Source organism: Trichomycterus rosablanca, chromosome 19 (genome assembly GCF_030014385.1).
Source record: "Trichomycterus rosablanca isolate fTriRos1 chromosome 19, fTriRos1.hap1, whole genome shotgun sequence".
NCBI lineage: Eukaryota > Metazoa > Chordata > Actinopteri > Siluriformes > Trichomycteridae > Trichomycterus > Trichomycterus rosablanca.
This window is the reverse complement of record NC_086006.1, coordinates 12,110,056-12,182,144: the sequence shown is the minus strand read 5'-3', so window position 1 is coordinate 12,182,144 and position 72,089 is coordinate 12,110,056. Positions and strand designations below refer to the sequence as shown.

The 72,089-nt window shown below is 39.3% G+C and overlaps 4 protein-coding genes across 6 annotated transcripts in view; 2 read left to right on the top strand and 2 right to left on the bottom strand.

Moving 5' to 3' along the window:
• si:ch211-207e14.4 (uncharacterized) overlaps positions 1-10,555 on the top strand; it is an 18,005-nt gene extending 7,450 nt beyond the window's left edge. Inside the window, exons 4-13 of the mRNA XM_063016045.1 lie at positions 1,115-1,273; positions 2,149-2,267; positions 2,461-2,584; positions 4,023-4,061; positions 5,264-5,409; positions 6,786-6,860; positions 7,123-7,186; positions 8,483-8,620; positions 8,847-9,019; positions 9,931-10,555. Of these exons, the coding sequence (XP_062872115.1) occupies positions 1,115-1,273; positions 2,149-2,267; positions 2,461-2,584; positions 4,023-4,061; positions 5,264-5,409; positions 6,786-6,860; positions 7,123-7,186; positions 8,483-8,620; positions 8,847-9,019; positions 9,931-10,407 (1,514 nt within the window). The 3' untranslated portion in view covers positions 10,408-10,555. The remainder of the gene's footprint in view (positions 1-1,114; positions 1,274-2,148; positions 2,268-2,460; positions 2,585-4,022; positions 4,062-5,263; positions 5,410-6,785; positions 6,861-7,122; positions 7,187-8,482; positions 8,621-8,846; positions 9,020-9,930) is intronic.
• A 6,206-nt stretch (positions 10,556-16,761) lies between these two features.
• fam50a (family with sequence similarity 50 member A) lies at positions 16,762-39,989 on the bottom strand. The gene is made up of 13 exons (XM_063015155.1): positions 39,739-39,989; positions 37,439-37,523; positions 35,307-35,406; positions 32,891-33,006; positions 30,149-30,225; positions 27,066-27,132; positions 24,546-24,607; positions 23,286-23,362; positions 20,868-20,922; positions 18,539-18,587; positions 18,284-18,354; positions 17,462-17,572; positions 16,762-16,905 (listed from the first exon to the last, which is right to left on the bottom strand). Exons 1-13 carry the CDS (start codon positions 39,847-39,849, stop codon positions 16,897-16,899), a joined length of 990 nt encoding a protein of 329 aa, XP_062871225.1. The 5' UTR covers positions 39,850-39,989; the 3' UTR covers positions 16,762-16,896.
• A 261-nt stretch (positions 39,990-40,250) lies between these two features.
• tmed4 (transmembrane p24 trafficking protein 4) lies at positions 40,251-59,708 on the top strand. Of its 3 annotated transcripts, none has more exons than XM_063015157.1 (6): positions 40,251-40,398; positions 45,202-45,302; positions 49,281-49,406; positions 51,714-51,860; positions 52,833-52,972; positions 59,349-59,708. In XM_063015157.1, exons 1-6 carry the CDS (start codon positions 40,260-40,262, stop codon positions 59,398-59,400), a joined length of 705 nt encoding a protein of 234 aa, XP_062871227.1. In that variant the 5' UTR covers positions 40,251-40,259; the 3' UTR covers positions 59,401-59,708. The 3 variants fall into 3 exon arrangements, with proteins under 3 accessions (XP_062871227.1, XP_062871226.1, XP_062871228.1); XM_063015156.1 differs by lacking the exon at positions 59,349-59,708 and adding an exon at positions 55,756-57,022; XM_063015158.1 differs by lacking the exon at positions 59,349-59,708 and adding an exon at positions 55,756-55,781 and having other exon boundaries at positions 52,833-52,995.
• Positions 59,709-63,574: 3,866 nt separating this feature from the next.
• The window catches only part of plpbp (pyridoxal phosphate binding protein), a 12,449-nt gene continuing 3,934 nt past the window's right edge, over positions 63,575-72,089 (bottom strand). The window contains exons 5-8 of the mRNA XM_063015495.1: positions 71,631-71,771; positions 67,287-67,429; positions 64,951-65,049; positions 63,575-64,285 (exon numbers count right to left, since the gene is read on the bottom strand). Of these exons, the coding sequence (XP_062871565.1) occupies positions 64,130-64,285; positions 64,951-65,049; positions 67,287-67,429; positions 71,631-71,771 (539 nt within the window). The 3' untranslated portion in view covers positions 63,575-64,129. The remainder of the gene's footprint in view (positions 64,286-64,950; positions 65,050-67,286; positions 67,430-71,630; positions 71,772-72,089) is intronic.

Below are 72,089 nucleotides of genomic sequence, written 5' to 3'. Positions count from 1 at the left end.
GATACCCTCTTGAGACCCTGCGGTCACATATGAGGACATTACATTTTGGCTTTGTTATGCCTTATTCCTTGACCTGCTAAACTTAGACCGATTGTCCCCATTAGTGGACACTTTTGTCTGCCATCTAGTGGTAGCAAAAGTACTAGAAAACTAATAAAGTTTGTTTCTTTATTAAGATTTTAACATTATGTTTTACACTTTGGTTACATTCATGACAGAAACGGTAGTTACTCATTACACAAGATTCAGGTTATTTCAAACACAGTCATGGACAATTCAGTGTCTCCAATTCACCTCACTTGCATGTCTTTGGACTGTGGGAGGAAACCAGAGCACCCGGGGGAAACCCACACGACAACATGCAAACTCCACAGAGAAAGGACTTGGACCGCCCCATCTGGGGATCGAACCCAGGACCTTCTTGCTGTGACAGTGTGCGACAGTGCTACCCACTGAGCCACCGTGCCACCCAACTAATAAGGTTAAAAACAAAAGGAATAGAAAAAATGCATTGAAAAAATCAAAGCTCGGGTCTCAGGAGGTTAAATACATCTGCTGCCCACGTGTCGGAGTGTCTGTAAATAGTACTTATTTAGATGAAGTCAGTTCAATTTAATTTAATTATTTATTTTTCCCTACATAGTCCGATCATATAGCTAATACAAATACAATATTTATGCTAGTTCATTTTTTATAAATATACAAACCTTTTTGATCCGGTAGCTTTAAGTGCACTAGAAACCTACAAACAAAAAAGAACTTCACTGTTTCTTAAATGACATCCATTTAATAATAAATTACATTTCAAAATGTAATTTAAAGTAGTTTATGTGATTTATAATGTCACATTTTAATCAAATCAAGTTGGTTTAACGTTCAAAAATCCTCTTAAATTTAATACATGTAAACTGGTATAGTGTGTTCAAAGTGCTGTTAACTTTTTAGTGAGGTTACTGGGCAGAAATCCAGGTATTTTTTTCGGGTTATTTATGATATAATCAGTATGCTGTTTAAAATGGTTTGAACAATAGTAATAATTGCATTGTCCTATTTGGCATACATGTCATTATATATGCATATATTTGTGCTCTACTGACATTTTGCTTTGGTCCAGGTTGTGTCCCGTGGCTGTGTCATTCATTTTTAGGTCCTCAAGTCCCAGATATCTGCCAGCACTATGTCCATGCACCACAGAATGTCACCATTGAGTTTGTGGAAAGTTCAAACTCAAAATATGATACTGTTGTTGTGTCATGGAACCCTAGCCAATATGGTAATAATTATAATAATAAATAAATTAGTAATAATAATAATTAAAATGCTTATATAAGTTGAAATACTGTAATGAATTGAAGTTAGTACTGTATTTGAAAATGTAATTATTGTTTTATCAATTGTTGTCTTCTACAAAAAATATAAAGATATAGAGTATAGCAATCAGAAATATTCAACCCCCTAAGAAAAAAATATATATACACCGATCAACCATAACATTAAAACCACTTCCTTGTTTCTACACACACTGTCCATTTTATCAGCTCCACTTACCATATAGACACAGCAGCGCTGATGGAGTTTTTAAACACCTCACTGTCACTGCTGGACTGAGAACAGTCCACCAACTTCACATCTACAAGGCGGACCAACCAGGTAATAGAGTGGACAGTGAGTGGATACAGTATTTAAAAACTCCAGCAGCGCTGCTGTGTCTGATCCACTCATACCATCACAACACACACTAACACACCACCACAATGTCAGTGTCACTGCAGTGCTGAGAATCATTTACCACCTAAATAATACCTGCTCTGTGGGGGTCCTGACCATTGAAAAACTGAGTAAAAAAAGGTTTAAAAAGTATTTAGAGAAATAGATGGACTACAGTCAGTAATTGTAGAACTACAAAGTGCTTCTATATGGTAAGTGGAGCTGATAAAACGAACAGAGTGTAGAAACAAGGAGGTGGTTTTAATGTTATGGCTAATCAGTGTATACATCACCATAGTAATTGTTAAGGTGAGGGTGGTTGAATATTTCCAGTTGCAATTGTGGATGTAATAATTTATAAATTGTCTTTTTTAAAATTATATAGGTCTATTCTGGCCATTGCTGTACTGTTGGGATATCATTGTTGTCAATATACCACAGGTATTGCTTTTCTACGTGGTTTCCAAGTTACCCTGCAAGCTTTAGGTGGCACCCAGATCACATGTCAGCTCTTCTTTCTTCAAAACAATATGTCACTCTCTGCTGTGCATGCTCAAAGGGTACAGAAATTTTGAAACTTTTGAATTAATTTTTGATAATTAATTAAAACACTGAACTTGTGTATGACAACAAACATGGAAATGTAAACTACACACATTAGAGTAATACCACTGTTTTCTTCAAAGCAGAAGCATTTTCAGAGCTTGATTATTATTTAAAAATGAACTGTATATTTTTTTCCCTTTTGTGAAGGTGTATTACTCGGATCTGTTCACAAATCTGTCTCTGGGTACCCAGTATGCTGTAACAGTGATGGCCCTACCTGTTCCAGAGATGTGGGACAAATTTTATAATAAGAAGTTATTCTTTACTCACTGTAAGTGTTTTCTTACATATTTACTCACTAAGCTCACATTAAGCATTATACAACCCCAAATCAGAATGAGTTTCTTACATTTACTTTGACTTTTATTTCATTGCAGACAGTATGATCCTGAGATATTTCATGTTTTGTCTAGTCAACATTTTATTTATTAATAAACATCCATTCCTGCATTTCAGGCCTGCAACACATTCCAAATTTAGTGGATTTAATGCTTCCGGTTTTATTTTGTCTAATTCTTCCTGCAAACACGTCTTAAGATGTGCAACAGTACGGGGTCATTGTGGCATTTTTTGTTTCAAAATTCTCCACACGTTCTCTATTGGGGACAGGTCAGGACTGCAGGCAGGCCAGTCCAGTACCTGTACCCTCTTCTTCCGCAGCCATGCCTTTGTAATGTGTGCAGCATGTGGTTTTGCATTGTCTTGTTGAAAAATATGTTGCTCTAAGATCTCAGTGTACTTTTCTGCAATCATGCTGCCATCACAGAACTGTAAATTACCTTTGCCAAGGGCACTGACACAGCCCCATACCATGACAGACCCTGGCTGTTGGACTTGTTGCAGATAACTGGATGGACGGTCCTTTTCTTCTTTGGTCCGGAGCACACAGCATCCATTCGTTCCAAAAAAGACCTGGAATGCTGATTCATCTGACCACAATATACGTTTCCACTGTGTGATGGTCCATCCTAGATGCCTCCAAGCCCAGAGAAGTCGACGCTGCTTCTGGACATGGTTAACATAAGGCTTCTTTTTTGCACAGTAAAGTTTTAAGTGGCATTTGTGCATGTAACTCCGTATTTTAGTGCTTGACAAAGGTGATGTGATTGGCGCTTGATGCAGTGCTGTCTGAGGGATCAAAGATCACGGGCGTTCAGCTTAAGCTTGTGCCCTTGGCCTTTACACACTTAAATTCCTCCCGATTCCTTGAATTGTTTAATGATATTATGTACTGTAGAGGGAGAAATTTGCAAATGCCTTCCAATCTTTCTTTGATGTACATGGTTTTTAAACATTTTAATAACTTTCTCATGCATTTGTTGACAAACTGGAGAGCCTCTGATCATCTTTGCTCATCAAAGACTCTTTTGTACCTTGTGTCTGCTTTTGTACCAATGCATCCTCATTACTAGCCCTAAATGGCCCCATCCCAACTTTTTTTGAAATGTGTTGCTGGCCTGAAATGCAGGAATGGAGGTATATTAACAAATAAAATGAAGTTGAGCAGACAAAACATGAAATATCTTGGGTTCAAACTGTCTGCAATCAACTTTCAATAAATTTTTTGATTTGGGGTTGTATTTTATATGTTATTAATGTACTACACTCTGTTGTTTTTCTACCTTTATACTTGTGAAAAAAAGTCTCATAGTGAGAAGAATAAACAAATGACTGTGAATGGCATTAATTACACCTTGGTCTCTTCACAGCATGCCCTGAGAGAAATGGTTTGGAGAACTGCAAAACAGGTGACTAAGATCAGGTTTTTACATTTAGTACATTTAGTAATTTTATTGTTGTGTTTTTGTATTGTTACTACTTCTACTATGTTATATAAGTTTGGGACATTATGGCAAACTTATTGGTTGAGCTTAGGGCTCTGTGCCGGCCAGTCAAGTTCTTGCACACCAAACTGACCCAACCATGGTCATTATCAACACTGTTCCGCCTACACAACAGGCACATATACACTTGGAAAAGTTCAAATCAAGAGTACTCACACTGACTGCATCCTGATAAGTATGCAGTGGAAACAGTTGGTTAATAATGTGTGCACCTTCCTCAGTGCAGATTGTGATCACAAACTTGTTGACGATGAAACTTAGATTAAAAAAAAGCAAATCAAGAAGCCACTGCTGTTCGACCCTAAAAAACCTTGTGGAGGTTGCCAGCAGATTTGAAGAGTTAGAAATACTTTGGAAAACACACACACCAGACAGACTGTGGCAACAGATGTGTCATGGTAAAAGCTGCTAAGATAAGCTACTGTTTGGTACTAACTGTAACAAATTTAAGAACTGAATTTCCAGTGACACATTTGAGTAAATAAGAAAGGAGCATAAAGCAAAAGCAAAGTCCCAGATAAATACAGAAAACGTACAGAAAAATGGAAAGAAACTTCTCGAAAGATGATGTGTCAAAGATGGAAATACTACTGTGAAAAACTGTACAGGAACCACCACCACTGAATGAAGAGATCTCTGGTGCTAGAACTAGATGACAGCAGTTGAACTGCTTGTGTTTGGTGGAGAGATGACTCTACATATGGTCTGAGAAGGATGTAAAATCTTACCAAGTCATTCTTCTTTTCTTTTTTGGGCAAGTGCATAAAGTAGGATATCATCTACTGGGATATCTGACTGACAAGCTCGTCTCTCTGTTCTGAGTGGGCTGTGTATTTTTTTTTTTTTTTTTTTTCATAAATGTTATTCATTTATTTCATTTGGCCACCCTTTGCTGTGTTGTTTACTTTTTGGTTTAGTATTTAGTCCTGCATTTGGGTTTTGTTCTACTGGTCTTGCAGGTACGATGATTCACCTGCCGCTTCAGTGGTGTGCCCTGCCCCACCCTGCCCCGCTACAAATATATACATATTAAATAACAGTGTTTTTGCTTATATTTTATTAAGTAAACTTTATAATAAGCATTATATATTTTCTTTGTGTTAAAGAATGGTATCCAAGCCATATTGAAGTCCACCAAAAGAGCCAGGATATTTTTGTCACTTTTAACTTGGCACCTGAGAACCTGGGGATCAGTCGCTACTTTTCATCATGCTTTGGAGGGGGCTCACGTAGCAATAAAATTATTCAACCAGTAAGTATTTATACAGCATTAATGCTGGCAGAAGTTCTTGATAACCAGCATTTAAAGAGGTAAAATGTGCTCTAATTTTGTGACATATCTGTTAGGGTGCCTGCGACGGCTGGTGAAAATACCACCAGTTCCCAGCGTCGCAGGCGTTACAGAACAACAAAGAGCTTGGCCTCAAATAGTAGGCCAGCTCGTTAGGGGCGAACGACCTGCACCTGCGATCTCCCTATTTAAGGGGGCGTCGCCAGGTTGCAGGCGTCGCACCTTTTCCTTTTGTTTGGCTTGGTTGCACGCCACCGTCTTCGTTAGGGAAAGTCTGGTTACCCCTGGCGCTTTTAGAGCGTTCGGGTGTGTAGGTCGCAAGGCCGAGGTAAATCCAGGATTTTGGTTCTCTTATTTAGGGTCAGCAGGTGCGATTCCGTGCAGCCCTCGCGCTGCTGTTATTTTTTAGCGTTTTAATTATAGCTACCGTTTGCGCTGTTAGCAACGGGCTAAAGCTACATATCCGCTACTTAAACAGCAGCTCTTAAGCCAAAAGCTTCAGCGGTGTCATCCCAGCAGAGTGGGTTTAGCCACCGCTTGTTCGTACCCTTCAGTCCCGATTCGAATCCGCCCTTTTGGCTTCAACGCCACCTCTATACTCCGGCTCCTTCCCAGCGTCCCTGTGCTGGTGACAACGCCGGATCGGCTTTTATTATTAAGCCGAGTTTCTCTTTTTCCCTGTTTTCGTTACCCGGATTATTATTCCGGTGTGTTTTCCCAGTTGCGCCGTTCACAAGCGCACGGGCTCCCGGGTTGTTATTATTCCAGTGTGTTTTCCCAGTTGCGCCGTTCACAAGCGCACGGGCTCCCAGGTTGTTATTATTCCGGTGTGTTTTCCCAGTTGCGCCGTTCACAAGCGCACGGGCTCCCGGGTTGTTATTATTCCGGTGTGTGTTTCCCAGCTGCGCGGTTTACAAGCGCACGGGCTTTCTTTAACGCCTCGTATCTGGGCGACCCGGGTTCGCGCCTCGCACTTGTCTGTTTTTCTCTGTGTTGGTTTTTTCTCTTTTTCAGTTGTCTGCGGCCAGCGACATCGTTTGGGTATTTCCCGAATTGTTTTCTGTTCTTGTTATTGTTCCTTTTGTGTCATTTACCTTGATTATCATTAAATAAAAAAATAAAAATGTTTCTCTGCACTTTGGGTCCAAAGCCTCTCTTCTTAACAATATCCCTTTCACTATTTCAACTAAACATCCGCCAATGATTTTATGTAAAGCTATTATGTCTCTGGATGATATGTGCAGTGAATCTAGCTGTATTTGAATATGTATAGCTTCTGATTTAGCTAATCTGTCATAATGCATAATGATTCACTTTTGTGGTGGTTCTTCATTTAGGATTTTACTGTAAACAACACACATCATACTTTCCTCTTGCTTCACCTTCCCGTAGAAACCAACTATACCTGTGAGGTGAGTCAAACTTAATCAGTTAATAAGTACAGCAAGTATAGCAAGTTAATCTATATAATCTATTTCAAAAACTACCCAGAAAGAAATGCAATTCTACCATGTTGGTTATTAAAATACTTACTACCTTGAAAAGCAATATTATATACATTACATACAATATATACAATATTATATACAATATTACATAATAAACAGTTAATGTTTAAAAATAAATGATTCATACATAAAACAACTGTGACAAAATACTGTTATTTTTGTTTAGATTGCATCAGATGTTGTGGATGCAGTAAGAAAAACATTCTTTGTACATGTGCAGCATTTAAAAGGTAAACATATAGAGTCTGAATTACATTATATACACCGATCAGCCATAACATTAAAACCACCTCCTTGTTTCTACATTCACTGTCAATTTTATCACCATATAGAAGCACTTTGTAGTTCTACAATTACTGCCTGTAGTCCATCTGTTTCTCTGCATGCTTTGTTAGCCCCCTTTTATGCTGTTCTTCAATGGTCAGGAATCTCCCAGGGCCACTACATAGTAGGTATTATTTGGGTGGTGGATCATTCTCAGCACTGCAGTGACACTGACATGGTGGTGGTGTGTTAGTGTGTGTTGTGCTGGTATAAGTGGATAAGACACAGCAGTGCTGCTGGAGTTTTTAAACACCTCACTGTCACTGCTGGACTGAGAATAGTCCACCAACCAAAAATATCCAGCCAACAGTGCCCAGTAGGCAGTGTACTGTGACCACTGATGAAGGTCTAAAAGATGACCAACTCAAACAGCAGCAATCGATGAGCGATCATCTCTGACTTTACATCTACAAGGTGGACCAACTAGGTAGGAGTGTCTAATAGAGTGGACAGTGAGTGGACACGGTAATTAAAAACTCCAGCAACGCTGCTGTGTCTTATCCTCCCAAGCCAGCACAACACACACTAACACACCACCACCATGTCATTGTCACTGCAGTGCTGAGAATGATCCACCACCCAAATAATACCTGCTCTGTGGTGGTCCTGGGAGTCCTGACCATTGAAGAACAGGGTGAAAGCAGGCTAAAACAGTATGTAGAGAAACAGATGGACTACAGTCAGTAATTGTAGAACTACAAAGTCTATATGGTAAGTGGAGCTGATAAAATGGACAGTGAGTGTAGAAACAGGGAGTAATGTTATGGCTGATCTGTGTAATTAAGTGTAATTAAAAAAGTTTAAAAAAGATTCAGGGAATCTGGAGTGATCTCAGTCCATGGCAAAGCTGGAGACCACTGTTAAATGTCCGAGACCTTTGAGCTCTCAGATCGCATTGCATAGAAAACTATCTCTCTTGCTACTCTTCATTCAAATTGTCATTCCACTTGCAAAACTGCAACAATTATTGTCCTCATTTCCCAAACCATTAAAAACTCTCATTAAATGGAAAGGTGATAAAACCCTGGGTTAAAAACGCCTCTGTCCCAACTTTTTTGGAGTGTGTTGCAGGCATCAAATTTTAAATGTGTTTATGTTTACAAAAGACAATGAAGGATTTTTAAAAATAAATTAAACAAATACATTTTTGCTGTTTATGTATTTAAATAAAAACACAGAAGGTAAACTCTTGAATCTTTCAGCCTTAGACAAGGAGGATCCTTCCTTAGCAGTACTTCTTTCTGTGGCCATTGTACTAGCAGCCACCCTAGCAGTCATCTTTGCTATCCTCTGGCAGAAAAGACTTAAGAAAAAAGCAGTAAAAACTAAAATACTACAAGGTAACTAACATAACTGTTTCTTAATTTATTTCTATGTACTAATAGACTTTAAGCCAGTACAGTGCAATAACAGAATTGTCATATGTGTAATTATCAAATTTAATGAATTAAAAAAGTACCGTTATTGTAATCTACAGTACTGTATATGAATGATTTCTTTATATACTGTATATTACTCATAATACTATTTTAATTTCATCCTGATCTATATCCAATATTTCTTTAGACCCAATTGAAGAATACTATGATGAACAAACTGATAAATGTCAGAACATAACACTCAACAACAACAGACGACCACCTCGACTCCTGATTTGTTACTCAAGTAATGATGGATCTGCCCATGTAAGCGTTGTCCTACAACTGGCAACTTTTGTGCAAAAGCATATGGCCACTCAGGTAAAGTCACTGTTGAGTTCTTGTGAACCTTATTATGAAAATTCTTATGAAAATATAAAAGCACCTCCTTGTTTCTACACTGACTGTCCATTTTATCAGCTCCACTTACCATATAGAAGCACTTTGTAGTTCTACAACTACTGACTGTAGTCCATCTGTTTCTCTACATATCTTTTTAGCCTGTTTTCACCCTGTTCTTCAATGATCAGTACCCCTACAGGACCACCACAGAGCAGGTATTATTTGGGTGGTGGATCATTCTCAGCACTGCAGTGACACTGACATGGTGGTGGTGTGTTAGTGTGTGTTGTGCTGGTATGAGTGGATCAGACACAGCAGCGCTGCTGGAGTTTTTTTTTATACTGTGTCCACTCACTGTCCACTCTATTAGACACTCCTACCTAGTTGGTCCACCTTGTAGATGTAAAGTGAGAGACGATCGCTCATCTATTGCTTGCTGAGTTGGTCATCTTCTAGACCTTCATCAGTGGTCACAGGATGCTGCCCACAGGGCACTGTTGGCTGGATATTTTGGTTGGTGGACTATTCTCAGTTCAGCAGTAACAGTGAAGTGTTTAAAAACTCCAGCAGCGCTGCGGTGTCCTGTCCACTCATACCAGCACAACACACACTAACACACCACCACCATGTCAGTGTCACTGCAGTGCTGAGTATGACCCACCACCCAAATAATACCTACTCTGTAGTGGTCCTGTGGGGGTCCTGAACATTAAAGAACAGCATGAAAGGGGGCTAACAAAGCATGCAGAGAAATAGATGGACTACAGTCAGTAATTATAGAACTACAAAGTACTTCTATATGGTAAGTGGAGCTGATAAAATGGACAGTGAATGTAGAAACAATGAGGTGGTTTTAATGTTATGACTGATCGATTTGAATTACATGACAGGTACATCTGGACCTTTGGGATGCCTTGAGCATCATGGAGGAGGGAGATCTGGGGTGGTACTGCAGAAAGATCAAAGAGAGTGACTATGTAATGGTCATCTGCTCCCGAAGTTTTAACCAAAGAAAGGAAGAAAAGAATCCAAAAACAAACACTTTTTTAGCCATTGTGGCCATAATTGGAGAGGAGATATTTCAAGCCAAATCTTCAGGGGAGGGCCTCTCTAAATACATGACCGCCAGTTTTGAGTATTCAAAAAAGTCAGAGATTCCAACCATCTTAAACTTGGCCTCTCATTACACCATCCCAAAAGACTTGCCACTGCTTTTCTCTCATCTCCATGGGTTGTCTTTGCAGAAGCCAGGAGCTCAGCTTGTTGTAGAGAACATTTCGGAGAATGGTTTCTTCAAACTCCCTGCTGGAAGTGCATTACTGATGGCTATTCAAGATGCAAAGAGACTGATTGGTGGTTTACATTAGTCTGATAAGAGAACTGTGGAATATTGTAGATATAATATTATGGGTTTACACAGATAAGAGACCACTAGACTCTGTATACATAACTGCATTAAAACATCAAAAATGTCTTTAAAAGTAAATCTGAGAATTGAATGTTTAATTTAATAAAGGACCCTCTCATCATCCCATCAAAGACTTCTCATTATGCCAAAAAAAGTGCTTATATTGTGGGAACATTTAGTAAGTAGTAATGGACTTCCTGAAGATGGTGCAGTTAGGGCAGCATATGTCACTCTAAAACCCAATATACACCGACCAGGCATAACATTATGACCTCTGACAGGTGAAGTGAATAACACTGATTATCTCTTGATCACGGCACCTGTTAGTGGGTGGGATATATTAGGCAGCAAGTAAACATTTTATCATCAAAGTTGATGTGTTAGAAGCAGGAAAAATGGGCAAGCATAATTATTTGAGCGAGTTTGACGAGGGCCAATCTGTGATGGCTAGACGACTGGGTCAGAGCATCTCCAAAACTGCAGCTCTTGTGGGGTGTTCCCGGCCTGCAGTGGTCAGTATCTATCAAAAGTGGTCCAAGGAAGGAACAATGGTAAACCGGCGACAGCGTCATGGGCGGCCAAGGCTCATTAATGCTTGTAGGGAGCGAAGGCTGGCCCATGTGGTCTGATCCAACAGACAATGGGCAATGTTCTGCTGGGAAACCTTGGGTCCTGCCATCCATGTGGATGTTACTTTGACATGCACCACCTACCTAAGCATTGTTGCAGACCATGTACACCCTTTCATGGAAACGGTATTCCCTGATGGCTGCGGCCTCTTTCTGCAGGATAATGCACCCTGCCACAAAGCAAAAATGCTTCAGGAATGGTTTGAGGAGCACAAATATCCAGCCAACAGTGCCCCGTAGGCAGCGTCCTGTGGCCACTGATGAAGGTCTAGAAGATGACTAACTCAAACAGTAGCAATAGATGAGCGATCTACAAGGTGGACCAACTAGGTACAGTTGTGTTCAAAATAATAGCAGTGTGTTTAAAAAAGTGAATAAAGCTCAGAATTCTTATAATAGCTTTTATTTTAATACACACAAATGCATTGACAACACTGCACATTCTTTTCCAAATCAAAACATGAATTAAAATTGATCAAATGCGCCATTTCTCTTTAGGCCAGTGAATGTGTTCTTTGACAAATTGTAACCTCTTCAGCACATGTTGTTTTTGCAACAATGGGATTTTGCGGGGGCTTCCTGCCGATAGCTTGGCTTCACACAGGCGTCTTCTAACTGTCACAGTACTCACAGGTAACTTTAGACCTTCTTTGATCTCCCTGGAGCTGATCATTGGCTTTGCCATTTTGGCTATTCTTCAATCCATCCGAATGATAGTTTTCCATTTTCTTCCACGTCTTTCTGGTTTTGGTTGCCATTTTAAAGCATTTGAAATCATTTTAGCTGAGCAGCCTATAATTTTCTGCACTTCTTTATATGTTTTTCCCTCTCCAATCGACTTTTTAATCAAAGTAAGCTGTTCTTCTGAACAATGTCTGGAACGACCCATTTCACTCTGTTTTTTAGAGAGAAATGCACCATAACCAGCATGTACAACATCTGCTGCTTTTATACTTTAATGAGGGCCACCTGTTTGACACCCATTTTTTCACAGAATGAATGACCTCACTAATTGAACTTTACACTGCTATTATTTTGAACACGCCCCTTTTAGTTACTTATTCAATTATACAGAATCAGCAGCATGCATGTCATGATTGACAAGTGTTTTGCCATGTATAAATATAATTTCTACCAAAAACAGTGATTGATCTGGTTAGTGATGTTGGACTGCTAGTGATGTATTATTTTGAACACAACTGTAGGAGTGTCTAATAGAGTGGACAGTGAGTGGACACGGTATTTAAAAACTCCAGCAGCGCTGCTGTGTCTGATCCACTCATACCAGCACAACACACACTAACACACCACCACCATGTCATTGTCACTGCAGTGCTGAGAATGATCCACCACCTAAATAATATCTGCTCTGTGGTGGTCCTGACCATTGAAGAGCAGGGTGAAATCAGGCTAAAAAAGTATGTGGAGAAATGGTCAGTAATTGTAGAGCTTCAAAGTGCTTCTATATGGTAAGTGGAGCTGATAAAATGGACAGAAAGTGTAAAAACAAGGAGGTGGTTTTAATGTTATGGCTGATCAGTGTATATTAACAGTTAAAATGAAGTTGACCAGACAAAACATAAAATATCTTGGGTTCATATATGCAATGAAATAAGAGTCAAAGTAAATGTAATAAATAAATCTTTTTTTGCATTTTTTCTTTCACTCTGACAAATGAAAACATATTTTGTAAATATGGCCACAGGTGTTCTTGTCCTTCACTACCATGTTGCTGCTAGTATCTGACATGCCTGGAGTTGGGTGGAAATCAAAATGCATCCATCACTTTTAGAGAACTTGTCTGCACTTGCGCATTAGGCTTAACCATTGATCTAACAACAATCTACAAGCTCAGATCACAAATTCACCACACCTGCTTGCTTGCAGTCTGTTACACATCTTACATCAATTAGCTACCAAATTTCTTGCCGTTTATTTTGTAGTAACGAGTAACGGATTTGCATAGGGCAAATGGAAATGAGGTGGAGTAAAAGTGAAAGTTGACGGAAATGTAAAAACTTTAGTAAAGTACAGATACTCCAAAAAAATACGGTAATGAAGTATTATTACTTTGTTACATTACACCACTGACTACATCATGTCTCATGATTGGCCATGATTGGCCAAGAGTTTGAGTTTTCAATCCCTGCTGGAAAAAGGACTCCCCAAAATCGGGTGGAGAGTGGCACACGGTGTGAGAGCATTATCCATAGAGACCATTTAGCCCCATATTTACAACACAGAGCAAACTGGCCCCATCCTTGCAAGCCTCAAGATGCTCCCCTAAACTTAGAACTGGTTGTTTTCACACCACTGGCTACAACAGTGCCTCAGGACCCTGAGACCCCAGCCTGTAGATCTTCGAGACTTTGTGAGAAAAATGTGGTTGGCAGCAGGGCCATGACTAATACATGGAGGGGAGGAGACAATTATGTCCACGACCAGACGTAATTAATGTTGAATCTAAACATCACTTCCAGCAAAGTGAGATCCTGTGAGATCCATTATCCACAAATTTAGAAAATTTGGAAAAGTGGTGAACCTTGCCTCGAGTAGCTGTTTCCACAAGAATACTTCAGTGACTATATTTTTGATGAAAATGAATTAAGATCCTGTCAGGATATCAGAGAGCAATGTAACTTACCTAGTGTCTCTTTCTTTAGGTACTTACAACTTAAATATGCCCCCTGGTCTTATGGAGCACCCTTAAGCTCTAAGCTACAGTTACATCCAATGCTTAGAGTGGTGAATCTTAATAAGAAGTCTTGTTTAGCTTCTAACATTTACACCGTCTTACTTAAGGCTTCTTGTACTCCGCTGGGAGTGAGCTTGGTCTAGTGTAAAGATATTACAGTGGAGGATCAAGAGATTTCTATAGATTGTGCTTGGGAAACAATCTATTTATCTTCAAGAAACCCAACTCACCAAATAATACATTGGAAATTCTTGCACAGATTTTATTTAACACCATTAAGAAGATTTCATATGCATCTTACTCAGTCGCCGATTTGTGATCCGTGTTCCTCAGGGGAGCCTGGTACTTTTTTTTTAACATTACTTTTGGGTTTTTTCTAAGGTCCTCAATTTCTGGTGCCAAGTTGCCACCAATCTCTCAGTCCTAGTAGACCATGATGTTCCATGCTTAGTATCTATTTTTCTTTTAAATGATTTTTCCTCTCTTAATCTCTCAGTCCAGCAGAAGTGACTGATGCTCTGTACTCTGTACAAAAAAACTGTTGGCCAACCGATGGAAGCCTCCTTATGCCATCTCAAGCTGGCAATGGATTTTGTCTACACTTTACATTATTTCTTTTGAACTTTCAGTTGCTGGTATACATGAAGCTCAGTCAAGAACTATTGATGCTTGAAAGAAGGCGCTCCAATCAGTGGAGGCTTTACTAGGCTCTTGCTAGAGTTATTTATATGCCATTCTTATTTTTATTTTGTGTCTCTCTTTTATTTTTATGAAGCTATTGTTCTTATGTATACGCTCTAATATGTACTGTCTGTATATTAATTATTTTTGTTTTTTTCGGCCAACACACCTGGGAGGGGGGTGGAACGGGTGAAGGATGTTCTATGTTCGTATGTGCTTATGATAACTTGTATGACAACATATAAGTTTAAAAAACAATAAAACAATTGTTCACAAAAAAAAAAAGAATACTTCAGTGACTCATCAAGGAGGTCACAAACCTGGCCTAGGTTAGGGTCAATGCACACAATTTTACAATTAGGAAGACAGTGGGCAAAACTGCATCTATGGGAGAGTTGCAAGATGCAAGCTATGCTGGCAAAAAACAACACAAAGACCTGTCTTGCATCTGCCCAAACATGCTGATGGTAGGGTTATAGTCTGGGACTGCTTTGCTTCCTCAGGACCTAGACAACTTGTCAGAATTGTTGGAACCATTATTTATGCTTTCCATCAGAATATCCTGAGGAAAAATGTCCACCCATCAGTTTTTCACCTAAAGCTTAAGTGCATTTGTGTTATTCAGTAGGTCAATGTCCAAAGCACAGAAGTAAGTGCACCTCTAAATGGCTCAAAAAAATAAATAAATAAATAAAAGCTTCTGGAGTGTCCGAGTCAAAGTAATGACTTGAATCCCACAGAGATGCTGTGGTAAGACCTTAAATGGGCAGTTCATGCTTGAATATCCTCCACTGTAGCCGACCTAAAACAATTCTGCAAAGAAAAATGGGCCAAAATTTCTTCCAAAGTAATGTAAAATGACACAACCAGTTATTACAGTTACCAGGATAGGAAGAAAAGGAAGTGCTTCAGTCCAGCTAAGAACACCACAGAAATTGCAGTGGTCGTTTGGTAAAGATTCCTGAGCATTGTGCTGCAGGCTCCAATTAAACAAAAGACGAAAGAACCCACAGGCATGAGACGAGTTCTGGCCAAGTCTTTTTTTCCATCAACAAGATAGGTACACACATAATATGTTCACGGTGAAGCGCATTGGTTCTGGTGTTATGTTTTATTCTATGCTTTCCATTATTAATCAATAACATATACTTCAATTAGGTTGTACACTTTCCTGTTCCTCCACCACCATTAGCTCCACCTCTTATAGTAACCCATCTATAGATAATCATATATACCGATCAGCCATGACATTAAAATCACCTCCTTGTTTCTACACACACTGTCCATTTTATCAGCTCCACTTACCATATAGAAGCACTTTGTAGTTCTACAATTACTGACTGTAGTCTTTTTCTCTGCATGCTTTGTTAGCCCCCTTTCATGCTGTTCTTCAATGGTCAGGACTGTCCCAGGACCACAACAGAGCAGGTATTATTTGGGTGGTGGATCATTCTCAGCACTGCAGTGACAATGACATGGTGGTGGTGTGTTAGTGTGTGTTGTGCTGGTATAAGTGGATCAGACACAGCAGCACTGCTGGAGTTTTTAAATACCATGTCCACTCACTGTCCACTCTATTAGACACTCCTACCTAGTTGGTCCACCTTGTAGATGTAAAGTCAGAGACGATCGCTCATCTATTGCTGCTGTTTGAGTTGGTCATCTTCTAGAAGGATGCTGCCCACAGGGCGCTGTTGGCTGGATATTTTTGACTGATCCACTCATACCAGCACAGCACACACTAACACACCACCACCATGTCAGTGTCACTGCAGTGCTGAGAATCATCCACCACCTAAATAATACCTGCTCTGTGGTGGTCCTGACCATTGAAGAACAGGGTGAAAGCAGGCTAAAAAGTATGCAGAGAAACAGATGGACTACCGTCAGTAATTGCAGAACTACAAAGTGCTTCTATATGGTAGGTGGAGCTGATAAAATGGACAGTGTAGAAAATGGAGTGTAGAAACAAGGAGGTGGTCATAATGTTATGGCTGATCGGTGTATAATGTCAGTATTAGTCTTGTATCTACATGTTTTTTCTACCATAATTGCCACTTAGTTACTTCCTTCACTTATTAATTACCATTGTATGTCATTACATTAGAGTCCAATAAACATTATAACTATTCAGAACTTAGCTCTGTGAGTTTGATTTATGGGTAAGATAAATTAATAGACTTAAATATCATATTGTATAATATTAAGGTTCTTAAATCTAAGAATCTAAGACATAATGCCTAAAAGTTTTAAAATACTTTCATACCCCCCCCCCCCCCCCCCATACATACACACACAATTATTTTTTTAATGAATATATTCATTTTATTAGGAGTAATGTTGTATATGATCCCAGATGAAAGGTCTACAAAAGTTTGCAACAATCAAATGTAGCTATAAACACATTAAAAATAAAGTCAAACTGGAACAGGAAAGAGCCGCATCAACGAATCTAAAAAAAAAGGAAAGAAAAGAACATTAATTATATAATGCACAGAGCAATCAACCATTTTATTTATGAATACAAGTTTTAAAAAATTAACATTTTTACTAAAGTACTTATGGTAATTATGGACATACGGTAACACTGTATTTTAAGGCAGTGGTCCCCAACCTTTTTTGCAGCACCTACCGGTTTCATATAATTTCATGGACCGGTGGGACTATACTGTAGAATGGAAAATCAGTGTGAATCCTGAGCTTTTTTCGATGCAGCGTGACACTGCTCCCACCTAGTGGTGATTGGTACTATTTAACACGGGTACTTTTTTTTTTTTTGCAGAATAACGTCCTGAAGTGCATAATGTGTTAGGTTTAAATAAATAATTAAAATATTAAGATGATTTCTGTTGTTTCATTATTTTGTGTAAATTATTTTAATTGAGTGCACACATAAACCCCAATAAAATAATCAATAAATTAGTTATTAGATTAATTGACTAATAAAAAAAACAATCGTTAGATTAATCAATAAAAAAAAAGTCATTAGGTGCAACCCTAATATTTACCGTGTATTTGTCCCATTTCTTTTCAGGGTCGTAAGGCTCCCAGCGGCTGGCGGGGAAGATGTGTTTGTTTTTTTCATACCAGCTCCTAAGAACAACTTTACCTGCATGAGACTGCGAAAGCAACACAAAATAAAATTTAAATAGTTACATTAAACATGCCTGACAATGCCTATATTTAATCAGCTGTACACTATACTCTGATCAGGCATAACATTAAAACCACCTCCTTGTTTCTACACTCACTGTCCATTTTATCAGCTCCACTTACCATATAAAAGCACTTTGTACTTCTACAATTACTGACTGTAGTCCATCTGTTTCTCTGCATGCTTCGTTAGCCCCCTTCTTCTTCATCTTCTAGACCTTCATCAGTGATCAAAGGACGCTACCCACAGGGCGCTGTTGGCTGGATATTTTTGGTTGGTGGACTATTCTCAGTCCAGTAGTGACAGTAAGAGTTTAAAAACTCCATCAGCGCTGCTGTGTCTTATCCAGTATACCAGCACAACAAACACTAACACACCACCACCACGTCAATGTCACTGCAGTGCTGAGAATGATCCACCACCCAAATAATACCTACTCTGTGGTGGTCCTGGGAGAGTCCTGACCATTGACGAACAGCATGAAAGGGGGCTAACAAAGCATGCAGAGAAACAGATGGACTACAGTCAGTAATTGCAGAACTACAAAGTGCTTCTATATGGTAAGTGAAGCTGATAAAATGGACAGTGAGTGTAGAAACAAGGAGGTGGTTTTAATGTTATGGCTGATCGGTGTATTTAATCTGTTTACCCTAAAAAGACAAAAAATAAATATCACCTCATCCTTCTCAACAGTGGCATCATTAACTAATCGGATATCATCATGAACATCAAAACTGAAGAGTGGTCCTGGGTTAAAAAAAAACGTATTAGATTAGAGAATCCTAACGACAGACTGTTGGCTAGTATTGAATTAATAGTCATAAAGAATGTGATATTATTTCAGTAACAATTAACAATTCTAAGGGACAAAACATTGAAACATCAAAAGAGATTAAAATAGATAAATAAAATTTAATTATTCTGTGCTTACCACTTTTGCCTCTGGCCTTTGTCACAATAAAATCATAGAAGCTGTGGTGCTGGAAGAAAAGACAGTATAAATACCTAATGCACATTACCTAACATACTAAAATACATTTAAACAGTCTTCTGCTGACTATATAACACAACACTGAGTGCTGCCAAAACAGCCCTGACCCGTCGAGGCATGGACTTCACTAGACCCCTAAAGTTGTGCTGTGGTATCTGGCACTGAAATAATAGCAGCAGATTCTTTAACTCCTGTAAGTTGCGAGGTGGGGCCTCCATGGATCGGACTTGTTTGTCCAGCACATCTTACAGATGGTCGATTGGATTGAGATCTGGGGAATTTGGAGGCCAAGTCAACACCTCAAACTCATTGTTGTGCTCCTCAAACAATTCCTGAACCATTTTCGCTTTGTGGCAGAGTGCATTATCCTGCTGAAAGAGGCCACAGCCATCAGGGAATCTTTTTTCCATGAAAGGGAGTACATGGTCTGCAACAATGCTTAGGTAGGTGGTACGTGTCAAAGTAACATCCACATGGATGGCAGGACACAAGGTTTCCCAGCAGAACCAAAAGCATCACACTGCCTCCACCGGCTTGCCTTCTTCCCATAGTGCATACTGGTGCCATGTGTTCCCCAGGTAAGCAATACACACACACCCAGCCATCCACATGATGTAAAAGAAAACATGATTCATCAGACCAGGCCACCCTCTTCCTTTGCTCCATGGTCCAGTTCCGATGCTCATGTGCCTATTGTTGGTGCTTTCTGCAGTGGACAGGGGTCAGCATGGGCACCCTAACTGGTCTGCACCTATGCAGCCCCATACGCAACAAACTGCGATGCACTGTGTATTCTGACACATTTCTATCGGAACCAGCAATTTCTATCAGAACCACCAACTGCTTCTAAAACATCAACTTTGAGGATAAAATGTTCACTTGCTGCCTAATATATCTCACCCACTAACAGGTGCCGAGATGAAGAGATAATCAGTGTTATTCGCTTCACCTGTCAGTGGTCATAATGTTATGACTGCCAAGTCAAGATGTGCCATGCTGATACACTGCTACTGCTGTCAAAAGATGCTTTAACAAAGTATTAGTTTAAGGGTGTGCATAGTTATGCAACCATATATATTGTTTTTCCCCAAATCACTTTGTTTTTCAAATGGACTCTACAGATTGACACATTAAATTTGTAAAGGTTTTGAAATAATTCATCTTTTTGTACATCAGTTTTCTTTGTGTGTGTAAAGTGATTTTTTTTTATGTCATTTGAGCCACAGAAAGAAGGAAGGATTCTGTCTTTCTCACTCTAGGTAAGTGAAAAAGGGACAGTTGGAATTTGAATTATGAACACACCTCCAATGCATTTAATTCACTTTCATAATAAGGGAACTAAACAGAGTAAAAGGTGCACCTGAAACAACTTAGTTTTTAAAAGTCCATTGTACACCGATTAGGCATAACATTATGACCACCTCCTTGTTTCTACACTCACTGTCCCATTTTATCAGCTCTACTTACCATATAGAAGCACTTTGTACTTCTACAATTACAGACTGTAGTCCATTTGTTTCTCTGCAAGCTTTGCCATATTCTCAGCACTGCAGTGACACTGACATGGTGGTGGTGTGTTAGTGTGTGTTGTGCTGGTATGAGTGGATAAGACACAGCAGCACTGCTGGATTTTTTTAAACACCTCACTGTCACTGCTGGACTGAGAATAGTCCACAAACCAAAATATCCAGCCAACAGTGCCCCGTGGGCAGCGTCCTGTGACCACTGATGAAGGTCTAGAAGATGACAAACTCAAACAGCAGCAACAAATGAGTGTCCGTCTCTAACTTTACATCTACAAGGTGGACCAACTAGGTAGGAGTGTCTAATACAGTGGACAGTGAGGTGTTTAAAAACTCCAGCAGCGCTGCTGTGCCTGATCCACTCATACCAGCACAACACACACTAACACACCACCACCATGTCAGTGGTCACCTAAATAATACCTGCTCTGTGGTGCTGCTGTGGGGGTCCTGACCATTGAAGAACAGGGTGAAAGCAGGTTAAAAAAGCATGCAGAGAAACAGATGGACTACAGTCAGTAATTGTACAACTACAAAGTGCTTCTATATGCTAAGTGGAGCTGATAAAATGGACAGTGAGTGTAGAAACAAGGAGGTGGTTTTAATGTTATGGCTGATCAGTGTATGTGGAATTGTCATATGTTACATGAGTCATTCATGTATGAAACAGTGCTGAAAAGTCTGCAATCCCATCATTTGAAACTAAAATTATAGTCCAGATGGGTGTAACGTTTTTATATGCTTACATGTGGGATGATTAAATCCTCCTTAATGTACATCAGCTGCTCTACTCCAGCAGACCTGTGGGACACACAACCACACACAACCACACACACACACACACACACACACACAGAGAGAGATAGACATCACATTAACACTAGTATCATCTTAAAACATTCAAAGCATCTATAACAGACAGCAAGATACAACATTTTAAGTATTTAGGACAGTTTGTTCTATAAAAAAATTATCTAACAAAGTTATGACTAATCTCAGTTATAAGTTAATTGAGTCAGAGTACCATCATTTTAAAAACACAGATCAATTATATTTTTACATGGTTTTCTTACATGTATGACCGTAACTGAAGGGTCAGTCTGGGGTCTGGTGTAAATAGCATAACACTTGAGTTGGTCATCTGCTCAGAATAAACTACAGCCAGCACTCCATGATCAGCTTTGGTCTTCAAATAGTCATTGCAAAGCTTTGAATTAGGCTTAAACTCAAAGCTGCACTGTGAATTCTTCTTTACAATATGCAAAGAACCCCAGACTATACACCGATCAGGCATAACATGAAAACCACCTCCTTGTTTCTACACTCACTGTCCATTTTATCTGCTCCACTTACCATATAGAAGCACTTTGTAGTTCTACAATTACTGACTGTAGTCCATCTGTTTCTCTGCATGCTTTGTTAGCCCCCTTTAATGCTGTTCTTCAATGGTCAGGACTCTCCCAGGACCACTACAGCGTAGGTATTATTTGGGTGGTGGATCATTCTCAGCACTGCAGTGACACTGACATGGTGGTGGTGGTGTGTTAGTGTGTGTTGTGCTGGTATGAGTGGCTAATAGAGTGGACAGTGAGTATACATAGTATTTAAACACTCCAGCAGAGCTGCTGTGTCTGATCCACTCATACCAGCACAACACACACTAACACACCACCACCATGTCACTGTCACTACAGTGCTGAGATCATCCACCACCTAAATAATACCTGCTCTGTGGGGGTCCTGACCACTGAAGAACAGGGTGAAAGCAGGCTAAAAAAAGCATGTAGAGAAACAGATGGACTTCAGTCAGTAATTGTAGAACTACAAAGTGCTCCTATATGGTAAGTGGAGCTGATAAAATTGACAGTGAGTGTAGAAACAAGGAGGTGTTTTTTTTTTTTTTTTTTTCTCCCCTTTTAGCGCATCCAATTGTTCAATTAGCATCGTGCTTCCTCTCTGTCTATGCCGAACCCTGCCCTGACGGAGGTGATTGAAGCTAACCCGTATCCGCTCCGAAACACGAGCAGCACCCACACATTGACGAGTTTGGCGCCACCTAGCGTTGCATGCGGAGAGACACACCCTAAGGGCACCCCCTCCCATCTCTGTGTAAGCGCCTCCAATCAGCCGGCAGAGAACGCAATCGCATTCTGACAGAGAGAGACCCACATCCGGTTCTTTGTCCCACCCCCCACATGAGCAACCGGCCAATCGTTGCTCATATAGCCACTCGGCTTCGAACCGGTAAAGCAAGGCTGGATTCGATACGACGCTTCTCAGAATCCAGCCCTGGTTGCAGCGCGTTTCTTTTTACCGCTGCGCCACCTGAGCGGCACAAGGAGGTGGTTTTAATGTTATGGCTGATCAGTGTATGTAAATGAGCAAATGCATACAACCAATATTTGAACAAAATGTCACATAGGAAAAACAGCAGCAAGGTGCAAAACAAAAAGCAGGTCTGTGTGCCAAGATCCGCTTAAAAAGATAATAAAACTAACTGGATACTACATTTCTGCAATTCATCCTGACCCCAAATCTAACCCTGTCTGTTGCATTACTTTAGACTTTATTTAGATGCCACAATGTCAAATACAGCAAATTAGTGCCTAATTGAGAATTTTATATATCAGCTTAAATCCAAAACTGCATCACAACTCATCTCTCAAATTCACGGTATATTAAACTGACAACAAATTTATGCAAATTCAGAATATGACTTGGTCAGATTCACCTGGGAATCAATAGTTGATTTGCCATAATCCCATAAAGAAGCATCTACTGCAAATTTATTGAAAGATTTTTGACAAAGACACAGCTAAGTGTAATTAATCTTATTAAAATGAAATTCAGAATTTATTTTAATGTAATTATATTTCAATTTCTTGGAATGTGAAAATAATATAAAAACTCTTAGTTACTCGATTGGCACCCCATCTGGTATCAACACTTGTGATCAACTAAATGTTTTTAAGGGTTGGCATTCTAGGTTTTGCCAGGTTAGCAAAGAAGTGTCATCGATGTTTGCTGGTGTCCAGACTCAACAATTCCACAACAATTCCAACATTTTACTAAAAAACCTTGACTTTTACGAAAATCTGTATCTGACATTTAGATGTTTAGATGTTGACATGTGAGATATTTAACAATGTTTAACAGTCTCTTGCCTCAACTCGCTAAAATCTTTTCTAAGAACCTCAAGGGCTCTCTGGAGAAACTGCTGAATAGTGTTGCCTTTCTTCATCTATAAAAAGAAAAACATAAAATTAAGTTTAACTAAATTAACAATGCAACACATGACATTATATTACACAGATTACTTTATCTTAATTTTAATATACAGTTAAAGTTTACGTACACATGAAAGGGACATGTACCTTAACACAGCTTTGAAATTTCCTGTGACTAAATGATAGGAACACACATGATTCGAAAAAAGGAAAGGTTTATCTAAAGTATTAAAAAAATCAGCTTGATCAACATTATAAACACAGCAAGTGTACTTAGGAAGTTACACAAAGCAAGTTAATATCAAAAGACTATAACACATGGTAGATGAACTTCATGGACGGAAAACAAAAAATAACTAAACAACAACTATTTTCTTTCAAGATGCTTTAAACATTTCTATCATTGCTGTGAAAAGAGGGAAAAAAAACTTTTTAAGCAAACCTTGTTTTGGTAATGAATCTTATCTTCTTTTTTTTACAGGATTTACATTTTGAAACAGGACCCAAAATACCCAGATTATCTTAGAAGTAATCTGTATATATACTGTACATACATGCTCACACATCACATATCTCACGAAAAATATTTATCACCTCCCACATACTCTACAACTGATGAGCTGCAATCGCAGCTGTTTTATCTCATCAAAATGAGACCATTGCCCTATTTCATACTACTACTACTATTATTATTATTATTATTATTATTATTTATAAACAACAGTAATAATTTACCATGCAATTTCTATTAGTGCCTTTATGTAGGACACCTACAACTGAGTACTCATGACTGGCACAGAAATGGCACACAATGATTCACATCAAATACATTTTAATTATTATAAATCATATAAAATAGCATGCCATAAAGTTCAACTATCAAACTTTTCATATTTTTCATATTTTCAGAATAAGCATAATCAATTTATGAAACATAAATTTAGTGTAAAATGCTCTGCATGTATGTATTTTAATAATTTGGTTGCACAATGCAGTACAATTGTAGAGTAAATACCTAGATACCCATAACTTGTCCCTTACATGTGTATGTGAACTTTTAAATGTAATTATGTACAATCTTTACATTATTAGTTGTTGAGTATCACAAAGACATGCAAAAAACATTTAAAAACCAGCCCATGTTGGTGTACTTAAATATAGCCATGGCTCATAAAAAATACAAAACATTATAAGTACCTTGACTGTTTTCCTGTGTCCGGAACCATCCCAGTAACTGAATGTTATTTCAATTTCTTCACCTAAATAATAAAACAAAGTAAAGAATGTACAACGATCAGCCATAACTTTAAAACCACCTCATTGTTTCTACAATCACTGTCCATTTTATCAGCTCCACTTACTACATAGGAGCACTTAAAGCATGCAGAGAAACAGATGGACTACAGTCAGTAATTGTAGAACTACAAAGTGCTTTTATATGGTAAGTGGAGCTGATAAAATGGACAGTGAGTGTAGAAACAAGGAGGTGGTTTTAATGTTATGGCTGATTTGTGTATATATTTATACATATCCAGTCTATATCATCAAACTCTAACTCTGAGTGTCATAAATCAAACTCAGAGATTATTGTGGAAATAACTTACTAACTCATAGTGAGAATGGTGCACTTCCAACATATACTTTGTAACAGCTAAACACGTGGCTACAGAAGGCAAACTTCCCTGCTAGAAGCACTGCTTGCAAAAAATGGCATTAGTGTTGTTTGGCCTGGTCGCTCGGGTTATGGTGGCAACCCCTAAATAAGAGAACAGCCAAAATAAAGTGCCATTTGTGCCACAGCTTCCACTTTTTGGAAAGGTTAGCTACAAGATTTTAAAGTGTGTCTGTAGGAATTTTGCCCATTCACCCAGAAGAGCATTTGTGAGGTCAGACACTGAAGTCGGAGATTTCACTTCACTGGAACTAAGCGGCCTAGGCTGAAAACCAACCTCATTATTCTTCCTGCACCAAACCCTGACTTGTCTATCAGACTGCCTGATACAGAAGCATGATTCGTTACTCCATAAAACATGTTTCCACTGCTTCAGACTCCAGTGGCAAGTGGTGATGCAAGGCTTGCATGCAGCTGTTCGTGCATGGAAAACCCATGCCATGAAGCTCCTTGCACACAGTTTTTGTTCTAATGGGCTGATGGAGGGCTGGAACAGAGCACTGGAAACTTTTATGCCTCAGTACTCGGCAATCCAACTCTGTAACTTTATGTGATCTGCCTCGAGTTCCTGAACACTTCAACTGTTCAATCATAACACTCACAATTAATTGTGGAATTTCTAAAAGGAAAAAAATTTAACTAACTTGTTGCTCATATTCACTGAGTTATTTAGAATGACCCATTCTTTTACAAATGTTTGTGAAGGCAGAATGAAAAACCTGAATTCAATGATTAAGAGGCATGTCCTGATACTTTTGTCCATATAGTGCATATGCTAAGATATAATGTATTTTTGTAACTAATACACATGTATTCTATTTGAACTTAAGCATATACAGTATCTTTTTTGACATCCTGGAAGAGTGAATGATGTACTCTTAGAGAAACTTTTGCTAGCTTACCACAGTTCCAAGTTTTCGGCATTTAAAAAATGACTATTACTGCATTCCCAGGGCCTAAGAGATGCATTTGCAATTAATTTTAGGCAAATAACCTATTTTCTCATCTTTTTGCATCACAATTGGGTCCTAGTCAAGACCTTTTAGTCAACATTGGTGGTATTAACGTTATTGTATCATGAACCATGCTATCTACTCCAGTATACCAGTATACACCAATCAGCCATAACATTAAAACCACCTCCTTGTTTCTACATACATTGTCCATTTTATCAGCTCCACTTACCATATAAAAGCACTTTGTAGTTCTACAATTACTGACTGTAGTCCATCTGTTTCTCTGCATGCTTTGTTAGCCCCCTTTCATGCTGTTCTTCGATGGCCAGGACTTTCCCAGGACCACTACAGAGTAGGTATTATTTGGGTGGTGGATCATTCTCAGCACTGCAGTGACACTGACATGGTGGTGGTGTGTTAGTGTGTGTTGTGCTGGTATGAGTGGATAAGACACAGCAATTCTGATGGAGTTTTTGAACACCTCACTGTCACTGCTGGATTGAGAATAGTCCACCAACCAAAAAAATATACAGCCAACAGCTTATTAAGGTCTAGAAGATGATCAACTCAAACAGCAGAAATAGATGCGCCATCGTCTCTGACTTTACATCTACAAGGTGGACCAACTAGGTAGGATTGTCTAATAGAGTGAACAGTGAGTGGACACGGTATTTAAAAACTCCAGCAGTGCTGCTGTGTCTGATCCACTCATACCATCACAACACACATGAACACACCACCACCATGTCAGTGTCACTGCAGTGCTGAGAATGATCCACCACCCAAATAATACCTACTCTGTGGTGGTCCTGTGAGCATCCTGACCACTGAAGAACAGGGTGAAAAAGGGCTAAAACAGTATGTAGAGAAACAGATGGACTACAGTCAGTAATTGTAGAACTACAAAGTGCTTCTATATGGTAAGTGGAGCTGATAAAATGGACAGTGAGTGTAGAAACAAAAAGGTGGTTTTAATGTTATGGCTGATCAGTGTATAATGGTGTACTGGAATTAATAATATAATAATTATTATTATTTAAATGCCCTAATCACACTCTAGTCACACTATAACCACTTCAAATCACTTACCCTTGATTTTCTCCTGCTTTTGCTCCCATTCTTGCCTTAGCTCCTCTCTCAGACGATTTTCCTCCTCCTGTACAAACACACAGACGATAAGAACTGTTTAGGTTTGTTAATAGGTAGCACAATGGCACAGCAGGTAGTATGGTTACCTGAAGCACTGCAACAGGAATCAGGGCTCAAACCTCTCTAGTTAATGTGAGAAGTTTGGCATGTCCTTCTAATGGCTTTGTGGGCTTTCTCTGTGGATACTCTGGTTTAGTTGATTGTGCACCCTTAGTTATGACTATGTAAATAGGTGCCTATAGAGCCCTACTGTATATTGGTGCCTGCCTTGTATTCTCAATTAGCATTTTTTCATGTGGAGCCAGACTTACTGCAAACCTGATTGGGATGATGCCGTTATTAATGATAAATAACATTATTTCATTGAATTATTCTTCAGAAGAAACAGTGGTAGTAGCAAGATAAAGCAAAACTTCATGTATTAATACAAGTCAATACATTTTATAGTAACTATATTAAAGGGACTGGTCTGAATTATTTAATCTAAAATGAACAAATGTAAAATTCTATTTTTTTTGTCCCATTCATTCCTATAAATGTTTTGAATGACACTATACTTCTGCTAGACCGATTTCAGATATACAAGTACTACATCAGGTCAGGCTGACCACACAGCAATTTCAAAGTAGGGCTGTGTCATATGACTAAAAAAACTCATACCTCAATATGCTTTTGAGAAGTGGCAACATACAATACATTATAATGTAAACTTAAAGTACAATGGCAGGCCACTGCCCGTATTTGAGCTTATTTTGTTTATAAGTTATCTAAAAAAACACAAAATACTGTAGTTCTGATAAATTCTGACAAAATTACAGTGTTTATATTTTGTATTATTACAAGGCTGTATTTGTATTAATATCGACAATATTAATATTATATCTATATATTATATATATTGACAACATGTCAACCATGTCGACCATGTCACAGATACAGTGTATCACAAAAGTGAGTACACCCCTCACATTTCTGCAAATATTTCATTATATCTTTTCATGGGACGACACTATAGACATGAAACTTGGATATAACTTAGAGTAGTCAGTGTACAACTTGTATAGCAGTGTAGATTTACTGTCTTCTGAAAATAACTCAACACACAGCCATTAATGTCTAAATAGCTGCAACATAAGTGAGTACACCCCACAGTGAACATGTCCAAATTGTGCCCAAAGTGTCAATATTTTGTGTGACCACCATTATTATCCAGCACTGCCTTAACCCTCCTGGGCATGGAATTCACCAGAGCTGCACAGGTTGCTACTGGAATCCTCTTCCACTCCTCCATGATGACATCACGGAGCTGGTGGATGTTAGACACCTTAAACTCCTCCACCTTCCACTTGAGGATGCGCCACAGGTGCTCATTTGGGTTTAGTCCATCACCTTTACCTTCAGCTTCCTCAGCAAGGCAGTTGTCATCTTAGAGGTTGTGTTTGGGGTCGTTATCCTGTTGGAAAACTGCCATGAGGCCCAGTTTTCGAAGGGAGGGGATCATGCTCTGTTTCAGAATGTCACAGTACATGTTGGAATTCATGTTTCCCTCAATGAACTGCAGCTCCCCAGTGCCAGCAACACTCATGCAGCCCAAGACCATGATGCTACCACCACCATGCTTGACTGTAGGCAAGATACAGTTGTCTTGGTACTTCTCACCAGGGCGCCGCCACACATGCTGGACACCATCTGAGCCAAACAAGTTTATCTTGGTCTCGTCAGACCACAGGGCATTCCAGTAATCCATGTTCTTGGACTGCTTGTTTTCAGCAAACTGTTTGCTGGCTTTCTTGTGCGTCAGCTTCCTTCTGGGATGACGACCATGCAGACCGAGTTGATGCAGTGTGCGGCGTATGGTCTGAGCACTGACAGGCTGACCTCCCACGTCTTCAACCTCTGCAGCAATGCTGGCAGCACTCATGTGTCTATTTTTTAAAGCCAACCTCTGGATATGACGCCGAACACGTGGACTCAACTTCTTTGGTCGACCCTGGCGAAACCTGTTCCGAGTGGAACCTGTCCTGGAAAACCGCTGTATGACCTTGGCCACCATGCTGTAGGTCAGTTTCAGGGTGTTAGCAATCTTCTTATAGCCCAGGCCATCTTTGTGGAGAGCAACAATTCTATTTCTCACATCCTCAGAGAGTTCTTTGCCATGAGTTGCCATGTTGAATATCCAGTGGCCAGTATGAGAGAATTGTACCCAAAACACCAAATTTAACAGCAACAAACAGCAACCAAATTCAACATTTACCCCTGGGACCTTGACACATGACACCAGGGAGGGACAATGACACATTTGGGCACAATTTGGACATGTTCACTGTGGGGTGTACTCACTTATGTTGCCAGCTATTTAGACATTAATGGCTGTGTGTTGAGTTATTTTCAGAAGACAGTAAATCTACACTGCTATACAAGCTATAAGTTATATCCAAGTTTTATTTCTATAGTGTTGTCCCATGAAAAGGTATAATGAAATATTTGCAGAAATGAGAGGGGTGTACTCACTTTTGTGATACACTGTACATGCGGTACTTGGCGTTTAGGCATATGTGGAAAAATGCTGCAAAGTAAGAATGCCTTTAAAATAGAAGTGTCAATGAACAAAATGTAAAGTGAACAAACAAAAGAGAAATTAAATCAAATCAATATTTTGTGCGACGACCCTTTGCCTTCACAAAAGCACGAATTTTTGGCAGCAGGTGTCACATGTCGCACCTAATGGCAAACAAGACGCCACAATTGTTGCCTTTTACAGACAGCGGGGGGGGGGATCCTATTTTACACCCTGGATCCCCAGACCCTGAACACTGGAAAGAGCTTGTTAAATTTACCAAGCCAAAATTACCACCTATGTGGTGCATTGTGGTAGAGCAACAATGTTCAGTAAAATGTTCCATTTTTAGTGCACTACATGGTAAACAAAAAGTCTATGACATGAGTTAGGACTTGTGTTAATGGTAGTGCAGTGTTTAACCCCTGTGCTTCACACCCATCAATAATAAAGAACAACAGATTACCTCTCTTTCCCTATCAGGTAGAAAGCTGGTGTCAACATCTGGGTTCTTTCCCAGCTTCTTTTTTTTCATTTGGGTGCCTGGTAAACATGACAACAAATAATACACAATTAATAAGCAACAACAAAGTTATATACAAATATACTAATTGGAATTTTCTGAAATTATTAGGAATAGGTAGATATATACACTGATCAGCCATAACATTAAAACCACCTCCTTGTTTCTCCACTCACTGTCCATTTTATCAGCTCCACTTACCATATAGAAGCACTTTGTAGTTCTACAATAACTGACTGTAGTCCATCTGTTTCTCTACATACTTTTTTCTTCAAATGGTCAGGACCCCTACAGGACCACCACAGAGCAGGTATTATTTAGGTGGTGGATGATTCTCAGCACTGCAGTGACACTGACATGGTGGTGGTGTGTCAGTGTGAGTTGTGCTGCTATGAGTGGATGAGACACAGCAGCCCTGATGGAGTTTTTAAATAACGTGTCCACTTACTGTCCACTCTATTAGACACTCCCACCTAGTTGGTCCACATTGTACCATCTATTCACCATCATGTACTAACACTTGTCTTTAGTCCTGTCTTCTAATTACTTGTTTATATTAGGGATAATTAGGAATATCTTTTGTAGTTATTTATTATAGGATTTTTTGTATTTATTGTTGTATTTTACACTGTTTTGTATTGTCTTGCACTTTTTGTACCGTGTTACACCGTGATCCTAGAGGAACGCTGTTTCGTTTCAATACGTACTTGTATGTAGCTGAAATGACAATAAAACCTCTCTGACTCTGACTCTGACCTTGTAAATGTAAAGTCAGAGACGATCGCTCATCTATTGCTGCTGTTTGAGTTGGTCATCTTCTAGACCTTCATTGCTGTTGGCTGGCTGGTTGGTGGACTATTCCAGACCAGCAGGGAAAGTGAGGTGTTTAAAAACTCCATCAGCGCTGCTGTGTCTTATTCACTCATACCAGCACAACACACAATAACACACCACCACCATGTCAGTGTCACTGCAGTGCTGAGAATCATCCACCACCCAAATAATACCTACTCTGTAGCCATTGAAGAACAGCATGAAAGGGGGCTAACAAAGCATGCAGGGAAACAGATGGACTACAGTCAGTAATTGTAGAACTACAAAGTGCTACTATATGGTAAGGAGCACTTTGAACAACCGATAAAATGGACAATGTGTGTAGAAACAAGTAGGTGGTTTTAATGTCACGGCTGATCAGTGTATAATGCTTGTATTTAAATATTTTACAGCAAATATTTAAGACTGGGCTGCAGCAGTACCTAATGGTCTTCTTTTCAAGGTAGTAAAGTGATTGCTCCTATTTTTCCTTCTGTACCAGAGATTTTAAACTACACTGCTCACAAAAATTAGGGGATATTTCAAAATGAATATGAAGCGATAAAAAAAGAAGGACTGGCCTTCACGTTCTCCAGACCTGAATCCCATTGAACATGCTTGGGATGCACTGGGTAGACGTCTGGTAAACCGTCCGATGCCTCCCACAACACTTCTTGAGCTGGAAGTTGCCCTGGATTAATTGGCAGAGCATCCCACAAGAACTGCTGGACAATCTGATCCTGTCCATGCCCCATCGCTGTCAGTGTGTTTTGGCAGTCTTGGGTGACCATACACCCTACTAAACAGTCAATGTGTGGCTCTCGTCCAGTTTGACATGCTTCTGTTCACCCCCACCAATATGTCACTTGCTACTCAATCACGATAATTGAGTTTGCATCTCATTTGCATAATCGAACAACTTTCTTTGACTTATCGTTTGCTTTTCTGACGTTTTTGTTTAATAAAAAAAAAAAAAAATGCTTCATTTTGAAATATCCCCTAATTTTTGTGAGCAGTATACTTAAAATTGACCATATTCACAAGAAAAAAGTAAGATTTTGTCTCTTACATGGGGAAAAACAGTACTGCAATAGTGAAAGCACCCAAAATCTCTACCAATACAGATTTCCTACCACCAGACAGTATAACATTATTCCTTTTAGCCCTAAGTTTAATTAAAGTAAATTTACTCCAGGAGTGTTCTATGGTCCACAGGTTTGAGAAATACAAAGCAATACAATACATGCTCTCTTGTAAACTCTCCTCTTTAGCTTACCCCAAAGTTAATAAATCTCCAGCTGTGACCCATTAATAATGTTTGATCTCATTAACCATTATTTCACTATGTGAAACTGCAAAAAACATCAGCATCACCTTCCAGTCTGTATTATTATTCCTCGCATTGTTTTAAACTTATTATTGCGATAAAAGTACGTTTAGGCCTTTTTTGTCATGCAGCTATTTTTACAAAGCATAAGTAAATTTTATCTTATTTTATTTGTGTACTCTCCAGTCTTCATATGTTAAAGAACGTGCCCTTTGTTACCTCATATTTGTACCCCATTAAAACAGAAAGTCATGAATTTGTACTTATTCACGCTAAGTTGTATTCTATTCATAGGAATGTGTCAACATTTGTGACTGGCTATGTTGAAAAAAAAAAAAGTTTATTTTTTTGATAAGCTTTATTATTACTATTATAATTATTATTATTTTGGATCATGTTTTAGTGTTACACTAAGCTAATAAACCACATACATTTTAGCACATCATTTCCCCCCCTATATTAATAGTGCCGAAGTGTTGGAGCTGACTGAATATCTTGCCATTACCAAAATTCATTTTCATAATTGAAAATGTATAACAACTCACAGTCGTCTTCCTCCTCTTCACTCTTTTCTTCATCGTCATCTGGATTAAATGATAAACTGGCAATTTTTCTTTTTTCTTCCTCCTTTCGCCTTTTCTCCTTCTGCTTCTCCAATTTTCTAAAGTAAAACATGGCAAAGATTTATAGATGAACATTACAGTGGTAGCTTGAAACTCAATGTCAATTGGTTTTGGAAGTGGCATTAAGTTTAAAAGATGTTGAGTTTCAAGGTATTTTTCCCATAAGGATCTATGTTAATGCGTTCCATGGTCCTGTGGAACTGCATATACACTGATCAGCCATAACATTAAAACCACCTCCTTGTTTCTACGTACACTCACTGTCCATTTTATCAGCTCCACTTTCCATATAGAACACTTTGTAGTTCTACAATTACTGACTGTAGTCCTCTGTTTCTCTACATACCTTTTTAGAGCAGGTATTACTTAGGTGGTGGATCATTCTCAGCACTGCAGTGAGAATGACATGGTGGTGGTGTGTTAGTGTGTGTTGTGCCGGTATGAGTGGATCAGACACAGCAGCACTGCTGGAGTTTTTAAATACCGTGTCCACTCACTGTCCACTCTATTAGACACTCCTACCTAGTTGGACAACTTGTAGATGTAAAGTCAGAGACAATTGTTCATCTATTGCTGCTGTTTGAGTTGGTCATTTTCTACACCTTCATCAGTGGTCACAGTACGCTGCCCACGGGGCGCTGTTGGCTGGACTTGGTTGGTGGACTATTTACAGGCCAGCAGTGACCGTGAGATGTTTAAAAACTCCATCAGCATTGCTGTGTCTTATCCACTCATATCAGCACAACACACATTAACACACCACCACCAAGTCATTGTCACTGCAGTTCTGAGAATGATCCACCACCCAAATAATACCTGCTCTGTGGTGGTCCTGTGGGGGTCCTGACCATTGAAGAACAGCATTAAAGGGGGCTAACAAAGCATGCAGAGAAACAGATGGACTACAGTCAGTAATTATAGAACTACAAAGTGCTTCTATATGGTAAGTGGAGCTGATAAAATGGACAGTGTGTGTAGAAACAAGGGGGTGGTTTTAATGTTATGGCTGATCGGTGTATATATTAATAATAATATTATAATATTGTATTCCATTACCAACAATTTATTCCTAATATATACCAAATTTTTAGCTTTTAACCAATTCTGATCTGGTGATATTGAAGTTGGAGTAAAAAGAGTCTATGTTGGTCTCTTAAGCTTTCCAACACAAAAAGCACCGATTATGTTGCATAAAAAAATATGGATATGCCTTTTTGCCTTTATGGACTCTGTCCATATACATGAAATTTACCCCTCCCCCATTTCTTCACATCAGTCTGAGAAAAAGCAAACTGAATCACTGAGTAAAAACAAGTCAAAAACGACTTTTTGCAAACTGATTATTTATAGGAATCGTGCGCTTATCTATGGTAAAGATTCATCTGTTTTGCTGACTCTATTTCATTATAGTGTTGTGCGTAACTAACTCCATGGATCAGTGCATTTGATTCACAGATTTAGTCATGGTTCAGGCCTTGAAAAACAGCTGTAGAAACCAATCGGAGTCTCCAAATTCAGATTTTGGGCAGAATTTCAGTTGTTCCTCTAATCCAAAGCAATATATGCTATTTTGGGGATTTCTCCAATGTGTGTCATTTAGGTGAGCTGGCAATGAAAAAAAAAACTCTCTCTATTGGTTGTAGAGGTATAAGTGACAGCTTAGTTAACGAATTACCAGTTCCAGCCTTTTACTGCAAAAACCTATAGAATAAATTAGTTATTAAATTAGTTATTTCATTAGTTAGGTGGACAAACACAGTTGGATATGGATTTATATATTCCGAAAGATGGTCGCCAAGAAAAAAAAAATTGGATTATATCCCTAATAGAACAACACATGGAAATACTTTTGGTTTCAAATTGAAGAAGAGAAGCTCAGGTAAGCATGGTAATGATTTTATGCTGCTGTGTGGTTGATCTGGGTCACGATGCTGCTGTTTACTGTGCACTTTCATTTTGCAATGATAGCAAAGCATTATCAAATACTGAACTTCTTCGAACAACATAAATGTAAACAAAGCGACAATCGCACACTCTTCGAGTTTAAGGTAAAAGTCGAGTTTAAAGGTACAAATTTCTCGACAAAGGGCATAGGATTTCGAGATTAAGGGACGTCGAGTTACAAGGTACCACTGTATATGAATTTAACTTGACAAACAAAGCTGAGCTAGAGTTGATACCAATTAAGGGTTTCCAACCACAGGTTGGAAAATGCTTCTTGCTTAATCTTATGCAAAAAAGCATTTTTTTTAATTATGGCAAAAAGAGTAAAAGACAATTACCCAAGCAAGAGCAGCAAACCTAATAATAAATGTATTGTAGTAAAAAGCTGGCTCACAGCTGAAGCTCCTTAGACTGCTCCTTCTTGGCCAACTGCTTCTCCCGTTCTTTTACCAAGGCTTCCTGCTTTGCCTTCATGTCATTCAGAGTCACAAGACCTAAAGAGATAACCAGCAGCCTTCTAAGAAACTTATAGGTAAACACATACAAGGGCAGAGCTAAATAGTTTGCCAGTAATGCCAATTACAGCCACAACCTTAAAACCACTGACAAATTATGTGAACAGCATTGAGTATCTTGTTACAATGGCACCCGTCAAAGGATGTGATATACACTATATTGCCAAAAGTATTCACTCACCCATCCAAATCATTGAATTCAGGTGTTCCAATCACTTCCATGGCCACAGGTGTATAAAACCAAGCACCTAGACATGCAGACTGCTTCTACAAACATTAGTGAAAGAATGGGTCGCTTTCAGGAGCTCAGTGAATTCCAGCGTGGTACAGTGATAGGATGCCACCTGTGCAACAAATCCAGTCGTGAAATGTCCTCGCTACTAAATATTCCACAGTCAACTGTCAGTGGTATTATAACAAAGTGGAAGCAATTGGGAACAACAGCAACCACAAAAAAAGTAGTAGTAGAACTTTATTGTCACTATAAATTGCAGCATGTACAATTACAGCGAAATTAGCCATCAACCTGTCCAGAACTTTTCAATGACAAGGGAGAGACAGGACAGGAAGACAGGATAAGAAAACAAGAAATAATGAACACATAGGGAAAGTAGGAGATAAAAAAAAACCAGCAACCAGATTGTGTTCCCTTAAGGAACACACTATGGTAACACGAAAAAAAACAAAAAAAAAAACCCTTACAGCACACAAGCACATATAAACATAACATAACATAACATAATCACACAACCAGCCACGGGTTAGGGATGTGGGGATGTGAAAAAGTAACCACTACGGGAGGCAGCCATCCGGCGATTCGCAGCTATACCAGCGCGCGCTACGGACCCGTCCTACCATAGTGGTGGAATGAAGCTGAGAGTTGGTTGGGGTTAGGAGAGTTCTGTCAGCAAGAAAAAAAGTCTGTACAAAGTTCGCGATAACATGGCTGTTTACAGCTCTTACTGCCCAGAATGAAAACAGTCATTGGAGGCAGGGTAGGTACATAGCAAAAAGGCCACATAAAATGACAGAGCGGGGTCAGCGGATGCTGAGGCGCATCGTGCGCAGAGGTCGCCAACTTTCTGCAGTCAATTGCTACAGACCTCCAAACTTCATGTGGCCTTGGTGAAGTGTAGAGAGCTTCATAGAATGGGTTTCCATGACCGAGCAGCTGCATGCAAGCCTTACATCACCAAGTGCAATGCAAAGCGTTGAATGCAGTGGTGTAAAGCACGCCGCCACTGGACTCTAGAGCAGTGGAGACGTGTTCTCCAGAGTGACAAATCACGCTTCTTCGTCTGGAGATGGACGAGTCTGGGTTTGTCGGTTGCCAGGAGAACGGTACTTGTCTGACTGCATTGTGCCAAGTGTACAGTTTGGTGGAGGGGGGATTATGGTGTGGGGTTCTGTTTCAGGAGTTGGGCTCGGCCCCTTAGTTCCAGTGAAAGGGACTCTTAATGCCAACAGAACACCTTTGGGATGAATTAGAACGGAGACTGTGAGCCAGGCCTTCTCGTCCAACATCAGTGTCTTACCTCACAAATGCGCGTCTGGAAGAATTGTCAGAAATTCCCATAAACACACTCCTAAAACTTGTGAAAAGCCTTCCAAGCAGAGTTGAAGCTGTTATAGCTGCAAAGGGTGGGCCAACATCATATTAAAATCTATGGATTAAGAATGGGATGTCACTCAAGTTCATATGCGTGTGAAAGCAGACGAGCGAATACTTTTGGCAATATAGTGTATGTTTAGCATTTAGAATGTAGATTTCGATAAGGAACAATGTACTGTATAACAAGCAGTCTGAATCCATACTGGATTCAATTCCAGCAAATATATTCTATAAATGTTCTATTTTTAGTATTTTCCCCCTATTAGTTTAGGGTAATATTACATTTTCATAAAAATAATACAACTTTTAAGTCTTAAAAGAATAAACCACATTTCTCTGGTAAGTGTAGTATATAGTAAAATCCTGCACTTATGATTTGGTTTTCTGAAGCTTTCTTACCCACTGTGCTTGATTTCAACTCTTGCTCAACAGCATCATAATGAGCAGAGAACTTCTTATCAATGTTAGACTTCACCATGTTGTCCTGAAAGATAAAATTCATTATATTTTTAGCACAGACAATACATATTTTTTCATCTTTTTCATTTTAAATAATTTAATCAATTAACCACAACATTATTTCTATTCATAATTAGATAGCAAATGCTCCAAAAAATTACAGCACATAACCAGTTAGACAAGTTGTTTACTTGGAGAAAAGGTCAGAAAGGGGTCATCCTTATCGCCACTGCAACAGTGCATTTTTTCTCAGTGGTCACAGGACGCTGCCCACGGGGTGCTGTTGGCTGGATATATTGGTGGACTATTCTCAGTCCAGCAGGAACAGTGAGGTGTTTAAAAACTCGAGCAGCGCTGCTGTGTCTTATCCACTCATACCAGCACAACACACACTAACACACCACCACCATGTCAGTGTCACTGCAGTGCTGGGAACGACCCACCACCCAAATAATACCTACTCTGTAGTGGTATTCAGAGTAGCATCACTGGAATGATGAAGTGAGTTAAATATGAAGGTAAGCAAGTTTTATATGTAAGAGAGATTAAACTTTCATTGACATTTCATTGCTTGCAAGTTTATTCTTTTTTACTTGCAAAGGGTTGTGTGTCCTATCATAAATAATGCATTTTAAAAACTTGGTAGGCCACTTCAAAGACATGCAAGCAAAAATAATTTGTCCTTTAATAATAACATTTTATTACATAATTACATAATACATTTTAAGATACTAATTTGTAGGTCATGGTGGTTTAACTGGTTTATTATTTTTGAAATGCTAAACATCATCTGCCTATCCTGTTTTGTTTTGGATGGTTTTTCATGTATTTTGGCAGATTTTGAAAAGGTTTTTGGCTGGAAAGCACTGTTGCAATCTGGCAACCCTGTCTGAATGTTTTAACAGACAAACATTCTCAAGTGAGTGAATATGAGAGCAACATTTAAAGTACAAGAGATATAGCATTGTATCCTGTTACAACCCCAAATCAGAAAAAGTTAAGACAGCATTGACAAAGAAAATTAAAAAACGCAGTGTTTATTGCATTAACTTTGACTTTTATTGAGTTGCGGACAGTATTAACCCAATATTTTTCATGTTTTGTCTGATCAGCCCTGTCGCTCTTATCTTTCCAGAGATACTAACCTGACATGTTGTCAATTGTGCATTGTTGGGGTATGATCATGGCACGAGCTGCAAATTTGAAACTAGTTGACACATTTGCAAAATTTGCTGGATTTTCCATGAATGTCTCCCCTCTACATATGGACAAAATTTCAAGAGATTCTGAGATGGTCAGGTGGGGACCAATTTTTGACTCTGTCTGTCTCTTTGTCTGTCTCATTTACATTTTCTGCATTTAGCAGACGCTTTTATCCAAAGCGACTTACAGCACTATGACAGTCTGAGCAATTGAGGGTTAAAGGCCTTGCTCAAGGGCCCAAACTGGCAGTGGTGAGGCTTGAACCAGCAACCTTTGGATTACTAGTCCAGTACCTTGACCATTAGGCTACAACTGCCCTCAGTCTGTCTCTCTCTCTGTCTGTATCAGTATGTCTCCCTGTATGTCTGTCTTTCTCTCTGTCTGACTGCCTGCCTTCCTGTCTGTCTCTGCCTGACTGTTTCTCTCTCTGTCTCTTTCTGCCTGTTTTTATCAATCTGTCTGTCTGTCTCTGTCTGTTTCTCTCTCTGTGTCTCTGTCTGTCTTCCTCTCTCTCTGTCTGGCACTGTCTGTCTCTCTCTCTCTCTCTCTCTCTCTCTCTCACACACACACACACACACACACACACACACACAGAGAGAGAGAGAGAGACACACACTCACAGCAGGACATGTTGTAGTAGGACAGAGTAAAGGGACACTTTTATACCTGCGGGTCCACCACATGTGTAATATAAATGTGTGTGTGTGTGAACTCATTAATTATGAGTGTTATTTTATATGTTCTTCACACAAAACCAGCCAAAGGCAAAGAGTCTGAGGTTAAAATAATAATAAATAGCATCATTTTTCTTTTGGTAAACATTGAAAACGGGTCCCATAGACCCAAACACCACACAAGGGTTAAATGAAAAACATGTTGTTACCCTGACAAATGTCAACTGTCACATCTGTTATGAAATAGGAGAGATTGATGGTATGTATACATTTGAAGTGGTTAAATACTTGCTTAAAAGTTTGAGGGATAGCTAGCTTTATTTAGGGTATCAGAAACAGCGCTTATAATAATGGAAAACTTGCCTCGGCTATTTTTAGTTTTAGCTGCTCCAAATGTTCTCGCTCTCGTTCGCGTTTTTTCATCAGCTGCATGGCTCTTCCAGCCTCGCTGGCGGCACCTTTGTACTGCGCCATCGTTAACTTCAAATTCCGAATAATCCACTGCTTTAATTCAGTACTAAATAAATACTTCACACTACCAAAACAAACCGATCCTACCAACACTCGCAAAACAGGCCGTTTGGTAACGTTCTAGACCGTTTCCAGGTTAAATTACTACTATAGCCACATTTCAAAATAAAAGTGTCTAAAAGGGATTGTCTCGAAGATTTAATACGCATTACGAGATATCAATATGCTAAACCACTGGTATAACACAAACAGTGTTATATATCAATGAATGATTATTTATACGTGTTAGGTTGGTAATAGCTTTGTAAATAAGAATTAAATAATTAATTTCCGACCCTCCCATTCAAGCGACTTTACTTGAAATATAGACCAGTTCGGAGACGCTGCAGTAAATAAGTTTTGGTTTTTTTGAAATGACGCTCGTCGAGTTTTGGGTTGTGCTTTTACACCTGTCTGTTTGGTTCTTCCCAAGCAAAGCGCTTTATTTTCATATTGCAGAGACTGAAAAAAAATGTTTTATCGAAGAAATACCCGATGAGACAATGGTGATAGGTATGTATTGAACATGCAGCTCGGCCTTAAATGTACAGCAGCTTAATTGTTCAAATCTTTGCAATTTCCCCATTGCAAAGCACAAAGAAACGGTTTAGTCATTCACATGTAAGTCATGTAAGTGATCTAAAATAGTTCGTGATGTGATGCTTGATTCTCGGTTATTAATAATCGTATTCTGTATACATAAGCGTCCGCTGAATACGTTAGGCATGGAGAGTAAACGTTGTGTCGCTTGTAATTTAAAATACACTATATTGCCAAAAGTATTCGCTCGTCTGCCTTCACACGCATATGAACTTGTGACATCCCATTCTTAATCCATAGGGTTTAATATGATGTCGAACCACCCTTTGCAGCTGTAACAGCTTCAACTCTTCTTGGAAGGCTTTCCACAAGGTTTAGGAGTGTGTTTATGGGAATTTTTGACCATTCTTCCAGAAGCGCATTTGTGGCTCGCAGTCTCCGCTCTAATTCATCCCAAAGGTGTTCTATCGGGTTGAGGTCAGGACTCTGTGCAGGGCAGTCAAGTTCTTCCACACCAAACTCGCTCATCCATGTCTTTAAGGACCTTGCTTTGTGCACTGGTGCACAGTCATGTTAGAACAGCAAGTGGCCATCCCCAAACTGTCCCCACAAAGCTGAGAGCATGAAATTGTCCAAAATCTCTTGGTATGCTGAAGCAATAAGAGTTCCTTTCACTGTAACTAAGGGGCCGAGCCCAACTCCTGAAAAACAACCCCACACCATAATCTCCCCTCCACCAAACTGTACACTTGGCACAATGCAGTCAGACAAGTACCGTTCTCCTGGCAACCGCCAAACCCAGACTCGTCCATCGGATTGCCAGACGGAGAAGCGTGATACGTCACTCCAGAGAACACGTCTCTACTGCTCTAGAGTCCAGTGGCGGCGTGCTTTACACCACTGCATCCGACGCTTTGCATTGCGCTTAGTGATGTAAGGCTTGGATGCAGCTGCTCAGCCATGGAAACCCATTCCATGAAGCTCTCTACACACTGTTCTTGAGCTAATCTGAAGGCCACATGAAGTTTGGAGGTCTGTAGCGATTGACTCTGCAGAAAGTTGGCGACCTCTGCACATTATGCGCCTCAGCATCCGCTGACCCCGCTCTGTCATCTTACGTGGCTAACACTTTGTGTCTGAGTTGCTGTCGTTTCCAGTCGCTTCCACTTTGTTATAATTCCACTGACAGTTGGCTGTGGAATATTTAGTAGCGAGGAAATTTCACGACTGGACTTGTTGCACAGGTGGCATCCTATCACTGTACCATGCTGGAATTCACTGAGCATCTGAGAGCGACCCATTTTTTCACAAATGTTTGTAGAAGCAGTCTGCATGCCTAGGTGCTTGGATTTATACACCTGTGGCCATGGAAGTGATTGACTGAATTCAATGATTTGGATGGGTCAGTGAATACTTTTGGCAATATAGTGTTTCTCAAACTCAACTCAAAAGAAGCTTTATTGGCATGACAAATAAGTATTCGTATTGCCAAAGCTCAGTTACAGAGAAAATAAAAATAACAATAAGAAAGAACAAATATATACAAAACAGTTACAGGTGCAAAGACAAATAAAATGAAATAGAATAAAATAATAATAAAAACAGTGCAAATAATAACAATAAAAATGGTAATATTAACAGTAATGAAGTAGTAATAAAAATTTATTGTTTGCGTGCGTGCGTGCGGGTGTGTGTGTGTGTGTGTGTGTGTGTGTGTGTGTGTGTGTGTGTGTGTGTGTGTGTGTGTGTGAGAGAGAGAGAGAGAGAGACATGGCCACCCACTGTCCCTCACCTGGTGGCAGGTGTGTGTATGGAGTGCTGCTAGTGTGCAGCTCTCTCTGTGCTCCCCCAGTAGGTGGGGCAGTTTGTCAGGGTCTGGGGGGGGAGTTGAAGTTGGGGATGATGGTGTTAAATTTGGGGAAGAATTGGGAGCGGATGTGGTGCTACTTGGTACACTGGGTGAGGAAGTGCAGCTCTGTCTCTACTGTACTGAGAGTGCAGTGCTGGCACAGCCTCTCCTCCCGGGGCAGCCAGGACCGGGTGTGTGGCCCCGTCTCCACGGCCAGGTTGTGTGCGCTCAGTCTGTACCTCGTCAAGGTGTTTCTTAATTTAGGGTCGGATACTGTGCTCAGATAATCTGCTGATATATCTCTTACATGGTGTGCTTATAATAGAAATATGTCTTGGGGGAAGTTAATTGCTTTAAAACCTGTTTATAAAATAGAAAAAAAGATAAAACTGCACATATGAAAGCTACAAAATTAGAAATACTTTAATGGTGAACTACAAAATGGTCTAAAAATGCACACCCATCAGTAACTCAATTGTACATTATAACATTGTTTCTCTATGTTTTACATGGTGTGCTAATAAAAATAGGTCGGGGGGGGGTAATAGCTTTAAAACCTGCTTATACTGTAGAATCAAAAAAATAGTTTACATTCATTACAGCTTTAATTAAATAAATAAATAAATGCCACTTCGCTGTTAAGTTTAACACTTTGTTTTATTGTGTTTGGGGGGGGGGGGGGTTAAATACTTTTGATGAGATGTGTGATATTGTGTTTGCATGTATTTGATGGGGGTGCAAATACTTTTGCTGAGACAGATGATTGTGTTTACCAAGGTTTACTTGTTGGTTGTTACAGTTTTTTGTGGTTGCTACGGTATAGCTAGATGGTTAATACGGTAACAGGTTGTTGTAAAAAAAAAAAAAAAAATGCCAGGCAGTTACTAAGACGATGTCAAGTGGTTGCTAAAGTGTTGCTAGGCGGTTGCTGTGATAGTGGTTTAATTGCGAACATGATAAGTGTTGCTGGTTGGTTGCTAAGGTTTTGCTACTCGGTTTCCACAGTTGCTAGGTGATTATTGAGGTGCCAAGGTTTATCAGGCCGAGGTTGCCAAGGTTTATCAGGTTGTTGCTTAGGTGTTGCTAGGTGGGTGGTAGGATATTGGGGACGGTTGCTAAGGTGTTTATAGGCGGTTGCTGTGGTAACAAGTTGATTGCTAAGGTGTGGTTATGTAGTTGCCAAGGTGATTGCCAAGGTGTACCGAAATAACTAAGTAGTTGCCAGGTGGTTGTTAAGGTGTTTGTGGATGTGCAAATACGGGTGATTGTGTGTGTGTGTGTGTGTGTGTGTGTGTGTGTGTGTGTGTGTGTGTGTGTGTGTGTGTGTGTGTGTATAAACAAGTAGTAGGTGTAGGGGCTGCTAGAGTGACTGAATAGAATTGAATGGGTAAAAGGAGGGTGGGTCAGTATGTTTGTAGATTAGAGCTTGGTGACCTGCACTGCAAGGAGTATGTGAATTTTGGTGGCTGTCGGGTAAAAGAAAGATAGTGTTTCTAGTAGGGGCAAAAATGAATGGGAGTAAATGGAAGGAACGAGGGATGATGTGTCCTGAGCAGGCACGTGCACAGATAGACCCCTAGTGGTGCTGAAGCACCTGCCCTTTTGCCCTGGATGAGAAAAGTGCCCTTTCTGCTGGAGCCCAATTTTTTTCTACATTCATCAATATTTAAAAATTAAAATTACCCTCTCTGTCATCAATTCCCCCCAAAAGTGTTTTGATATCTGACGGGCATTTATTTGAGGTCTTGTGAGAAGATTTTATTGGCATAATAATAGGCCCATTGTTAACATTAACTACCCAAAGTGGGTTTCTGGTTTGAAATCAAAGGTAGGTCTTAAGTTGAGCTACATGACAGTCTGGTGAGGTAAATTGATACTAGTAATGGTATATTATTAGTGTAATGCTTCAACTCTGTCAGAAAACAGTAAAATGATGTATACTGTGTTCTCCCCTTCATGGAGATTCAGTAAGTCACTCTTGATTATTATGCACAACACTGATTTATCTCATTTACAAATTTTGCAGCATAATGCCAAGAAAAGAAAGGTTACAAAAGCAGAAAGAAAATGAACTACAGCAAGCAGCTCAGGGTAGCAGCTCTCTTTTATCCTGGATTAGGCCATCTAGCAGTAAAGCAAATGAGGGAGATGTATCAGTATCAGTTGTTTGGTTATTAAAAAGCGTGCACAATATGGCCTTGTTTTTGCCTGTTTTTCATTTATTTATGCAATTTGATAATTTGAGTTATTTGATTAGATGTGTATTGATTGTGTTAACAAAAAAAAATATATAAGTTAAATATCCTACTGTGTTTTTTTTTTTACATTTTATTAATAATAATTTTGGTGATGGGTGCCCCTTTTTTAGCTTAAGCACCTGCCCCCAAAAATGTCTGTGCACGTGCCTGGTCCTGAGTGATATTGTGTGTGTGCAAAAATGTATTGGGTGGGGGTGCAAATACTTTTGCTCAGATGGGTAAATGATGAACAATGCACCACCCTGGACTTGATGCATTTATCTGGGCTGTGTATACCTGCTGGTATATTTACCAACAGGAAACACTGCAAAAGGTGATCAAATCAATAAATGAAGTCAAAACAGCACCATTTACCTTTATAATAATAATTGTTTTTAATGCACTCCGTTCTCTCACAGCGTGTTTATTTTGGCATTTTGTGACATCATGTTGTGTGTTTTTGTTTAGATGCATTTGATTCATATTGTATTCACATTCGGTTTACTTATTTGGTGCACATCAGAGTTTGTAGGGAAGCGTTCACACTTCGCTGTACTGAACCTCAATATAAGTCAACTTAAACAAAAAGAAATCAACTCATGTGTCTAGCTATAGGTTTATTTATTGCATTTTTTAATGAATTATGAAAAGTCAAGCTGTCTTTTTTTAACTATGTTTACTGTTTTGTAGGGAAGTACAAAACACAGCTGTGGGATAAACAGACAAGCTCTTTTCTTCCAGCTACCCCTGGTTTGGGTATGCATGTTGAAATCAAAGATCCAGACACAAAGGTAATGTCTCCATTTCTGTAAAATAGCTATGGTTACTCATAATGTTGGAGTTAGGAATTATTCAACCTAAAATCAGAAAATTTAAGACAGTGTAGAAAATACAAAAATAAATAAATAAATAAATACAATAAAAACTGCTGTGTCTTACATTTACTTTGACTTGTATTTCATTGCAGACAGTATGAACCCAATATATTTTATGTTTTGTCAGATATATTTTATTTGTTTGCAGCTGTAGCCTAGTGGTTAAGATACTGGCCCAGTGATCAGAAGGTTGCTGGTTCAAGCCCCACCATTGCCAGGTTGCTGCTGTTGGGTCCTTGAACAAGGCCCTTAACCCTCAATTGCTCAGACTGTATACTGTAATTGTTCTGTAAGTCGCTTTGGATAAAGGCGTCTGCTAAATGCTGAAAATGTAAAATGTAAATGCATACATCCATGTTTTCATTTCAGGCCTGCAACACATTCCAAAAACAGTTGGGACGGTAAAGCATTTACCACTTTGTCATGTAGCCATTTCTTCTCGCAACACTTAAAATATGTTTTGGCTATTGGGTACAGGTCAGGACTGCAAGCTAGGGCTGGGCGATTTTCACGATTAATTCGGTTAATTCGAATGAACGTTTTCACCCGATGTTAGAAATGTGACAATCGCGATTGTTTACATACTTTATACTTTAATTAAAATACTAACATGTCACGAGGCAGAAACTGACCAGACGCTCGTGGAATATAAATCAAGGAAAGTTTAATATCAAAAAGGCAAAAACAGTGTATAAAATCAGCGAAAATTTAACAGTAAACGGAAGACAAGAAGTGTCATACACGGTAACGGTTAGATTCAGTAATAAGGAGCGCAAACACAAACGGCAAAACGAGACACACGAACAGAAGAGTTTAATTAAGATTCACTGAATCGAACACAGCTGAAATTAATCAAAACTCTGGAGCCGATGAGCAATATCAGGATTGGCTGACCGGGGACATGTGATAGTCACGTGACAGTCCGTGGGAGCATGGGAATTGTAGTCTATATTGTTAGAAGCAGATTTTAAGACCTCCATCCACCCCCCAGTCACAAGAGGACAAAATCAAAGTTGAGCTGAGTGCTTACTCAATGTCCCCCAGTGTAGATACTGATACAGACTCATTTATATGGTGGAAACAGTAAACAGGCTCGTGTTCCTTTTAAGAAACCTGTAAAGAACTTGGTTGTGCACTTTTCTTAATGTAAGGAGGTTATGCTGCACATTATTTAAAGTGATTTGTTTGTGAGTTATTCTTATAAAGGATATAGCTAATTAAGATTTCTATTTTGTTTTAATTATTATTAATTATTGTCATATTGTTATTGTTACAAAGTTTGAGTTCCTTAAAAGGATAATTAAAGGTGGTGCTGTTACTATTTTTGCACTTCTGCAGTCTTTTAAATTAAAATGTAAAAAAAAAAGAAATGTGAGTCTTTTTTCAATTGCATTATACAAGAACAAGCAAAAAAAAAATCGAAATCGTAATCGAGAATCGGTAATAATTTTAAAATAATCGAGATTTTTTTTTTGCTAAATCGCCCAGCCCTACTGCAAGCAGGCCAGTCCAGTACCTTTCACAGCAATGCCTTTGTAATGTGTGCAGCATGTGGTTATGCTTGTTGAAAAATGCATGAATGTACCCTATAAAGATGTCATCTTAATAGCAGCATATGTTGCTGTAAAATCAATTTCTTCCAAAAAAAATCCTAAAATACTGATTTATCTGATCACACTCTACATTTTCACTGTGTATTGGTCCATCCCAGATGCTTTATAGCCCAGAGAACTTGACGCTGTTCCTGCATGTGGTTAATATAAGGCTTCTATTTTTGCACATTAAAGTTTTAATTGGCATTTGTTAATGTAACTCCATGTTATTGTTCTTGACAAAGGTTTGCTGAAGCAATCCCTTGTACATGTGGTTATATCAGCTATTGATGAATGACGGTTCTTGATGCAGTTTGTTTGAGGGATCGGAGATCACAGGTGTTCAGCTTAGGCTTGCGCTCTTGCCCTTTACGCACTGAAATTCCTCCAGATTTCATGAATCATTTAATGATATTATGCACTGTAAACAGAAAAATCCTTCCAGTCTTTTTAAAGGAACATTGTTTTTAAATATTTCAATAATTTTCTCACACATTTGTCTCCAAACTTGAGATCCACACGCTCCTCAAAGACCCAGCATTTCATGCATACTGCTTTATCATTCATGATTACAATTACAGGGCAGCACTGTGGCTCGGTGGGTAGCACTGTCGCCTCACAGCAAGAAGGTCCTGGGTTCGATCCCTAGGCAGGGTGGTCCGTGTCCTTTCTGTGCAGAGTTTGCAGGTTCTCCCCGTGTCTGTGTGGGTTTCCTCCTGGAGCTCTGGTTTCCTCCCACAGTCCAAAAACATGCAGTCAGGTTAATTGGAGACACTGAATTGCCCTATAGGTGAGTGTGTGTGTGGGTGAGTGTGTGTGTGGGTGAGAGAGAGTGTGTGTGGGTGTGTGGGTGTGGGTGTGTGTGGGTGTGTGGGTGTGGGTGTGTGTGGGTGAGAGAGTGTGTGTGTGTGTGTGTGTGCGTGCCCTGCAATGGATAGGTGCCCCATCTAGGGTGTTACTGTGTGCCTTGCACCCATTGAAAAGCTAGGATAGTCTCCAGACCCTAATTGGATAATTTTACCTCATTACTTGCCCTCAGTTGCCCCCATCTCAAACGTAATGTGTTACAGGCCTGAAATGCAAGAATTAATGTATTTTAACAAATAAAATTAAGTTGACCAGACAAAACATACTGTATACAAATAATTATTTTTTTTTTACATGCATGCATTCACTCACCAGAAATATTTAACTTAAAACAATGATGTGTAATAACATTTGATTTGAACATTTGACAGCTAGCTGAAAATGATTTTGTATTAAGACAAGTTTATAATATGATCAAATTAATTTAAAAATTAAAGATGTGGGTTTATTAATTTTTTTCAAAAAACACCTCTATTGTCACTGATTTATGGGTTGGCATACAGTATATAGTAGTAGAAAAATGTTTTAAATAAACATACACCAATAAGGCATAACATTATGACCACCTTTCTAATATTGTGTTGGTCCCCATTGCTTTATCCAAAATAAAAATACATTATTGACACAAAAAACTTGAGCTGCACATACAAAGGCCACAAGACAATAACAAATGTCCATTTCCACTCTCACTGTTGACTACATTGGCTACATTTACAGCAAGGAGGATGGCTTGAGTGGCCACAGAATCTCGAAGGATCACAGCTGTAGAATTGCAAACATTAGTTAGGTATTGAGGTCCCTACCTACTTTCAGACACCACCTACATAACCCCTACATAACCACAAGTTGCTTAAGAGAGTGAACAGAAAAAGTCTATGTGAAGGACTAATAAACTCGAGCACTTAGTTTGCCAAACTGGAGCTTTCAGTCGCGCTGGGTTCTATGGACAGAGGAGACCAAAATAAAGCTTTTAAAAAGAACGTAAAATAAAGCTCTCATGCCATGCAGAAAAGTACCTGAACCCCACAGTAATGCATGGTAGTGGATCTGTTATGTTGTGGGGACCTTGTCAAGTAGCAGAAGATCTGGTTTTATCTTTTTGCACGTACACATCTTAGTAAAGGAAGGCTTCACATAGTATTAAGTGAAGGAGTGCGGAAGGCTTCACATAGTATTAAGTGAAGGAGTGCCAACAATTGTGACGCACACTGATTTAAGATGATAAGTTTTAGTTTTTTTCTTTCAATCACTGTACTTCTAATCATGTATAGTGTTTTTAATGTTCAAAATGAAATATTGAAATCAATAGTTAAACAAAAGGTTTTTATATCCTATTTGATTGGTTGTTTTTGGCACCAAGGGTGCCAATATTTGTGAAGAGGACTGTATATCTACTTTTATCATGTTTAATTGTATTTTCTGTCTTTTGCCCAAGGTTATTCTCTCTCGTCAGTATGGCTCTGATGGCCGCTTCACATTCACCTCCCACACGCCAGGAGAACATCAAATCTGTTTGCATTCCAACTCCACTAAGATGACGCTTTTTGCTGGAGGAAAACTGGTATGGTTTGCACAGTCTGTACATAATTGCAGTGTCCAAACCCCAAATCAGAAAAAGCTAGGTCAGTATGGTAAATGCAAATTAAAAAAGCAGTGTCTCAAATTTACATTGACAATTTTTTTATATTTTATGTATCAAATTTACTTTGATATTTCTCGTTTTGTCTGGTCCGCTTAGTTTCAGTTGTTAATATACATCCATTCCTGCATTAAAAAAGATGTTTTTGCACCCAGGTGGCGCAGTGGGATATTCTACTAGCACACCAATGCCGAGTTTCTGAACTCCTCGATTCGAAACTCTGCGTTGCCTCCGGTTGACTGGGCGCCATCTAGCAGGCATAATTGGCAGTGCCTGCAACAGATACTAATTGGCCACTGTATCTGCAGAATGGGGGCTGGACTATGTGTGGATGGGTGAGGCTTCATACGCTGTGTACGGACCCTGATTGGCGAAAGAGAAGCCTGTGCAGAGTGCATGGGTGAGAACAGGAGGGCTGTGCACGTGTCAGAAGAGGCGTGTACAGCGACGTGCTCTCCTCGGATGCAGTCGGGTATCCCTCAGCAGCAGAAAATAAATTGAGTGCGCTAAATTAGGAGGAAAATGAGGAGAAAATGCATTAAAAAAAAAAAGATGTTTTCTTGAAGGCAGCATATATTGCTCTAAAATTTCAATGTACTTTTCTACATTAATGCTGCTGTCACTGAAGTGTAAATTACCTGTGCCAAAGGCACTGGCACAACCTCATATCATGACAGACCCTGGCTTCTAATTCTTCTGACCACAATACACGTTTCCACTGTGTGACGTTCCAAATCAGATGCCTCCGAGCCCAGAGAACTTGATGCCACTTCTGGACATGGTTAACATAAGGCTTTAGATTCCATGACAATTATAACTCAATGACTAATGAGATTGCAAATTGCAAGCCAAAAAACACTGCAAAAGAAGACAAACTTAAAGGCTTGTTTCACATTTACCAAAAAACACCTCGACAACCCCAAGGTTTGTCAGATTTTCAACTTACATTTACTAAGCAGGTACAAATTCAGACCAACTTACAGAAGTGTTATTCATTTCCATTACTTGGTCTAATACAAATCTGCTAAAGACCTGTTAAAAGAAAACAACAATAAGCAAGTTAGCTCAGTAATTAAGGTATTGGACTTTTGACAGAAAGTCGCTGATCCAAGCCTCACCACAGCCAAGTGCATATTTAACCCTTGTGTGGTGTTCGGGTCTGTGGGACTCGTTTTTAATGTTTACCAAAAGAAAAATGTATGATGCTATTTATTATTATTTTAACCTCAGACTCTTTGCCATTGGCTTATTTTGTGTAAAGAACATATAAAATAACACTCATAATGAATGAGTTTACACTGTACACCCCCCTACACATTTATATTACACATGTGGTGTTCTGGTCCACTGGACCCGCAGGTATAAAAGTGTGTCCCTTTACTCTGTCCTACTACAACATGTCCTGCTGTGAGTGTGTGTGTCTCTGTGTGTGAGAGAGAAAGACAGAGTGCCAGACGGAGAGAGAGGCAGACAGACAGAAAGACAGACAGACAAAGAGAAACAGACAGAGACAGAAAGACAGAGAGATGGAGTGAAACAGACGGACAGACAGAGAGAAACAGAGAGACAGGCAGAGAGACCGAGAGAGAAACAAACAGGCAAAGACAGATAGATGAAAACAGACAGACAGGCAGAGACAGACAGGATGGCAGGCAGTCAGAGAGAGAGAGAGACAGACATACAGAGAGACATACTGATACAGACAGAGAGGCAGATAGAGAGAGAAACAGACAGACATACACAGCATATGCAACACACACACAGTAAAGCTGACCCTCATGTGTTGTATAGGCTAGCATGAATTGACTGTGTTCAGTGGGACTGATGTGTAGACTGATACAGATACTGGATCTGTTCAGGTTGGTGTTTCTTACACTGACAGATGTTTTACATTTCTTAAGGTTGTTTCATTTCAATTTGTTCAAAGTAAACACGTTTATAACATAGGTAAATAGTAAATGTTAACCAAATATGCTGTCTTTATTGCTTGTAAACATCTTAAAATAAACATCAGATATTTTGTATGTTAAATAAGTTATGGCTGTATTGATTTAAAAACACAATAATGCAGTGGGTCCACCAGACCCGCAAACACTGGCTGAGTAACAAAACTATGAACACCACACAAGGGTTAAATATGTTTATAGGTTTTAAAAACATGAGCAGATAAAATAAGTATAGTGAGACAAAAGACAATATGGTAAAGCACTGTTTCATGGGTTCTAATAGAGAGTGCATCTAGACATTCAAGTGGGAGAGCACACTAACAACTACCCGGAGATAGCTGCCAAGGACAAGCTTACAGAACTGCAGCTAAGAGTGCGCCAGCTCCTTGACCAGGTGGAGCAGATACAAAAAGAACAGAATTACCAAAGGGTGAGTATCAATTATTAATCCAGAGTACGTTTTAATAACTTTTAAGAGTACACGTCATTTAATGCTGAAGCATCATGACTATACACTGATCAGCCATAACATTAAAACCACCTCCTTGTTTCTACACTCACTGTCCATTTTATCAGCTCCACTTACCATATAGAAGTACTTTGTAGTTCTACAATTACTGACTGTAGTCCATTTGTTTCTCTGCATGCTTTTTAGCCTGCTTTCACCCTGTTCTTCAATGGTCAGGACCACCACAGAGCAGGTATTATTTGGGTGTTGGGTCATTCTCAGCACTGCAGTGACACTGACATGGTGGTGGTGTGTTAGTGTGTGTTGTGCTGGTATGAGTGGATCAGACACAGCAGCGCTGCTGGAGTTTTTAAACACTTCACTGTCACTGCTGGACTGAGAATAGTCCACCAACCAAAAATATCCATCCAACAGCGCCCTGTGGGCTGCGTCCTATTACCACTGATGAAGGTCTAGAAGATGACCAACTCAAACAGCAGCAATAGATGAGCGATTGTCTCTGACTTTACATCTACAAGGTGGACCAACTAGGTAGGAGTGTTTAATAGAGTGGACAGTGAGTGGACACGGCATTTAAAAACTCCATCAGCCCTGCTGTGTCTGATCCACTCATACCAGCACAACACACACTAACACACCACCACCATGTCAGTGTCACTGCAGTGCTGAGAATAATCCACCACCTAAATAATGCCTGCTCTGTGGTGGTCCTGACCATTGAAGAACAGGGTAAAAGCAGGCTAAAAAAGTATGTAGAGAAACAGATGGACTACAAAGTGCTTCTATATGGTAAGTTAATATAATAAAATGGACAGGGAGTGTAGAAACAAGGAGGTGGTTTTAATGTTGTGGCTGATCAGTGTATATTCATTTTAGCTGTTTAGTTAATTGACTTGAACTGTGTATGTTAATTTTATTTTGTGTTGTGTCTAGTATCGGGAAGAGCGATTCCGCATGACAAGCGAGAGTACAAACCAGCGAGTTCTCTGGTGGTCTATCGCCCAAACTGTCATCCTTATCATCACTGCTATCTGGCAGATGCGTCACCTGAAGAGCTTTTTTGAAGCCAAGAAGTTAGTATAAAGCTCCCTAAAGGGTAAAAAATTGAGACAGAAAAAGGAAATTGTAAATATAGAGATTGTTTGACAAAAATGCCACAAAGAACTGTACATCATTTGACTGGTTTGATTCTGTTAGACACTTTTAAACTAAAACACCCCCTTTGACTGATTTTTAGGCAGGTTTCTGTTACCCAAAATGACTTAAATCTTAGCAGATTTTATATTTCAGTTTGTACCTGCTTTAGACGTCCTGGATTACTTCACGAAATGACAGCAGGAGCAAACGAGTCACACTCATGCATATTAATAATACTTTACTTGATTTAAAAGAACTTATTTGAATAGTTAAGCTGTGTTATATTGATGAAAATAGAGGTCTTTTGGTAGCTAGGTTACACTAAATACACTATATTGCCAAAAGTATTCGCTCGTCTGCCTTCACACGCATATGAACTTGAGTGACATCCCAGGGTTTAATATGATGTCGGCCCACCCTTTGCAGCTATAACAGCTTCAACTTCTCTGGGAAGGCTTTCCACAAGGTTTAGGAGTGTGTTTATGGGAATTTTTTACCATTCTTTCAGAAGCGCATTTGTAAGGTTAGACACTAATGTTGGATGAGAAGTTGGCTCACAGTCTCCGCTCTAATTCATCCCAAAGGTGTTCTATCGGGTTGAGGTCAGGACCATGTCTTTATGGACCTTGCTTTGTGCACTGGTGCACAGTCATGTTGGAACAGGAAGGGGCCATCCCCAAACTGTTCCCACAAAGTTGGGAGCATGAAATTGTCCAAAATCTGTTGGTATGCTGAAGCATTAAGAGTTCCTTTCACTGGAAATAGAGGGACGAGCCCAACTCCTGAAAAACAACCCTACACCATAATCCCCCCTCCACCAAACTTTACACTTGGCACAATGCAGTCAGACAAGTACCGTTCTTCTGGCAACGGCCAAAACCCAGACTCGTCCATCGATTGCCAGACGGAGAAGCGTGATTCGTCACTCCAAAGAACATGTCTCCACTGCTCTACAGTGCTTTACACCACTGCATCCGACGCTTTGCATTGCGCTTGGTGATGTAAGGCTTGAATGCAGCTGCTCGAAGTTTGAAGTTTGGAGGTCTGTAGTGATTGACTCTGCAGAAAGTTGGCGACCTCTGCGCACTATGCACCTCAGCATCCGCTGACCCTGCTTTGTCATTTTATGTGGCTACCACTTTGTGACTGAGTTGCTGTTGTTCCCAATTGGTTTCATTTTGTTATAATACCACTGACAGTGGCCTGTGGAATATTTAGTAGCGAGGAAATTTCACGACTGGACTTGTTGCACAGGTGGCATCCTATCAGGGTACCACGCTGGAATTCACTGAGCATCTGAGAGCGACCCATTCTTTCACAAATGTTTGTAGAGGCAGTCTGCATGCCTAGGTGTTTGGTTTTATACACCTGTGGCCATGGAAGTGATTGGAACACCTGAATTCAATGATTTTGATGGGTGAGTGAATACTTTTGGCAATATAGTGTATATTGTATTTTATTAGTTAAATATTTGGCTTAAAGATTGAACAGTTATCAATAAAAGTTATATTCAAAAGATTGTAAAAGTTAAAATTCTACATACTTTTTTGTGATTACAAGGATAATCACTGTCAGTTAAATCTAATGTTACTATTTGTCAAATTGAATAATTTTGTTATCTGCTATCACAGCATATTAGTTATAATTCTAAATTCTAAAAGCTTGTAAACATGTTGGCCTTAAAGTACAGTTACTTAATTTAATATAATATTTGTATTATAGATTTATTTTATTTATGTATTTATTTAAAAATGTATTTATAGATTTGTTCAAGGGTGTTGTGTAGACCAAGCAGAATATTTAGGGCCATGATAAGGAATCTTGATCAGGGCCATTATTCATCAAAATTGCTCAAAAAACATGTTAAAAGCTCCTATGATGAAAATCACAGGAAAACATACAAATATCATTACTGAACCTCTTACGCTTACTTCTAGCAATAAATGTGCTGGATATTTATGAATGAAATGCAACAGTTTTTGTCCTGACCTCTGTTAAAATGCCAGGTTTTGTGATGTAAAAAATTAGACCTATATAAGGTATCAGTCAGGGCAAGGGTACAAAAAAATCACAGCCAAAACATGGCCATCAAAAAGACGCAATTGATGTGACACATAACAGTGAGGAGACGGTCGTACAGCTGCATGTTCAGTCACCCTAAAAGGTCATGTTGTCCTAGGATATAAGCCTCTAGCAACACCAGACCTGCTGTCATCACTTCTCATTTCCCTCCAATGTCTCCTCAGTTGGGATTTTATGAGAAAATGGAGAACTTAGTAAGTGCCAGGACCAGGTTGCACTTTCAGTCAATTGCTGCCAGCCCACAGGTAAATGTTGGGCACCCACTGGCCCCCAAACCCTGTCTCAGAGTACACTTTTTTGTGCAATATTCCAGTCTTGTATAGCAGTCGGTGGCATGGTTATAGGAAATTGAAAAAAGCTAATATTTCTTGTTTAGTTAAGCTTGTACTCAACAAAAACACTACTAACATTAATGCCTTTACAGTTGGACAGTTAATTAAAAACAATGAACTCGTTTTGGTGGAAATTACAGTGTTTCATGATGGGAGTCCCATTTATTTACTGCTTTTTTAGTGTTCCTAGAGTTTACAAGAAAGGTGGGGCATAGCCTGTCCGGGTCATAGCAGGATATACCACAAACAAGTATTTTTTAGTGATTTCTCCACATTTAAATCACAGCCATCCTTTTTGTCTTTAGCCCAGGCGAGATGCTTCTGACGCTGTCTCTTGTTCAAGAGTGGGTTGACACAAGGAATGCGACAGCTGAAACCCATGTCTTGCATACGTCTGTGCGTGGTGGTTCTTGAAGCACTGACTCCAGCTGCAGTCCACTCTTTGTGAATATCCCCCACATTTTTGAATGGGTTTTGTTTCACAATCCTCTCCAGAGTGCGGTTATCCCCATTGCTTGTACACTTTTTTCTACCACATCTTTTCCTTCCCTTCGCCTCTCTATTAATGTGCTTGGACACAGAGCTCTGTGAACAGCCAGCCTCTTTAGCAATGACCTTTTGTGTCTTGCCCTCCTTGTACAAGGTGTCAATGGTCGTCTTTTGGACAACTGTCAAGTCAGCAGTCTTCCCCATGATTGTGTAGCCTACAGAACTAGACTGAGAGACCATTTAAAGGCCTTTGCAGGTGTTTTGAGTTAATAAGCTGATTAGCGTGTGGCACCAGGTGTCTTCAATATTGTACCTTGTCACAATATTCTAATTTTCTGAGATACTGAATTTGGGGTTTTCATTAGTTGTCAGTTATAATCATCAACATTAAAAGAAATAAACATTTGAAATATATCAGTCTGTGTGTAATGAATGAATATAATATACTTTTTTTTTTTTTGTTCTATTATTGTACAGCGACCTTGAGCTTGGTGAAAGGCGCTATATAAGTTGAACTTATTATTGAGGTTGTACCAAGCGTTTCCATTTCAAAATTATTGAGGCAATTGTGGTCCTAAAAACACACAAAGCCCTGGTCTATAAATTGCCACAATTTAATTGCAGACAGTTCTTTGGGCTTCATGGTTCGGCCCTTAAAGACTCAGGTGTTTGTCTTTTCAGACTGTGTCCAATCAGTTGAAATTGCAACAGGTAATCTTTGAAATATAGACACATCTTAGTGATACTTAAAGTAAACAAGATGCACTGAACCACAAGTGAACCAGTAGTGGGTCTGAATACTGTTGTGAATAAGAGATTTTAATTTTTGAAAGACATTTATGACCCTGACCAAGATAAAGTGGCTGATGACATTTTTGGAAAATTATGTGTAGTTTGATAGGTGAAAATGGTAATTATATTCATTCAAAATCAAATCCACAGTATCTTTATTGTTGTTTCTGTTGTTTAATTTCTGTAATTAATATGATCTGATCTTTTCAAATTTCACATAGGTGCACCTTAATTTTCTTGTACCATTGTTGGTTTAATTAATAAGTTCAATAAAACAAGGAAAGCCAGTGATGTGCATGAAAACCAGATTGATATTGTTTGTTCTTGGTTTATTATTTTTTTTTTTTTTATTATTATTGATGTTATTGTTGATGTTGTTGTAGCCAATACATTTTTTACTAAGGTGTTGGGGAAAGAATATTTGTGAATGATAGTGTATAGAAAACACAATGGCATGCAGGGTGGTACGGTGGCTAACTGGGTAGCACTGTTGCCTCACAGCAAGAAGGTCCTGGGTTTGATCCCCAGGTGGGGCGGTCTGAGTCCTTTCTGTGTGGCGTTTGCATGTTCTCCCCGTGTCCGTATGGGTTTACTCCGGGTGCTCCGGTTTCCTCCCACAGTCCAAAGACATACAAGTGAGGTGAATTGGAGATACTAAATCCATGTCCATGAATGTGTTCGATATAACCTTGTGTGAACTGATAAACCTTGTGTGATGGGTAGCTACCGTTCCTGTCATGAATGTAACCAAAGTGTAAAACATGACGTTAAAATCCTAATAAACAAACAATGGCATGCATTTGAACAAACAACCCATACAGCCTGTTTCAGCACACTTTAGTATGGGTGTTATTCACTATTTACTTTTACTATTAACAATTGGTGAATTAGCTTTCTCTCACTGAAAACACTGTTGTGTGTGAAGTTTGCATGTTCTCCCTGTATCTGTGTGGGTTTTCTCTGGATGCTCCGGTTTCCTCCCACAAATCTGCCTTGATGGACTGGTGACCTGTCAGGGTTTTTTCCTGCCTTTCGCACAATGAATCAGACCCACGCAACCCTGACCAGGATAAAACGGTAGTAAAACAGACAGTTAATTAATGAAGCATTTAATTCATTCCAATTAAATAAATGTCATCAAGAAGTAATTATTTTAGGGTAGGTATTCCAGAAAGCGGGTTAAACGATCAAACCAGGTATGTTAACTCAGAGTTCATGAAAACCCAAGGTTTTCGCAGTGGTGTATAAAGTATAAAAGTACAAGTATCTTACCAGAAATTTACTTGATACAGTGGTGTATAAAGTATAAAAGTACAAGTATCTTACCAGAAATTTACTTTGATACAGTGGTGTATAAAGTATAAAAGTATGAGTATCTTACCATAAATGTACTTTGATACAGTGGTGTATAAAGTATAAAAGTACAAGTATCTTACCAGAAATGTACTTTGATACAGTGGTGTATAAAGTATAAAAGTACAAGTATCTTACCAGAAATCTACTTTGATACAGTGGTGTATGTATAATGTACTTAAGTATCAGAAGTAATGAACTGATATTAAATGTACTTACATATTGAAAGCAGAAGTACAAGTAAATGCTGTTAATAAAAAAGCAAGGGGTCAGAATTTAAAAAAATATGAAGATTGTTCTTTAAGCCTGTAAACCACCTTAACAATAAAGCCTACCTTACACCTGCTGAAAACCAAAGTCTTCACAACAGAAGAATTTACAGAACAAATTACACAACATTTAAAATCACATCATTTCGGGTATTTTTTTTCACTCACTGCCCATTTTATCAGCTCCACTTACCATATAGAAGCACTTTGTAGTTCTACAATTACTTACTGTAGTCCATTTGTTTATCTAAATACTTTTTTAGCCTGCTTTCACCCTGTTCTTCAATGGTCAGGACCCCCACAGGACCACCACAGAGCAGGCATTATTAAGGTGGTGGATGATTCTCAGCACTGCAGTGACAATGACATGGTGGTGGTGTGTTAGTGTGTGTTGTGCTGGTATAAGTGGATCAGACACAGCAGCGCTGCTGGAGTTTTTAAATACTGTGTCCACCTTGTAGATGTAAAGTCAGAGACGATCGCTCATCTATTGTTGCTGAGTTGGTCATCTTCTAGACCTTCATCAGTGGTCACAGGACGCTGCCCACAGGGCGCTGTTAGCTGGATATTTTTTTGGTTGGTGGACTATTTTCAATACAGCAGTGACAGTTAGGTGTTGAAAAACTCCATCAGCATTGATGTGTCTTATCCACTCATACCAGCACCATGTCAGTGTCACTGTAGTGCTGAGAATGACCCACCACCCAAATAATACCTGCTCTGTGGTGGTGGTCCTGGGAGAGTCCTGACCATTGAAGAACAGCATGAAAGGGGGCTAACAAAGCATGCAGAGAAACAGATGGACTACAGTCAGTTATTGTAGAACTATGAAGTGCTTCTATATGGTAAGTGGAGCTGATAAAATGGACTGAGTGTAGAAACAAGGAGGTGGTTTTAATGTTGTGGCTGATCAGTGTACTGTACATTAACAGTTAAATTGAAGTTTTTATTTTGTTCTGTAAATTCTTGTTGTGAAGACCTTGTTTTTTCTGTAGGTATGGTGTAGGCTCTGTTGATTCTTGGATTCTTGGGAAGCAGACTGCATGAACTACAAAGCTGACATGAACGTGTCAGTGTTAAATAAAGGTACCAGTTCAGCAAAACAACTGCAGCAGCTAAAGAAAAGAGTTCATCAGATATGCATTTGTGTGGAATAACTGTCAAATTTGCTCTAAAAAACATCCACATGTATCTGAGTAGCTGGATTTTTGTTGAGTAGCATCCTGTTTCACTTGTAAACTTGTGTTATAGCTCGGGGTGCTGAGAAATTATGAATTAGCTTTTCCGAGAGTCTAAATCGCTTATCGTTAAAAAAGCTTAACATGACTTAATGTACAGTATTAAAAGAATGACATAGAAACACTAAACCTGTCTTAATTATTACTGCTCATAGGTTCTCTCCTCTAATTAAATTCCTCGCTCAATGTTTTAATACATTGTCACGTTAAGCTTGCACTGCTACACTCCATAAGAAATAATGGCACAGCCAGTGCCAAAGCAAAGCAGTACTGAACTTGCTCCACGATTAAGAAGCATAAGGAAACAATAAATAAGTAAAGGTAAGGTGCATGTTTATTGTATTTCAGTGTTTTATTTATATTTGTGTTATTTTCAGTGTATAAGTGTCAAAAACAACCCATTATTTACATTAGCCTAAAATATATGCAGTTCCACGGGACCTTGGCAAATATTAACAGGTGTCCCATACATCCTTATGGGAAAAAATACCTTGAAACTTAATGCCTTTTAAACTTGATGCCCCCCACCCCGAACCAAACCTTTCACACAGCGCAGGTGTCCGTCTGGCTCATGCTGCCATCCTCTTTTTTGAAAATCAAAATATGGTCACCCTGGATTATGGGAACAGAAAATCCTTTCACAGTATTAACATACAGGTAGTGACATTATCTTAAAAATGTACAATATTTTTTATAAAGGAAAAGTGTAACATTTAATATGTTCTGCAACTTACTGTTCTCCCCCTTCAAGATCATGTGATGCTACCCACATCATTACAAATGTTAAAGCCAAATGGCAAGGCTCTGTGCATGATTCAAGGATTTTTTGCACTATACAATAAATAACAGGGTAAGCCTGTGGCACTTTTGCTAGGAGTGTGGTTCACATTCAGTGTAATGTTACATTGCAACCCCTTCTGTGACTTTTCGAGATATTGACACCTTTCCAACTCTAAAACATCTGTCCTGTTGATGACACCATAACTTGTATATAGCTTTTCGATATGTGCACTCGTTCACCCGCCCCCTTTATTCCAATAGCCTTCAATCAAAACTAACCATGCACCCCCATAAAATACATGCTTGCACACAATCACATATCTGTAGAACACCTTAGCAACCAAACAGCAACAGCTTAATAACCCTAATACACCTTGGCAACCACCTAGCTACAAGTCAAGTCAAGTCAACTTTATTTATATAGCGCTTTTTACAATAGACATTGTCTCAAAGCAACTTTACAAAATCCAGGACCAACAGATACAAAAAACCCCTGTTGAGCAAGCCGAGTCGCGACTGTGGCAAGGAAAAACTCCCTGAAAATTACAGGAAGAAACCTTGAGAGGAACCAGACTCAGCAGGGCCCATCCTTCTTGGGTGGCCAGGAGGATACTTTAAATAAATACACGATTTACACAGCTACAACTGTTGTAACACCTTAGCAATCAACCCGTTACAATAGCAATCGCCTAGGAACACCTTAGCAACCACCCCTAAATCCCAATACTGCACATGTTTATCTGCCATGTCCATCTCCTATTTTGTCCCATTCACTTCCATTTATTTTTTGAAGAGCACATCTATGATCGTTTTTACTTCTGCTCAAATGATAACATAAAGTCGTTTTGACCCACACTCCTTTTTCCCCCTCATCGCTCCCTCCCATTCTTTTTTGTCCCTTCTAAAAAAAATACTGTTTCCTTTACCTGACAGCCACCAACATATATGTACACCTTCAGTGAAGGTCATCAAGCTCTAATCTACAAACATACTGACCCGCCTACCTCCATTTCCTTTTTCTATTCATCCCTTCTTTCTCATTCACTGCCATTCATTCACCCTAGCTACCACCAAAAATACTGTTTTCCTAATCTGCTTGTTCATTTACTTATTTGTTCTGCTATGATGCTCCTTTCACTTCTTCACTTCAGACAAATGCTCATTTATCATTTCCTACAATAAAACAATAAATAAATCTTATTTACTTATTTTTTTTAAAATTATTTTCAAGTAAGATGTTTTAAAACATATGAACCATATGCCATATGCCGTGTCCACTCACTGTCCACTCTATTAGACACTCCTACCTAGTTGGTCCACCTTGTAGATGTGAAGTCAGAGACGATCACTCATCTGTTGCTACTTTTTGAGATGGTCATCTTCTAGACCTTCATCTGTGGTCACAGGACGCTGCCCACAGGGCGCTGTTTGCTGGATGTTTTTGGTTGGTGGACTATTCTCTGTGTCTGATCCACTCATACCAGCACAACACACACACCACCACCATGTCAGTGTCACTGCAGTGCTTAGAATGATTCACCACCCAAATAATACCTACTCTGTAGTCCTTACCATTGAAGAACAGCATAAAAGGGGACTAACAAAGCTTGCAGAGAAACAGTTGAACTACAGTCAGTAATTGTAGAACTACAAAGTGCTTCTATATGGTAAGTGGAGCTGATAAAATGGACAGTGAGTGTAGAAACAAGGAGGTGGTTTTAATGTTATGGCTGATTGGTGTATGTGTGAAGGTACTATTGTTGTAGAGGTGTACATTGGGATAGATGTATAGGGTGAGACATCAAGGTAGCATCTTTTATTGGGAAGTCCATGATTGTTTAAGCAAGACAATGCCAGGCCTCATTTTGCAGCACAGAGTGCTGGACTGGTCTTATTTTTTGGGGGGGCAAAAATGAAGTCTGAATAAGACCTAGGTGTGAAGAGAAGTTACCTTGCACCGTCCTGTCATGTGTTGTGTATAATGTGTCATTACTTTTTTTTAATTAATGCCTAATAAAAATGTTTTGCCAATGTTTTATCAGCGCATAAAAAAAGCATTGTTTGGTTAATTGTTTCCATTCTGCTATGTGTGTGTTGTCTTGACATAAATTACTGCCTTGCACCCACTGTTTCCAAAATAAACTCCAAACCCAGGGCATCCCTTTTCAAGGTAAAGTGGCTAAAGATAAAATATACACTGATCAGCCATAACATTAAAACCACCTCCTCGTTTCTACACACACTGTCCATTTTATCAGCTCCACTTACCATATAGAAGCACTTTGTAGTTCTACAATACCTGACGGTAGTCCATCTGTTTCTTTGCATGCTTTGTTAGCCGCCTTTCATGCTGTTCTTCAATGGTCAGGACCCACTACAGAGCAGGTATTATTTGGGTGGTGGATTATTCTCAGCACTGCAGTGACACTGACATGGTGGTGGTGTGTTAGTGTGTGTTGTACTGGTATGAAGTGATCAGACACAGCAGTGCTGAAGAAGTTTTTAAACTCTCACTGTCTCTGCTGGACTGAGAATAGTCCACCAACCAAAAATATCCAGCCAACAGCCCCTCGTAGGCAGCATCCTGTGACCACTGATGAAGGTCTAGAAGATGACCAACTCAAACAGCAGCAATAGATGAGCGATCGTCTCTGACTTTACATCTACAAGGTGGACCAACTAGGTAGGAGTGTCTAACAGAGTGGACAATGAGTGGACACGGTATTTAAAAACTCCAGCAATGCTGCTGTGTCTGATCCACTCATACCAGCACAACACACACTAACACACTACCACCATGTCAGGTCACTGCAGTGCTGAGAATAATCCACCACCTAAATTATACCTGCTCTATGGTGGTCCTGTGGGGGTCCTGACCATTGAAGAACAGGGTGAAAGCAGGTTAAACAAGCATGCAGAGAAACAGATAGACTACAATAAGTAATTGTAGAACTATAAAGTGCTTCTATATGGTAAGTGGAGCTGATAAAATAGACAGTGAGTGTAGAACCAAGGAGGTGGTTTTAATGTTATGGCTGATCAGTGTTGTTTGTGTTTTGTCTATAAGATGGTTCTTCAAAAGCAGACATCGACTATGTACAACTGACAGATGGCAGAAAAAATATTTTTAAAAAATTAACTTTTCAGAGAAATATAACTGATTTTATTCATTATTGTAAATGTCAAAAAGGATATACAACCATTTTGATTAAAAAATGATTTAGCACTGACATTTTTAAAATGAAAAGAGTTAGTACTTTACTTGCTTTAGGTACTGAAGATAAAATTACAGATTTTTAATATAGTCAATTTCAGGTCGATTTACACAACTTTCACAGCAACATAGTTACACATATTAAAGACAATACTGTGTGCAACACCTTTCTTTTTATGTCTTATGTCTTAAAAAGAGAGTGGACTACTAACAGAAAACACTGAGTTAGTACTGCAATCCACAAACATAAGCATAATGTGCTAACAACTAAGCAACTGAAAAGTTACAATCTGACAAAATTTTAAGTATAATTATATATCAAGTCACCAAAAATGTATTGATTTAATGAAATGGATGCAGAAAAAAACTAGCAAGAATTTAGTTAAGACATATATGTGAGGGGGAAATGGTTACATTTGTATACTGTGTATTTCAAATTATTCTTACCTTCGTTCATCTTTACAGTTTATGAGAACCATTTAAACAATGTTTTCAACTGCTCAAATGCCTTTTTAAACCCTGTGGATATGATGTGTACAGTCATTTAATGCTCTTTCACTGTAAGACATTCCATCTTTTTCACTGCTTCCTCAGATGCAACTTTTGGCTTCTTTTCAGGGCTGGGATTCGGAGTGACTGGATATTCCCGAGTTCCAAAAATAGTGCTTCCAACACGGACATTAGTGGAGCCAACCTCAATCTAAAAAAAACAACATACGGTGTATAAAAGTGTTATAATGAAATATTCACATCGTGCCATTAAATCATTGTTTCGAATCACAGTGTACACATAACATAATGACCATTGACAGATGAAGTGAATAACACTGATTATTTCTTCATCACGGCACCTGTTAGTGGGTGGGATATATTAGGCAGCATGTGAATATTCCTTAAAGTTGATGTGTTAGAAGCAGGAAAAATGGACAAGCGTAAGGATTTGAGCGAGTTTGACAAGGGCCAAATTGTGATGGCTAGACGACTGGGTCAGAGCATCTCCAAAACTGCAGCTCTTGTGGGGTGTTTCTGGTCTGCAGTGGTCAGTATCTATCAAAAGTGGTCAAGGTGGCCAAGGCTCATTGATGCACGTAGGGAGTGAAGGCTGGCCCGTGTGGTTCAATCCAACAGACGAGCTACTGTAGCTCAAACTGCTGAAGAAGTTAATGCTGGTTCTGATAGAAAGGTGTCAGAATACACAGTGCATCACAGTTGCAGGGCTGTTTTGGCAGCAAAAGGAGGACCAACACAAAATTACAAATGTGGTCATAATGTTATGACTGATCAGCGTATTTGAATTTCACTACTGCTATAGTAGTAAAAGTAAACATTTTAGGTACAATGAATCAGATAGAAGGAAAAACTTACTGCATGTTCAAAGTCTGTGGACATGCCCATGCTGAGCTCAATCTGTTCCACTGAAAGAGTCAGATTCTCACAAACCTCTTCACGACATTTTAGCAGCATCTACACAAAAAATGTTTCTGTAAATTCATAGCTTTTTAAGCCCAGTAGTAGGGACATTTTGTAAAATGTGACAAAAACAAGAATCTGATAATGATTTGTCTTGAGACTTCATTTAACTGACAAAAGTACAAATGACAAAATTACTTCTAATATTTTGGCTGACCAACTTATAAACTTCTCACCCATTGCCTCTTCATTTTAATTTTACCTCTAACAATCTTGTAGTGCAAGCATCAAATTCAAAATTTGTGTATATTTGCTTTGAAGCACTTTACAGTAAACAGGTAAATTAGTAATAGGTGAAGGTATCATGGCTGGGTTTAATAGGAGGATCCGCTCAAGGCTCAGGCTTTGCAAAGCTGGACTGAAGCTCACTACTTTGTGCCAAACATCTCAATTTCTCAACAAAAGATTGCCAACAATGTAGGTATTTCACCATCTACCATACATAACACAATGAAAAGATGTACACTGATCAGCCATAACATTAAAACCACCTCCTTGTTTCTACACACTGTCCATTTTATCAGCTCCACTTACCATACAGAAGCACTTTGAAGTTCTACAATTACTGACTGTAGTCCATCTGTTTCTCTGCATGCTTTGTTAGCCCCCTTTTATGCTGTTCTTCAATGGTCAGGACTCTCCCAGGACCACTACAGAGTAGGTATTATTTGGGTGGTAGGTCATCCTCAGCACTGCAGTGACAATGACATGGTGGTGGTGTGTTAGTGTGTGTTGTGCTGGTATGAGTGGATAAGACACAGCAACGCTGATGGAGTTTTTAAAAACCTCACTGTTACTACTGGACTGAGAATAGTCCACCAACCAAAAATATTCAGCCAACAGCGCCCCGTGGGCAGCGTCCTGTGACCACTAGAAGATGACCAACTCAAACAGCAGCAATAGATGAGCGATCGTCTCTGACTTTACATCTACAAGGTGGACCAACTAGGTAGGAGTGTCTAATAGAGTGGACAGTGAGTGGACACGGTATTTAAAAACTCCAGCAGCGCTGCTGTGTCTGATCCACTCATACCAGCACAACACACACTCACACACCACCACCATGTCATTGTCACTGCTGTGCTGAAAATGATCCATCACCTAAATAATACCTGCTCTGTGGTGGTCATGTGGGAGTCCTGATCATTGAAGAACAGGGTGAAAGCAGGTAAAGTATGTATAAGAATAGTCCACCAACCAAAAATATCCAGCCAACAGCGCCCCGTGGGCAGTGTCCTGTGACCACTGATGAAGGTCTAGAAGATGACCAACTCAAACAGCAGCAATAGATGAGCGATCGTCTCTGACTTTACATCTACAAGGTGGACCAACTAGGTAGGAGTGTCTAATAGAGTGGACAGTGAGTGGACACGGTATTTAAAAACTCCAGCAGCGCTGCTGTGTCTGATCCACTCATACCAGCACAACACACACTCACACACCACCACCATGTCATTGTCACTGCTGTGCTGAAAATGATCCATCACCTAAATAATACCTGCTCTGTGGTGGTCATGTGGGAGTCCTGATCATTGAAGAACAGGGTGAAAGCAGGTAAAGTATGTATAAGAATAGTCCACCAACCAAAAATATCCAGCCAACAGCGCCCCGTGGGCAGTGTCCTGTGACCACTGATGAAGGTCTAGAAGATGACCAACTCAAACAGCAGCAATAGATGAGCGATCGTCTCTGACTTTACATCTACAAGGTGGACCAACTAGGTAGGAGTGTCTAATAAGAGTGGACAGTGAGTGGACATGGTATTTAAAAATGCCAGCAGCATTGCTGTGTCTGATCCATTCATACCAACACAACACACACTAACACACCACCACCATGTCAGTGTTACTGCAGTGCTGAGAATGATCCACCACCCAAATAATACCTGCTCTGTGATGGTCCTGGGAGAGTCCTGACCATTGAAGAACAGCATGAAAGGGGGTTAACAAAGCACGTAGAGAAACAGATAGACTACAGTCAGTAATTGTAGAACTACAGTGCTCCTATATGGTAGGTGGAGCTGATAAAATGGACAGTGAGTGTAGAAACAAGAAGGTGGTTTTAATGTTATGGCTGATTTGTGTATAAATTATATGCTTTAACTGTGTGGTTTTTATGATATATGATGTGGTGAATTTCCAGTGGCCTGAACTAAGCCTGACTGGGCAAAAACACCAACAAAATCAAAAGAATGTTTGTTCCCTATACACTGGTACCCAGTTAAAATTTACCTGGAAGTCTGGATTAGGGCCTTCAGTAAGGTCATAACCATATCGGCCAACAGTCATAAGTCCAGCAAAGGCCAAGGCAGGGCAGTTAGATATAATGTGCTTGACTGTACTGACTGTCTCATCAGGATTCAGGCCATGTTTACCTATTAGGGCATAAAGAGAACATTTTAAGTTAATAATAAATTCCCAACACCAATTGTTATAGGTCTTTCAGAAAAATAAAGCATATTATATACAGTCTTAAAGCTCATGACAAAAAGTAACCCTGGGATTTTACAAAACCCATTCAGACAAGTGAATGTTTATAACCAGTTAAGAGGGAAACCCTAGCCAAAGTAATGTTGATGTAGTAACATACACTGATCAGCCATAACATTAAAATCACCTCCTTGTTTCTACACTCACTGTCCATTTTATCAGCTCCACTTACCATATAGAAGCACTTTGTAGGTCTACAATTACTGACTGTAGTTCATCTGTTTCTCTGCATACTTTGTTAGTCCCCTTTCATGCTCTTCTTCAATGGTCAGGACCACTACAGAGTAGGTATTATTTGGGTGGTGGGTCATTCTCAGCACTGCAGTGACACTGACATGGTGGTGGTGTTTTAGTGTGTGTTGTGCTGGTATGAGTGGATCAGACACAGAAGTGCTAATGGAGTTTTTAAACACTTCACTTTCACTGCTGGACTGAGAATAGTCCACCAACCAAAAATATCCAGCCAACAGCACCCTGTGGGAATCATCCTGTGACCACTGATGAAGGTCTAGAAGATGACCAACTCAAACAGCAGCAATAGATGAGCGATCGTCTCTGACTTTACATCTACAAGGTGGACCAACTAGGCAGGAGTGTCTAATAGAGTGGACAGTAAGTGGACATGGTATTTAAAAACTCCAGCAGCGCTGCTGTGTCTGATCCACTCATACCAGCACAACACACACTAACACACCACCACCATGTCATTGTCACTGCTGTGCTGAGAATGATCCACCACCTAAATAATACCTGCTCTGTGGTGGTCATGTGGTGGTCCTGACCATTGAAAAACAGGGGAAAAGCAGGCTAAAAAAGCATGCAGAGAAACAGATGAACTACAGTAAGTAATTTTAGAACTACAAGGTGCTTCTATATGGTAAGTGTAGCTGACAAAATGGACAAGGAGTTGGTTTTAATGTTATAAGATAAGATAATCCTTTATTAGTCCCACAGTGGGGAAATGGCTGATCAGCGTATATTTTCTCACCCTCTTTACAATGGAAGAAAATTCAGCCATGTTTGGCCTCTATTTCTCCTAATCTACTTGTTTCCCAAATTAAATGCATTTCCTCTATTGCTTGCACCACCCCCACACTAACTAAAGAGATACAGTAGAATGCGCCCCCATGACATGTGCAGTCGCATTTTACTGGATTTATACAGTCTATGTTTAAATCCACTACTGACAGATGTAGTGGGCGGCAGATTCACCATAATGCAGATGTTGCCCTTGGTGAAAATATGTTCGACACCCCTGGTATAGAGTGCTGAGAAAAAATGAGAATGAGCTTCTCTGGGAGAGTCTAAAACACAACGTAAAAAAAGCACAACATGACTTAATGTACCAAAAGAACAACATAGGAACTCTAAACTTTTCTTAATTGTTACTGGTCATAAGTAAGTTTTTGTACAATTAGTCGCATTAAGTTTTGTTCACATTAAGCATTGTTCATACTGCCTGAGTCCCCTTTACCACGTCATATCAAACAGTTCATCTCATAAGAGGTGCTTTAAAAAGGTCAGCAGCAAACTTGGTCAAAGTTCAATCAGGTGAGCCCAAAAGTGAGGTGAGTGGCAAAAGTCCGCTCAGGGACGTGCACTAAACGGCACCTCCACACTCCATAGGAAACAATGTCACAGTCAATGCAAAAGCGTTTTTTTTTTTTCGCTTCTCATGTGAATGTGGCCCTTTATAACTAGGTGGTTGCCAAAGTGTACTGGGGTTACTAAGCTGTTGCTAGTTGGTTGCTAATGTGTTTCAGGTGGTTGCTAGGGTCTATGCAAATAGCATGTGGGGGGAGAAGTGTGTATACTTTTGCTGCTATATGTGATTATGTGTGTGTGCAGGCACATATTTGGTGGGGGTACAAATACTTTTCTTCGGACCAGTGATAATTGGTTGTATTTAGCTGTTTTGGTAATTGTGGCTATGAAGTAATTGGCTGTAATGTGGAAGAGGCTGAGGATTTAGCTGTTGGGGTAGTTTTGGTTAGTTGAGGTAGTTTTGGATGAAGGCTATTGTTATGGGGTAGTTGTCGAGGGGCTGTGGAGAGTAATTTCGGTTGATGGGTATGGCTGTGAGGTAGTTGAGACTGATTAGGGTTAAGGTATAATTGGCTGTGGGGTGGTTGAGGATAAGAGATTGTTTAGCTGTTGTGGTAATTAGGTTTGAGGAGCAATTGGCTGTGGGGCAGTTAAGGCTAATGATTGTTTAGCTGTTTATGTAATTCTAGTTAAAAGAATGGAGAAGAGGGTGAGTGTGTGTGTTCTGTAAAAGAGACATCAAAAAAAAAATAAACGATGGGAATTCTGGCAATGTTTTGACTTCTTTGATTATTTATTTTACCACCTCTTGCTGCGTTTCTACTTCGAGAGAAATACCATCAAATATACCCAACCCCAATAAGTGCACAAGTCCAGCATGACACACTGTTCTGAAGACTGACTCACAAGTCATACATGCTCCAAAAAGTGTTTTTGTTATTTCATTAAAATGTGCCCTTTATAATTTTTTTGGTTGATTTCACAGCAATAACAATTTAATTACTCCATCTAAATACGTTTGTGATATCCTGCAGTTTTATTCAATACAGCATTTTAGTTTATATTGCAAAGCCCCACTCAACAGCCAACAGCTAATTAAAGTAATCCAATCAAACTAAATTAATTCTGTATAAAAGAGTGCTTCAGAGCAATGCAAATAAGTAGTTATCAAAAGCATTTGGGAGCGATTTATTGTAACAACAACGTGAAACATAGAGTTACACCAATCAGCCATAACATTAAAACCACCTCCTGGTTTCTACACACACTGTCCATTTTACTAGTTCCACTTACCATATAGAAGCACTTTGTAGTTCTGCAATTACTGACTGTAGTCCATCTGTTTCTCTGCATTCCTTTTTAGCCTGCTTTCACCCTGTTCTTCAATGGTCAGGACCCCCACAGAGCAGGTTGTTTATTTGTTTAGGTGGTGGATCATTCTCAGCACTGCAGTGACACTGACTGTCCACTCTATTAGACACTCCTACCTAGTTGGTCCACCTTGTAGATGTAAGGTCAGAGATGATCGCTCATCTATTGCTGCTGTTTGAGTTGTTCATCTGCTAGACCTTCATCAGTGGTCACAGGACGCTTCCCACGGGGCACTGTTCACTTGATTTTTTTTGGTTGGTGGACTATTCTTAGTCCAGCAGTGACAGTGAGGTGTTTAAAAACTCCATCAGCACTGCTGTGTCTTATCCACTCATACCAGCCCAACACACACTAACACACCACCACCAAGTTAGTGTCACTGTAGTGCTGAGAATGATCCAACACCCAAATAATACCTGCTCTGTGGTGGTCCTGTGTGGGTCCTGACCATTGAAGAACAGGGTGAAAGAATGTTAAACAAGTATGTAGAGAAATGGATGGACTACAGTTAGTAATTGTAGAACTACAAAGTGCTTCTATATGGTAAGTGGAGCTGATAAAATGGACAGTGTGTGTAGAAACAAGGAGGTGGGCATAATGTTATGCCAGATCGGTGTATTAGGTTCGGATAAGGGGGTGATAATTTTTTTGGAGTTGACTTTCACTTTCTAATACTTAAAATAATCAATTAAAAGTCTGTATCTTTTGATTACTTGGATTCACAATCACATTAGGAGCATGACCAGACACTGTAGAAAATGCAGGCACATGAGGGTCATACACACTACTGAGTCACATGAGTTGCTGGGATAAAATGAACACAAATTGGATCAGCCTGTTATATTTATTTTGATCTTCAGCGTGTTTTTGAATCCTAGTGGGTTGATTATTTTGGTTTCTTTTTTGTTCCCACTGACCGTTGTTACATAATTTAGTTTTAACAAATGTGCATGTAAAAAAATGCCCTTCATGTTTTGACCAATGCTTGACACACACACACACACACACACACACACACACACACACACACACACACACACGAATAAGAAGAAGTTTCAAGATCCAAAACTAGTACGCCGCTAATGCAAAAATAGAAGAAACCATAAAGGGGACAAATATATATTTTACTACACTACAATATATCAACACAGTATTACAGTTAACACTTACTTTCCTCTCCACTTGTGTTAATCTGAATCATAATCTTTAGTCTTTGAGCATTGGATGATCTTAACTTCTGCCAGGAGCTGTTAACTTTGTCAGCCAGTTTCACTGATTCAATTGTCTCCACCATGTAGAGGTTTGGAACACCTATGAGCCAACTCAAAAAGGAATTAACTTAAACACACTAAAAGCAAAACACAATCCTGCTTAAAATGATGATAAGTAAATGGAATATACAGTCATGTGAAAACGTTAGGACACCCCATGAGAACCTTTGTCTTTTTGAACATATTTAAACATATGGGCATTTGAGCTTCATTTGAACAGTATTGAGAGATGAAGCTTATATAACTAAACAAATACAACTGAAAAACTTACTTTTAAACACAAGTTGTGAAATGTAATGAACAAAAATGGAAATGTATTGTGAGGAAAAAGTTAGGACACCCTATGTCCTAATAGCTG

What these genes read in the sequence shown, in the direction of transcription:
- tmed4 (XM_063015156.1), top strand. Translation starts at nt 40,260, where the DNA reads ATGACGCTCGTCGAGTTTTGGGTTGTGCTTTTACACCTGTCTGTTTGG. An exon ending in CGATGAGACAATGGTGATAG is followed by an intron (nt 40,399 to 45,201) that starts GTATGTATTGAA and finishes ACTGTTTTGTAG; the next exon opens with GGAAGTACAAAACACAGCTG. An exon ending in AAGAACAGAATTACCAAAGG is followed by an intron (nt 51,861 to 52,832) that starts GTGAGTATCAAT and finishes TGTTGTGTCTAG; the next exon opens with TATCGGGAAGAGCGATTCCG.
- fam50a (XM_063015155.1), bottom strand. Translation starts at nt 39,849, where the DNA reads ATGGCGCAGTACAAAGGTGCCGCCAGCGAGGCTGGAAGAGCCATGCAG. An exon ending in TAAAACTAAAAATAGCCGAG is followed by an intron (nt 37,524 to 39,738) that starts GCAAGTTTTCCA and finishes TTTATCTTTCAG; the next exon opens with GACAACATGGTGAAGTCTAA. An exon ending in AAAGATTTTAGCGAGTTGAG is followed by an intron (nt 20,923 to 23,285) that starts GCAAGAGACTGT and finishes TGTGTCCCACAG; the next exon opens with GTCTGCTGGAGTAGAGCAGC.